Raw genomic sequence first — 72,089 nt, 5'->3', positions numbered from 1 at the left:
TCTAATATGATTGTTCTGGCTCTTTTTTATTGAGGCTTCATAAGTATACATGTTGCTCCATGTTGCATCTAAATGTTTTGAATGAGGGTTGTCCTTTCATCATTTACCTACATATGCTGACAATCATTAATCTTTGACTGCAAACCTTTTAATATTTAAGCATAGGGCTGCTTGCTTTGTTCATTTTTTATTGTTTCTTTATTTGTTACTGTAATTGGTCATTGCACTTCATGTCAATGCCCTTTGTAAATATGAATGTACCCTTTCTTTGGTCATTTTGTTCCTCATGATCTGTTCTAATAGGCTTCTTGACTGATTTGGTGATGGATTTATGGCATTTTTGTGAATTCTTCTGGTCTGATATGCTTTATAGGTCTACAAGCTCTTCTGTGTATAAGACAGTGATATCTATGACTGTGTTTCTCCTTTTTCATGTCTAGCATGCTTTATGATGTCTTTTCTTCAAGATGGCTCCTTTCCTTTACAAAAACCTACAACATACTTTGTAATTTTAGGCCTTCAAGCTTTTAAGGTGGTCTTCACCAATACAATGTCGTTTCCTATTGTCCTTTACTTATTGTCCTGTGAGACTCATTTGGCTCTATGACAGGACTGTCCAGATATTTTTGTTGGAGCTTTGGTCTTAATAATTCTCTTTGTTGTGTATAGACTTAGACCTGCAACTATTACTCTAAGGCCTTAGTGTTTTTGTTGTTCCTAACATAAGTTTGTCTTTCTTGCCCTTGTGAGTCATGGATTTATGAATGCTTATTCACTGTATTGACAGTGATTAGGCTCTAAAGGAAAACATATTTACATGGGCTATGATAGACTTCTTCACTATCCCTTTACGATGATATGCATCTATTCAATCTTTGCTATGCCTTGGGGCTAAGAACCTTGCGACTGTAACATGATCAATGGACTGATATATATTGCCTTAGATGCACTTATAAGACCTTTTTTCATGAAAGATATTTTCATCCTTTACACTGTTCTTTCTATTTTTTTGAACAAAATAATTGCTTGACAGTCTCATTCTCATTGATGCTTAATACTATATAGGGCCTTTTGACAGTAATCTTATGATTCATGACTGTATTCTTGTTCTCAGATTTATTGTTCTTCACTTTGAGATCTATAGTCAATGAGGGTTCTTAGAATATATATTGACCTTCTATCTTTTTGACCACCATGACTATTACCAAAAATCATGCTCATTACAGTGATTGCAACTAATCCTACAAATAGTCATTTCTTTCTTATGTCTTTTTCTAAGACTCCAAGCTATTAAAAAAAACTTTATGATCTTTTTCTAAGAAAAATGAGTTGAAGAATACAATTATTTCAACCTTTAATTTGAATATTAAAATAACTTTTGGCTCTTAAAAAAGACAATACAATGATGATGAGAGCAAAGGGAACCTGTTTTGCATGTGTGCCTCCTTCTGCATGAAATAACTTGTAGCGATATCCATATTTTCCTCCTCTTTCTTTGGAGTGCATTTCACATTCACATCTCTTAGAACAAACTCTTGACTGCTTGAAAACTGGAAACCATGAATGCATTAGAAGGAAATCTCACCACCATCTAAAGATGGAGACCTAAAATACAGGTGGGATTTCCCTTCAAGCTACTGATGGAAAACTCAAACAGTTGCGGCAGCCATAGGCGGGTTTGCAAACTTTGTTTTATTCATAAAAGCTACGTTTTCTTGAAACAAACCTAAGTTGTCTCCCTCTTAACTCAGGTTGCTTCTTTTTTTACCATATGCCGAGCTTTGAGTGAGAGCAGAATTACATTGAAAACTCCCACATATGGTTCCCTCCAAAAGGCGAAAATATTGAAACTTAAGGTTATAACCTTTCAAACAATCTTTTCCTTGTGTAAATAAAGTATTTTGATTACTTCTCAAATAAAGCTTGAGTCTAATAAAGATTTTTCCATTAAACACTTTTACACTTGAAGGCATCAAACTTGTTAATAATCATGAAATCATCTGGTTCATAAATATGTTTTTTTTTCCTTTTTTTTTTGTTTGTGTTTTTTTGAATTGAAGGAAAAAATAGGCAACGGGTATGATATATAGTTTATGGAATTTTCTTATTGGTGGGAAAAACTATAGTCTATAATTTCATTTTTCTATTTATTCTAGCTTGTTGGTCTGTGCACGGGTTAATCATCTGGCAGATCATTGTAAAGGATTTCAAATTTGGTTCGAAGATTGGATTGCGATTTGGATTTGTGAAGGCTTGGCAATTTCAGATTTCATCTTCAATTTTTGGTTTTGTGATTTGTAGGTTGGTGTCTTCTTTCTTCTACATTTTATTTCCGAAAAGGATTGTCTTCTCTGTGTCTAGAAATTGAGTTTTCATTTCTCTTGGGGATTGTTTTATTGTAGAAATGATTTGTCCTGATGGATTTTAATTTGTTTATGCAAGTTTGGGAATGGGGAATATCCAGATTTGATTCTATGTCTTCATGGTGCTTTCTGTGATTTCTCTGTGACTGTACTGTGAGTGTGCAGACTCTTTCTTACACTTGATTTGGGTGCATTTAGTCCCTACATATCTTTCTTGAGTCTCCTTTTGTTGTTGGTTACATTTCTCTCTCCCTTGTGGTTTTGGTTCCCTATACCTCAAATTATGCTCAGTGGGAGAGAGGATTTCTTCTGCAAATTTTACCAGTGAGTATGCAGTGAATGTTTTGGTTGTCCTTGTTGTTAGTTGGATGTCTTATACCCTTTGTATGCATCATGTGGGTCATTTCTGATCCCTGAGACCTCATATGCCCCTTCCTAAGCCTTAGGACTCAGATTTGCTCAATTTTCTGCACTTCTTCCAAAAATGTTGTAGTATGTTCTGGGGACGCTACCCTGCATGCAAAGAATGCCATCCTTCATCCCATAAACACCACTATATGTGCCAAAGGTGTTGAAAGACCTACCAAGAGAGCTAAGGTCATGATTTGCAGATGCAAGCCTAGAAACCAAAAATGCCATCCTAGAGACCAAAAACATTAGCATACATACTAGAAATGTTGGCATACATACCAGAAACACTGGCTTACATACTAGGAATGCCATCATAGGAATCAAGGGCACTGAGCTATGTCGGGGGTCTCCAAAAGTCAATTTTTAGCATGTTTGTGTGCATTTTTTGTTTGTGTGATTACTCTAGAGGCTTGTGTTGTATGTATTGACATTTTTAGAGTTGATTATGATGTATTTTCTCTTACTATGTCTCATGTTCTTCGATAAGAGGGTTCATGCCTTATCATTGAGGTGTTTCCTATCGATTTGATGCTCCGACGAGAGGGAGAATGCCTCACTGTTGATAAATTAATTATATGACTCCAATGGGATGTGTTATACCTCATTGTTGAGGATTTGATGTTATATGGATCTCTTTTATGGGTTGCATTCATGATTGGCTTATCTTTGATGTTGCATTTATGAAGGCCTCCTTCTTTGAGTTTGATTCATGAGTCCTTTTTTCTCAGTTAGTGCTCAATTTGTTGAGATTGTTATTGTATTCTCTTTGGGCCTTCATGATGATGTTATGTGTTCATTTTATATGTATTTTCACCCTATGGTAATGGTCCATGGTAGAGAGAGTGGGCTCTTGCATGTGTGGACCAGGGTCTTGAGCATTAGGCCTCTGAGAGGGGGTCTAGACTTATTGGAACCACATGAAGAATTTGTTGTAATTGCAAGTTATAAATTAACAATTGAATAGTGGGTTTTGGGTATTAGAAATTCACTAAACAATATAATAATTGATTGTGTGCCCCTCCTTATATCCCTAGAAGCATGCGCACTTGGGATGAGCTTGGGAAGACTGTTGTAGTAGTAAACCAATCTCCCTTTAATGGCTCCAAGGTTTGTTGGTATTTTGGATATGTTGATATGGTTTTTTCATTGATGTCAACACTTATCAACACTAGTCAACCTACTGAATTGGCAATGTTAACCGGCAAGCAAGTGAATTATGTGCAGTCGCCAGTATCTTGTTCACTGGCACTTGGAATGACATGGAAAATACTTGGCTATGTCGAAGACATCGATTGGACACTTTGTCTTGAAGATTTGTTCATTGGTATGTTCGTGTTTGCATATTTGTTGTTACCACCAAATAGGTCCAGGATAAGCACCGGTAGTCTTATCTATTCCAGATCAGCACGACACACTATGGAGATGATTTATTAATGTTGTAAATGCATTAAGCCGACATGTTGAATCAGATATTGCATCAGTTATTGTTTTACTTGTAAATTGTTTTTATCGTAATATCTTTTGTAAAGCCGACCTATACATTTTGGTCCTAGGCTTTGGTATATATCTAAGATCTTATTTGATCGAAGTAGTAGTAAGGAAGGTGAATGCGAAAAGGATTGTAATAAGGTATATGCAAGAATAAGCAGAGCTATACACGCAGACATCATTTGAAGGTAGAAGGAAGGTTTTGTGAAGACATATCAGAACTGAACCGGTAATGAATCCAACATATGAAGATGCTATTTTGAGCAGAACATCATTATTGGATTTCACCATCCAATTGTAGTCAGTGTGACTCCTATTTGTGTTTGAGCAGTGAGCTCTAGGAGCTTGGCCTTTCTACATGTGCAGACCCCCTATTGTATACACATACTATTTGCAGTAGTATCATCTAATTGTGGGTAAGGTTTCCCACCGTGGTTTTTCCCCTTACAAGGTTTCCACATACAAATACTGGTGTTATGTGTTGTGGATGTTGTTGTCTTTCTATTTCATGCATTAATCTTTACTGGTACTGCAATTAACTAATAAACTGTCTACCGGCATTAAGTTTGGTTTACCGGTATTAAGCATTAAATTTGGTTAAGTTGTTTTTGGTTTGAATTTATTAGACAATTGATTCACCCCCCTCCCCCTCTCAGTTGTCTCTAGGACCTAATAATTGGTATCAGAGTTGAGTCCTCTTTTTGTAGAAGTTTAACAGCTTGAGGAGATCCAATGTCTTCTAACTATTTCAGGAAGGACAGTCCTAAACTTGATGGAACCAACTATGGCATATGGAAGATCGGGATGGAGACACATCTGAATTACATTGGAAGGGACATCTAGGAAGTTACAAAGAATGTCTATACTGCTCCTACTCCTGGTCAGCCTAATCCACCAACCTTAGGAAAAGATGAAGAAAATGATTGCAAAGCAAGAGAAGCACTTTTCAGTGTATTATTAGATTAGCAAATCATGAGATTATCAGATAGATCTACTACTAAAGCTATTTGGGACCATTTGGAAACATTGAATGAAGGAGATTCCACAGTCAAAATTGCAAAACTTGAAAGCTTCTAAGTCAGGTATGAAAATCTAAAAAATGGAAGAAGATGAAAGGATTTTTGCTTTTATAGAAAGAGTAAATGAAATTGTTTTGGGTATTAAATGTTGTGGAGGAACCTTAAGTGAAGATGAAATTATTTCAAAAGTTTTAAGAGGATTGCCACCGGCATACAAAATGAAAGTTACTACTATAAATGAGTTAAGAACAATGCCTAATACATCAGTAAGTAGAGATACATTGATTGGAAAACTTTCAGCTTTTGAAATTGAGGAATTTGGTCCTATTGCTACCATAAAGATAGATTTAGCTTTTAAGGCATCAACATCATCTGCATCATCATCATTTGACAAGTCTGATTGGAAAGCCTTTTATGCAATAGAACTTGAAGAAAGTAGGAGAGAAAATGAAGAACTTGAAGCACTATTTGCAAGGAAAATGCCTAAAGGTTCAGTTGGAAGTAAGTATGAAGGTAAAGCACCCTTTAAATGTTTTAACTGTAATAAGATTGGTCATATGGCTTCAAGATGCCCTGATAGACATGCAAGATTGAAAGAAGAAGCTAGAAGAACATACAAGCGTAACCCTAAATATCAGAGATACTGATTTAAGAAGAATAAAGTCAAGTCTTGTTATCTTGTTGATGAAGGAGTCACTAATGATTCTGATGAGGATCTAGTAGACAATGGATGGTTCTTTGTTGCTATAACAAAAGATCAACCAGCACCTACTATTCAACCGGTAGAGCAGGCCCTGGCAGCTAAAATTGAAGTTAAGGATGAATGGATCATTGATTCAAGATGTTCACATCATATGAATGGTGATAAAAGTAAATTCTTGACATTTCAGGAATATAATGGAGGTCTAGTAAGATTTGGAGATGATAAAGCCTGTTTGATCAAAGGAAGAGGTACTATATCTCTTGATGATAAGCATAATACTGACAATGTTTACTATGTTGAAGGTTTAAAGCATAATATTTTGAGTGTTGGTCAATTAGTTGAAAAAGGATTTCAGTTACAATTCAAGAATGGGAAATGCAAAATTATGAACAGAACTGGTTTGGAAATTACAACCGGTAATCAAACTAGAGGTAATATCTTTCATCTGAATAACAATGAAAAGACATGCTTGATTGCACATATTAATGAAAGTTGGCTATGGCATAAGAGACTCTATCATGTAAATTTTGATTGCATTGTGAAAATCAGTACTACTAAGGCAGTTAGAGACTTACCTAAGATTGTTAAACCTCACAATCTAGTATGTAAGGAATGTCAATTTGGAAAACAAGTTAGAGCATCTCTTAAAAGTATTCCAGAAAAATCCAATAATGCTCTTGACTTAATTCATACTGATTTATGTGGTCCAACTAGAACTAAAATCTTAAAAGGTGATATATATTTCATGCTAATCATTGATGACTATTCTAGAATGTGTTGGGTTACTTTTCTCAGAGAAAAATTAGAAGCACTTGGGAACTTCAAGCTATTCAAGGCAATGGTAGAGAATGAAACTGGTCAGAAAATCAAATGTCTGAAATTAGATCAAGGAGGTGAATTTACATCTAAGGAATTTAATGCATTCTGTGAAGTAAATGGAATCAGAAGACAATTATCAGCACCTAGGACACCCCAGCAGAATAGAGTTGTAGAAAGGAAAAATAGAACCATCTTGGATGTAGCTAGAAGTATGTTATCAGAAGCAAATCTACCACATGTATATTGGAGAGAGGTGGTAAGCACAACAGTCTACACATTCAACAAAGTTCACATCAAAGGTGAAACTGGTAAGACCCCTCATGAACTATGGTTTGGTATTACTCCTACTCTTAAATATTTCAGAATATTTGGAAGTAAATGCTATATTAGAAGAGATGATTATATTGGCAAATTTGATCCTAGAAGTGATGAAGGAATATTTCTTGCTTATTCATCTAAGAGCAAAGCATATAGATGTTTTAACAAGAGATTGCAGAAAATTGTTGAGAGTACAAATGTGAAAATTGATGAACAATTTAGAGGAACTTCAAGGTATATAGACTATGAACCGGCAATAGAGATACTGAAAAATGAACCTACATTGAACACACTGGTACATAATAAAGATATAGTTACACCAGTATCATTTGAAAATTCCACTATAATTGAAGAACAGCAACAAACAAAGACACCCCAATATGTAAGATTGAACCACTCTGAAGATCAGATAATTGGAAACAAGTATCAAGGAGTTATGACAAGAGGAAGACTGGAAAATGAAGAAGTATGTCTTATTTCTCAAATTGAACCGGCATCAATTAATGAGGCATGTGAAGATAAACACTGGAGTAAATCTATGGAAGAAGAATTAGAACAAATTGAAAAGAATAACACATGGACATTAGTTCCCCGGCATAAAGACAAAAATTTAATTGGAACAAAATGGGTATTTAGAAACAAACTTAATGAAGATGGTAAGGTAATCAGAAATAAAGCAAGACTAGTGTGTAAGGGATATTCACAAAAAGAAGGAATTGATTACAATGAAACCCTTGCACCGGTAGCTAGAATTGAGGCAGTCAGATTATTCTTGGCTTTTGCAGCACACAAGAACTACAAAGTATATCAAATGGATATTAAATGTGCATTTTTGAATGGAGATCTTGAAGAAGTTTACATTGAGCAACCTGATGGATTTTCTTTGACAGGTAACAAAGATATGGTTTGTAGGTTAAGGAAAGCTTTGTATGGGTTGAAGCAAGCTCCAAGAGCTTGGTATGCTAGATTGGATAAATATCTTTTGAAGATTGGTTTTTCTAAAGGTAATGCTGACAGCAACTTATACTATAAAGTGACTAATGATGACATTTTGGTTATAGAAGTTTTTGTTGATGATATAATCTTTGGAGGAGAAGATGGATTGTGTAAAGACTTTTTTATTGAAATGCAGCAAGAATTTGAAATGTCTATGATTGGAGAGATAAAATTCTTTTTTAGGATTGCAGATTTCACAGATTGATAAAGGTATATTCTTGAGTCAATCTAAGTACTTGAAGGAGTTACTAAAGAAATTTGGGATGGAAAACTCTAAACCGGTAAGCACACCTATCACTACAAATGACAAATTATTACTAAAGGATTAATCAACACCTGTTAATCCAACTAGGTACAAGTCTATGATAGGAGGATACTGTATTTGACACAAAAAGACCTGATATTATGAATGCAGTATGTATTGTTTCAAGATTTCAGAGTAATCTTAAAGAAAATCATGAATCGGCAATAAAAAGGATTTTCTGGTATTTACAAGGCACTACAAATCTTGGCTTATGGTATCCTAGAGATGAAAACTTTGAATTATGTGCATACACAGATGCAAATTGGGCAGGAGATGTAGATGACAGAAAAAGAACCACCGGTGGGCATTTTTTCTTGAAAGCAAATTAATTTCTTGGTTGAGTAAGAAACAAAGTTGCACATCTTTATCAACAGCAGAATCAGAATATGTTGTAGCAGCAACTAACTGTACATAGGTATTATGGCTTAAGCAAATGTTCAAGGACATAAAGGTAAAATGCAAAGAACCTATAACTATCTATTGTGATAATACAACCGCAATTGATATATCTAAGAATCCGGTACTACATTCTAAAACTAAACATGTCTCTATCAAACTGAATTTTCTGAAAGAGAATGTTGAAGCAAAAGAAGTAAAACTGGTTTATGTGAATACTAAAGAGAAGATTGCAGATATTTTCACTAAGCCTTTGCCTAAGGAGACTTTTGAATATCTCAGAGATCATCTTGGGGTCATACCCCCACCGGTAGACAGTTGATGTTTGTCATCAACTGGCAGAACTAACATAGAAATCTTTTATTCCGACTTTGATGAGGTGAGCTACTTCTCAGGGGGAGTAGTTGGTATACTGAATAAGTTGTTATTTTGTATTTGAACCTGGTTTTTGTATTACTTTGGCATTCGATGTCAAAGGGGGAGAGATTGATATGGAAAAACACATGTTACTCCTAGGGGGAGAGACTTTATCCCTTGGGGAGAGATTGTTATTTTGGGTTTCTGGTTATGATCTCTTTTTGGGAGATTGTTGGTTTTTGGTATTTGGCATTTCTATTTTGGCACTTTGATGGTTTTTCCATCTTGTGTTGCCATCAATGCCAAAGGGGGAGATTGTTGGTATTTTGGATATGTTGATATGGTTTTGTCATTGATGTCAACACTTATCAACTCTGGTCAGCCTATTGAATTGGCAATGTTAATCGGCAAGCAAGTGACTTATGCACAGTCACCGGTATCTTTTTCAATGGCAGGATATATTGTTCACCGGCACTTGGAATGACATGGAAAATACTTGGCTATGTCGAAGACATCGATTGGACACTTTGTCTTGAAGATTCGTGTTTGCATATTTGTTGTTAAAGACAAATAGGTCCAAGATAAGCATCGACAGGCTTATCTATTCCAGATCAACACGACACACTATGGAGATGATTTATTAATGTTGTAAATGCATTAAGCCAACATGTTGAATCGGACATTCCATCGGTTATTGTTTTACTTGTAAATTATTTTTATTGTAATATCTTTTGTAAAGCCGACCTATACATTTTGGTCCTAGACTTCGGTATATATGTAAGATCTTATTTGATCAAAGTAGTAGTAAGGAAGGTGAATGCGAAAAGGATTGTAATAAGGTATATGTGAGAATAAGCAGAGCTATACACACAGACATCATTTGAAGGTAGAAGGAAGGTTTTGTGAAGACATGTCAGAACTGAACCGATACCGAATCCAGCATATGAAGATGCTATTTTGAGCAGTACATCATTATTGGATTTAACCATCCAATTGTAGTCAGTGTGACTCCTATTTGTGTTTGAGTAGTGAGCTCTAGGCGCTTGGCCTTTCTGCATGTGCAGACCCCCTATTGTATACACATACTATCTACAGTAGTATCATCTAAATGTGGGTAAGGTTTCCCACCGTGGTTTTTCCCCTTACAGGGTTTCCACGTACAAATACTGGTGTTATGTGTTTTGGATGTTATTGTCTTTCTATTTCATGCATTAATCTTTACCAGTACTGCAATTAACTGATAAATTGTCTACCGGCATTAAGTTTGGTTTACCGGTATTAAGCATTAAATTTGGTTAAGTTGTTTTTGGTTTGAATTTATTAGACAAATGATTCACCCCCCCCCCCTCCTTCTCAGTTGTCTCCGGGACCTCACAAGGTTGAGATGGTTCCACATGTCTATCAGGGTGAGGCTTGGCCCCTTCTATTATGAGGATAGCATGTGATGACACTCTTACCCTACATGTGTCCATTGTCCATATGCTTTGCTTTATTGATAATGTCTCTTGAGGGTATCTTGATGATTTCAGCCTTATGTTGCAACTTTGTGTTGTGATCTCTTGTTGGAGTCTTGTTAAGTCTTTATGTATCTATTGGTTGATAGGTGTCAGCTTAGGTCATGAGTGTGAGTTGGAACCATTGTCATCTCCTAGCATGGGGGGTGGTTCCTTGATTGTTTCCACATGGTCGGGTGGTTGTTTTCCTTCTTCCATTGGGATACTCTCCTTGGTGTTGCATGTGTGGAATGGATTCTTCATGAGATTGCACTTTGGAGCTGATTTTTCTATATTCATGAAAAGAAGACAGTGTATCATAATGAAATGTATATGTAAAAGAAATGATGTATCCTTGTATATGATATTATCATGTATTTGAAGAAGAGAGTTGTAATAGGAATAGTTTATAGTATTTGAGTTGCAATGCATTTATGAGATGGATAGTATTATGTTATGTTGTAGAATGAATGATAGTAAAAAAAATGGATTGGATAGCATTGATCTTTACTTGAGTAACTAGGTGATCATTGACATCAAAGGTTAAATGATTTGTATAATGTTCTAATAAAGTATACTACGTTTTTAAACTATGCATAATTGATAATGATGATTAGATGCATAAGAGTAAATGGTTAGAGGATGATAAAAATGACCTTCTAGTTAGATAAATGTTGTAATGAGATGATGTCAAGTAGTGACGTTAAGATACCCTAGGGAAGAATAGTGTTGCAAGATTATAATTGAATAAATGTTTGATATAGTTACTCTACTTGAGTAATGTTGATTTATGCTTTCATGCATGTACTTTTATGTGTTCTTTCAATTGGATAATGTTGTATTTATATATGTTAATGTTGGAATAATGTAATGAATGTATTTAAAAAAAACAAATCTCCATTTGATTAGTATATTTTAGATTATTTCTCTAGGGTATTCTGGTGGGCATTACATCATATCACTTTGTGGGACCTATTAGTGAGGTGGCATCCTACATGGAAGGTGATTCTATGAAAAGAATTCCTATTTCCTAGGAAGTTGATGTCCACTTTGGAGTTTCTATTTTTTTTAAAAGCTAGTGACATAAGATGTTATGTCAGGACTATGTTTATTTCCTTACATGATTATGATAGCTACTAGTTCAGTGGAAGAGTCACAAGGAGTTGATATTGAAATGATGTTATTTATTGTTGAGTTATTTTTAGCAAGTATCTATGTCTATGGGATATGCCTAATTATGACTTTGGCAGTTTCTATGTAGTGGGTGTAGTCTGTATGGAAGGATGACCATTATGGAAGATATAGGTGAGAGTAGTTTGGAAAGTGTTATGTGCAACGTGTCATGGATATGATAACTTGTTATCCTGGACACCACTTGACTACCTAGGTGTGAGAGTTAGTTTTGGAAACCATGGGTACCCACCTTTCATATGTGACTTTTATAAATATGTTGGTGCCTTAGTGTATTTTATGACACACTGATTATTTTTTGAGATGTTGTTATACTACAAGAATTGCTCTAGAATTCTCCATTGTTGTAAATACTCTAGTAGCAATTTGGCTTTATGCATTTTATTATAAATCTTGTTGATATTAATATAATTGAGCTTTGTGTTTTAGAGTGCGGATTTTTTCCTTAAAAGTATTTTCCACGTAAACCTAGTGTTATGGTTTTATTTGTTTAAATCTAAAATTTATATGAGCATCTAATTTGTAACTGTTTAAGGGCTCATAAGAAATTTTTGCATTCACTCTCTTATATGATGAGTGTTAGAAGTGTTATTCTACACTCAACTTCCTTTCAAAACTTAGATATAAACAACACTTATAAAATACTAGATAATATTTTTTTAGCACCTCCTCTTTAAACCTATAAAAATATCAAAACTTTCAATTAATTGTAATGTTGAAGTCTAGGTTGAATAAAAAATGAACACTAAAGTCAATACATTAATAACCTTCAAATTTTATTGCATTATGAAGGTTTATTTGGAATGAAAAAATAGATAATGCATAAGAAAGATGAAGAGTGTTCAACTTTTCTAGAGTTTTTATTGAAGTGATTCATTGCCTTGTTCCAATGACAACTTGATTCTTGAATATGATAATCACAATTAGAGATTATTTTTATGTTAATTGTGTCAAACTTTGTGACCTATTGTTAAACTAAATTGTACCATGTATTTTTACTTTTTTGATGTGGTTTGATATTGGACAACTGTGATCCATGAAAGTTTATGTAACATGACACAATGTTATCTTATCTTAATGGCATGTTAATAAGTTGATGTTCAAATTTTATAAACATGGCAAACAATATAGTGCAATAATGTCTAGTGACACACAAGTAATAATTTAGAGTTTTATAATCCAATATGTTATCTAGTACTCCAATACTTTCTAATTTTTGAATGATTCATACATGCTTTCCTAATGACCTTGGATCATCTATATACATATGTTAGTAGTTTAACTTGAGATATTTAGGTATAAACCATTAAGATAATGGTTAATTTTTAGAATTGTTGATCAATCTATCAAGTAATCTAAAATTTGAATTAGATATACTATTTTGTAACATATAACCTAGTCCTAAAATAAGGCTACAAACACACTATCTAATCTAAGAAAATGAGTAACTTAAATAGACAAACCTATTCTGGTGAATAATTGATAAGATAATTTAACTAATAAATTTAAGAGTGAGGTCAATTATGGTACACCAAACACTAATGTAAAACACACTGTCAAGTATGCATTGTTATCGCTTACATTTTTAAATGAATGTAACAACATAAAAGTTTAACTAAAACTTTGTCATCCCAAAATCTAATTCCTTAGATAATTATGTTGTATGAAGCAACATAATAATATTTTGAGAGTACCATTGGTAGAAAAAGGAGGGCATAGAATATAATAGAAGACTTTTGAATGACCAATCATGTTAAAGTTATCCTATAAGACATCAAAATCTACTATTTACTATTTCTTTTACAGTTAAAATATTCAACTTTTCAATTTGACAATTAACTCACCCATTCACTCATTCATCTCCTTATTGAAAGATCTTGAAATGAAATTATTGCTAAATTAGTTATGTACTTTATTCACATATTATTGTAATCTTTGCATTTGAAAACTTAAGTTCCTTTTTGTTTCCACTATTTTAGTTGTGCAAAAGGCACTAACTCTATCTTCTCAAACCTCTTCTGGCCTTTTTCATCTACTTATTTCACATTGAAGATAATGAGAATTAGTCTTTAACTAGGCTATGAGAATATTTTCTCTGTAAGGGACATTCACCTATTAATAGGCCTTTTGTTGATGGTTAGAAGTGGGGTTAAATTCCTCAATGACATATTTCTTCTTTCTCCATAATGCCTTTTTCCAAAAAGACTTGTAAAACTTATCTACGAAAATGCCTTTAATTATTTTCCATTATTAGGGAAAGTATTAAAGTGAATGTGTCATGTGTTCATCTATGTACAACTTTTCTTCATCCATGAGTTCTTTCTTTTTCTCAAGTCATATTTAAAGGCAACATTAAAATAAGTTGCATATAGATGGCTTCAATAGGAACTAAACTTATTTCAACTAGATGAACTCATAGGGGATTGAAGTTTTTAACTTCAGTTTTCTAATATTCATGCACTTTTTTAATTCTATTCCATTTTGCATATATTTGGTGTTTAAAGTGTTACTAGTTCATATTTTACACCCTTAAAGCACCACCTAGATTTATAAATAGATCAAATAGATTCTAAATAGTTTTATAATATTGTAACTCTACCTTTCTACATTTATTTTGAATGGAAAAAATGCTCTAGACCCTCCCAAAGTTTTTTTTATTTTATGGATTTCCCAATTAAGTTTGTTATTGAATTCAATCCCAAGGCGCTTATACTTTTTTGCTTCCTCTCGAATGCTTCCTTCAAAATAAAAGTCAATATAATTATTTTTCTTTCTATTGGAGGAGATTTTGATCTTGGCCTTACTAGTGTTAAATTGTATACTCAAATCTTTGTAAAAGAACTCAAGGATAAATGATTCTCTTGTAAATCTTGAGAAAATCTAGCAATCAAAATAAGATTATTGACATACAAAAGAAGCCTATCAACATGTACCCCTATAAGAACATGATCTCAACTTTTCAAATTCTATTCTTCAAGCTACCAATAAATAGGCCAAAAAGTATAGGAGATTATGAACATTCTTGCTTAACTACAATGTCAGTTCTAATTTTTTTGAAGTAGCAACTTGATCTATGATTTTTACATGAACCTCTTCATAAAGCCTAGGGAAAATTGCTTTAAATTGTAGTGGGATACTAAGATCTTGCATTCTACACAATAACTTATTCTTAGGAATTATTTTGAAAGCCTTATTGCAATCAACAAAACAACAATCTAAGCTTCATCTTTCTCATTCCAAACTTTTTCAATGACACGTATCAACATTATTCCATGATCAATTGTTGAGTGTTTTGGTCTGAAACTTGCTTTCTCTTTCTCTATTTTTTTTCCTTATGTTCACTTGTTGATTCTAAGCTTATCCATATTGTAATACCCTAAAAATGGTCATCTAAACCATGGGCCCCTAATCTCGACTATATCACCAGGGTTCTAACCAAAGCCAATTAAATCATTTTTGAGCACCTAATTAATTAATTTCTAAATCATCAATGTCACGGGGCAAATTAATCTTTTCAATTAAATAAATCATCAAAATCTCTTTAACCAATTATCCTATTTATTTAATTAAATATCCTAGCATATTTAATTAATAAATCAATTTGCCATTTAATTTTTTTTTTTAAAGAATTATTTTGAAAAAGGAATTAAATTGAGATAATATGAAAAAGAAATTTCAAAAAAAGGAGGAAAATTGAATAAAAGGGAATAAATCAAAGAAAGCTTGCTTTAAGAAAGGAAAATGGAATAAATCGGTTTTTCTGATTTTATCTCAATTTTAGCTCAATATTATCTCCTTCAAATCTGAAGAAAGCAGCCAATCACATCAAATCACATGCATTGTGCTACTTCTAGGAGAATCTTGACTTCTTATCAACAATCAATCTCAACCATCGCTTTTTCTCTGGATTTTCTATAAATTCAGGCTCTCATCTCTCAATCAAAAAAAGGCTAGAGATTTTATTGTTATCATGTTGGTTTTTCTCTAGAGTCATTGAGAATATTGCATCTTAGCTTATTGTATATTAGCTTAATCATATTATCTTAATCGTGTTAGCTTGATATAATCATATAACTTGATAATTATTGCTTGCATCTAGATTTCATATAGCTTAATCTTGCATTCATGTAGATTAAATCATCCATCTTGGTGAAGTTTAGTCATTGGTATTGCTTAGATAAATCTGAGAGAAAATCTATACTCGCGTCTTTTAGGAGGCAATAGGTCAGCTTGTTATGGTTTCACATTCATTGATTTTGATCAACTAACCATGCATGCAATGACTTATTGAGTGTTTGTGTTTCAGATACAGATTCCAAATTTCACACACATTTTTGGCACCCACCATGGGGTAGGAAACTCAATTTTTTGGTCTCACAGATCATCAAATTCTCATCTTTTGGATTATGTCTGTACATTCTCTGCAAAATCTTGTACAACATTATATTCATTATAGTACAATATTATATCTTCTATCATATGGGTAGGTGATAATTCTCGTATGGTCGGATGAGAAAACTCGTACGAATTATTGTTTTCTCGTATGAAAAACAGAGAGGTTTTTAGGGGTTTTCTGACATGGATTTGCTTATGCTAATGCTAACCCCGATCTGTTTTCTGTCTATCTAAGTGATTTTCATAGCCTGACAAGATTTTGCAAAACATTTGTCCAAGAATACGCCTATATCGCTCAAAAACAATATGATTATTGATTTGTTGTTTTTGCAGGTTGCCTAAGAAGATTCAAGCAAACTTTGTGTATTCTTAATTATTCTCTAGGCACCTAAATTGTGATGTGGTAAAAATTTTGTGTGTTTGAGAAAAGTCTAAAAGGATGAGAGTGTTCTCTTGCCTGCATAAACAATCAAAAATTCAGACACTTGAAGCTTTCCTCGTTTGAGATTTGTGTACCTTTTAGAGGGCCTATCGCAGTGGGAAAAAGTACTCACCTTGCAAGAACGGCCTAAGTGAGTACAACTAGACCCAAGCATTTTGACTCACTATAATAAATAGGCCTTTGAGAGATTAAAGTATCGGAGGACGGAGTTATTTGATTTTTCTCTTTGAGATTTCTCATATTGGATATTTTGTAGGGCCTCGCGGTCTCAATCACACTTGCGTGACTACATCTTTCTTGGTACCTTATCGGGCTATAGGCCTCAATCGTGCTTGTGCGACTTCAAGGGGTAACTTTGAATGGAAACCCTTACTAATAACTCTAGGATTGAAGGTACCCAGTTCACCTCCGAAATGGGGATAATCTTTGTGCAAGAGAGATAGTAACTCTCCCAAGATACTTGCCATATCGTTCCCCCATTAGCGTTTAGAGTTAGCTAATACGGCATTGAGAATCCATTGTGTGAGACTTAGTGGTCATAATTTGATTAGCTATTGGGTGTGTACCTAATTTTGCAAGCAAAGGTTTGCTCTCTCAACCAACTTCCTTAGGATTAGCATGATGTGCTTGAATTCACTTTATATCTTGTGTGTCTTTTGTGTCTTTATCCTTTAACTATCTAAAACTATCACTGAACAACCTGAAACTGAAACTAGAAAACCTGAATAATCAACTGAAGCATCAAACTCAGTGGTCCAAACCTTGTTTCCTATCAAAACTTGTTTCATGTTTCATCCTATTTCGTACGAGTCAAAATATCAATTGCCCAGTTTTTCGTACTTCTATCTAAGAATTGTCATATGAGCCTCTGTGTATTGTCGTACAAGTAACCTAGTTTGTCATATGGTTACCTTTAGTTTTTCGTATGGTTTTAGGTATTTTTTTGTACAAAAATTTGTCTTCTTGAGTCCAGTAAACTTTGTTTACATGATTTTGATATCATTTACAGACCTCTGTCATACTTTCCTGGTCAGTCCTGATACATCACTGGATACCAAATACCTAATCTTTTTCATCCTGATAAAAGCATCTTGATAGTATGATATGGTTGTTGTGTTACATGATTTTGTCAATTATATCCTAGTTGGTTCAATCAATCATCCATCAATCTGATCAATCTAGTCTGCTTAGATCACATCTTATATAAGATATATCCTTCCTGAAACCAGACTTGGTATCAATCTCTTCATCCAATCATCACCTCAAATAAACACCTAGCTTCGATTTGATCTTGACATCTGTATCACTTCTAGCTCTGGGTCACATCAATTGTAAATGCATGTTCAAACCAGGAGCTCTTATAAGAATTCTTGATGAAAGTAAGAGGCAGTCTTTCTCATTGCAAACTAATCCATTATTTCAAGAACAATCAATCTTTGACAAGCCTTTGCCCTCAAGCCAACCAATTTTTGATCAACCTTTATCTTCCAATCTGTCTGGGGAAAGACAAGAAAGAGAGGCTTGTAAACGCAGTGCTCACGATAACATTAGCACTCATGCTACTGATAGTGATACCTCATCTAGTGATTCTGAACCTTCTGAACCTGAAGGACATACTATAGTTAAATGTCAAAAGGACAAGGATTTCAGAAAATGATGAAACTTATCATGGCTCAAGAAAAAGAAGAAGATTTTCTATAATTGGCTAAACAAGGAGCTAGACTTCCCACTAACTACAACATTGAAAGCATTATCATTAAAGAAGAAGAGACACCATTATTGTTGGTGACCAAATAATTGTAAGAATTGAAAACTAAGATCAAAGAAATGAAAGACAAAGATAAATCATTTTTACAGTATTCCTTGGACACAATCTGCTTGTTTCCATTCGACAAGAATCTTTACATGCCTCCATTTCCTTCAAGAACACAAATTCCTAAATTTGATAAATATGATGGCAACTCGGATCCTCAAGACCATGTCCAATAATTTTTTACTCTATGGATGGAATTTATGCATGAACAGACATATCTTATGCGTCTCTTCCTAAGAAGTCTAGGAGCACAAGCTATGGAGTGATTTTCAAAACTGCATATAAGAATTCAATCTTTTGAGGAGTTGATCGAACTATTTCTCGAGAAATACTCCTACAACATCTGTCATCCAATCACCATGATTGACCTCTGCAATACAAAACAAAGAATAGGAGAACCTTTCCTCACTTTCCTTCAATGTTGGAGAAATATTTTCTCTAGATGTTCACGACCTATTCCTAACTCTAAAAAGATGGACATCTTTGTTAACAATCTAATTCCCGAGTTACAATATAATATTCAAATGCAATTACATCCTTCATTTAATAATATGGTGGACAGTGCTTTCAAAATAGAAGATGTGCTTGTGAAGAAACGAGAAATCTCACTTTATAAGGAAACACAGCATGGCTCTAGTTCTAAAGAAAAAAACAAATAGTCGAAATATGGAAAAGATAATAATAGAAATGTTGTGAATGATGGAGTCGTTAATACTGTTAAACCAAAACCAAAACCAACATTATTTAATCTGACTAGTGGCACATAGGTCCTCAAGGCTGTTGAAAGTGCTACGGAAAACCCTTCTAAGAAATCGAAAGAGTGGTTTAAATATAAGCCTTGGATTTCAAAGCCTAAACGTGATTTCACTCTTTTGGGAGAATCCTATGAAACATCTCTTAAGAATCTATTGGCAAATGATCTGATCGCATTGCCTGACAACTCCAAACCATATGATCCTAAAGTCAAACCCAAGTGGTGGAGGAAAAATGACTACTGTGAATATCACCGAAACAAGGGTCACACAACTAATAACTGCATGTAACTCAAACATGATATTCAAGACCTTATCGATAATGGAAAAATTATTATTGGGAATCATGCAACCAACTCTGATCACAAAAATTTTAGAGATCCCTTGCCTACTTATGATCAAGGAGATTCCTCTAAATCCAAGGGAGGTGCCAAGATAAATTACACCTATACCAACGATGATAACATCATCAACATGCTTGAACCTTCTCAATCAGATCATTGCAATGTAATCATAGTCAAAGAAGAGAAAAATAAAGTGCGAGCTACAAACGTTGTGACCCATGCTCAAGGAAAAGTTACTCTCAAAGGAGTTGGTTCCTCATTTTCTGGTCAAACATCATCATCAAATCCATCGACATCATCAAAACTGTTGACATCTTCAAAAAAACAGCCAGCTACAATCACGGCTAAGCCTTCTCCATCTAAATAGATGGTTTCACCATCTTCTTCCGATTACAGCATTGTTGAACAACTAAAACGAACTACTACTCAAATCTCTATTCTTGAACTGCTTAAGATCTCTCCTGCTCATAGAGAGATTCTAGACAAAGCTTTGCTCGCTACCAACGTCCCTAAAGACTTAGATCTAGATCGGTTTTAATCTATGGTGGGTCACCTAACCTCACCTCACTACCTATCCTTCTCTGAAGAAGACGATAATTCCTTGAACCATCCACATAATCAGCCATTACACATTGAAGCCATGATCCATAAACACTGAGTAAAATGTGTTTTGATAGATGGAGGCATTGGGCTAAACATTTGTACTTACAATCTACTCATACAATTGGGATTTTATGAGAATGATATAGATCCAAGAAAGAAGATAACAATAAAGTCTTATGATGAAGAAGAGAGAACCTCTAAGGGTCTCATGCTATTAATAATCAGGGTAGGACCTATGGAAAGAGATGTTATCTGTCAGGTGCTTGACCTTCCTCTATCTTACAACATTTTGTTGGGCAGACCATGGATTCATGATATGCAACAAGTGTCATCTACATACCATTAGTTCTTGAATTTTCCTTATAATGGAGTTGAGGTCAGTGTTCCTACTGATACCAGCTATGCTTGCAATGCATTAAAACAATGTGTTGATACTCTTGTTCCTCACAATAGAGAAAACTTTATAGCTAAGAGTTCAGAAGCTATGATGGACTTAAAAAAGAAACTGAAAATCACGGATGCCAACATGGGAGGATACAAGATACAACCTGTACTTTCACTTATGTCTCTTCCCCCATCACCAAGACAGTCTGGAAAACCATCTGAAGCTATGAAACGACAAAATTCACCTACAAACATCATCTATGATGGTACTTTTGTGAAATCCTCTACTTTCTTTGCAAATGAAACATAAGAGGCAGTTGTTCTCGAATGGTTTTACATAGGGGAAACTGAATATAGAGAAGTGCAATGTTGTAAAATTTCCCCTGAACAATATGGTAAAGGTTATTAGATAATCCAATGCATGGGGTATTCAGGTATAGGTCCTCTGGGAAAACATCAAGAAGAAATTACCGACCCCATCAAGCTGAAAACCAAGTATACAAAGGACAAAACTAGACTTGGGTACCATCTAGATAAACCATCAATTCAAAAGCAACAATATTATCAGCCACATCAAATACTAGAGGAAGTAAACAGACAGAAAACTCAGGAACAATATGAGAAAGAACAAGAACAGTTGGTGATCAAAAGAGAAGAAGAAGTTTATAACCAAGTTCCAAAGGTACCAGCAGGAAAAAGACCAGAAGTAGAAATTCCAGAAGAAATGAGAAAACAGGTGGAAAGAAACAAATAAATGTTTGCACCATTAAACATTCTTGTCACATATACTGGAATGATACCAGAAAAAGATTCAAAAACAGACTCAAATGAGTGTGAATGGGGTCCTGAACCTCTATCAGATGCATCTACTAAAGAAAGTCTTGAATAATCCAATGATACTATAGATGAAGCACAAGAAATAACACACATGAAGCTACAACGAGAACTAGAGGAAGTTAGACTAAAAATACAAGAACCTTATGAGCAATAGCTAAGAAAAGAGAAAGCATAGGAAAATCACTCACCAACTTCCCTCATAATAGTGAATGCCCCTGCCATTGAGCCACGCGGCTTTCTTCCATCTAATGAGCCAAAACAAATCAAGTATGGGAACACAATTGAAGAACTGCAGGCTATTCAAGCAAGACCGGTCATCAATCCAGAAGAAGTTGTATGGGAAAGAAGACAGAAACTAGTAGAGTCATCAAGGCTATGTGAACAGATATTTCAACTACAGGTCATCACTGAATGAGAACAAGAAGGAACTTGCAGCATAAAAGATGTTCATTTTGATACCATACATGGTTTTATTGAATCGCTTGAAGAGGAGTCAGATGCTTCATCTTGTAACTTTGATCAGCCTGAAATGAGCTCCATCTATGATATTACCTATTCAACACCAAACTATGACTACTTTGTCATGAATGTTGAAACTATGTCTGAAGAAGATATTGTTGTTGAACCACAATACATAGTCCAGTCTAAAGTAGGAGAAGGCTCTAGTGGTAAGTTTTTTGGGTTAGATTCTCTAAATGCTAATGTAGGCTTCGATAATCATGTTGTTATACACAATGTACCACTAAGAGGGGGGTGAATCAATGGTTCTCAAACATTTCCCTTTAACTATCCTATGTGAGTATATCAGTTATCAACTCTAATAGAAAGCAGACTTATGGATTAGAGGGGAGACCAACACAAATGCAATAAAGCATGAAATGGACATCTCATAACACCAACATATAAAAGGAAAATCCAAGATGGGAAAAACCTCAATGAGAAATGTTGTTGGAGTCTACTACTCCAATCCAGCCTCACAATGAATCTCTGATTACAATGTTTAGAGCACCAACCCCAAATTTAGAGCACAAACCCAAGGAGAACCAACCCCTAATTTAGGGCACCAACCCAAGGAGCTACAACCCCTACACCGAGCTACAACTCAATGAATACAAAACATAATCATTTAGAAGTTAATAACCTTGTTACAAATTGATTCTGTAACATTTCTGCAAATCTCTCTACTGGATCTTCCATCCAGTTCACTATCAATTCTCTGGTAACCCTCACACTTCTGCAACCTTACTCTTTGTTGGTTTTGCACTATGTTGGTTCTGCTCTCTGTCGGTTCTCTCTTCTCTTAGCTACTCTGCTACACTGTTGCTCTCCACTACCGGTCTTGATAACTTAGTCAAATGTCTACCATATGAAACCTATCGGTTCTCAGCTTCCCTTCTCTACAATCTACTATGGCTCTTCTCTACAAGTTTAGTCACCACCGGTATACTTCTCTCATAGACTCATTTGTAGACTATCGGTTGCCTCACTGTTGCTGGTTGAACCTTTCAACCTGATTCTCTCTCACACACAGTCTCTCTTCTGATTCTCGATGAGCACTTGACTAATTTTCTCTCTTCTACAGTAGCAACACTCTCACATTCGACGTCTTTAACAATATCTTTGGCTTGCATACTTATAGCTAGATTTTCCCACCAAGATGTGAGTTTTAACATTGGCAAGGTTAGGGTTTCTGCCACACACTAAATCTGCATCCGATCTGATCTTTGATCATCGTGACATATCAAAACCAATCTGATATCATGTCCTTGATCAATTTTTAGTACTCAGTTAATGAGCATCACCCATCTGTCTACCCTGTGAAACACATCTTCTCTCTTTAACCGTTTGTAGCATCTTTTTGGTCTTTTGTCTGATCAATCACATGAGTGATGTGGTTTCCTTCATCCTTTTCGATCTGCAAGATCAGTCCTTTCTAGACCTCTGTTGTTTCCTTCATCTCGAGCCGCAATCTTCTGCTTTTATTCCTCGAGCCTCGCAGTCAACATTTAATGTCAACCAACCACCAGCTACCTCCCCGATACGGCACTTCACTGACCTCTGTGAGCTTGCCACTTCAACTCCACGTGGCATCCTCATTGATATCCTCCTCAGCAAAGGTCTCTGTGTCGGTTAGACTCGGTCACCAACAATCAACACACAATCGTTCCTTCTTTTCTGTCAGTTCTCTAACCCTGTTAGTATCTCACACTTTACCAGTTAACCATCATGTTTGCACTTTCCTGATCCGCCAGTGGAACACCTTAACCAGTTTCCAGACATGCCTATCCATAGCATGCTCATTCTCATAAGGTAGGAGCACATCACTTAGCTTCTTTGCTCTCTTATCAGTTCTCATACTTATTGGTAGGCACCTTGATGACACCATGTCATCAACCTTTAGTTGTTTCCATCTGATGCATATGCATGCCGGTTGCACTCTCTATCTGCAGCTGCTCCACTTTGCCTTCTTCATCATCAAACTGAACATCATCTCAGCTGGTTTGTCAAGGTGACAAACCCATCACTTCTTTACTCTTCATTTTTTGTCAAGGTGGCACAATATGCCAACCGTTTTTGATCCGGTGTACATCTTTTATTACATGCACCTTTGGCATCCTTTTGTTTCACCAGTAGATCCAGTGTGAGCCTTCAATCACCTACCTTCTACTTTTATCTTATCTCATAGAAATAAGATGCATACTTTGCATAATAGGAGATAAGCTCCACATACTAGTAGGAGTGGATCCTTGTCATCTGCATGCTGTAATGCACTCATGTGGCTTCCCTATTTGTGCAGCATACATTCAAATAGGCACATGTGATCTAGTTGGGGTACATTCATTGTCAGTCTTTGCATCCACCCAGTGTACCGGTGAATTGTACATCCTTCTCCTCCTATGTTGATGTGATTTAGATAATACTCTTCCTCTTCATCACAATCAACAACCCAACATCTTGCCCACTCACATATGTCATCATTTACCATTTGTTATATCATAGTGGTCTCTTGTCCATATCTTCTACACAAGTCAAACACTAACTTGTGTACCAGTGACTCCAATGACATCACAATGTTGGTTGACATCAATGACAACAATGCCAACACTCTCCCATACTGGTTGTATCCTTTTATACCAATTGACATCAATGACAACACAATGCCAACACATGTTATGACTCTTCCCGATCTCAAGACGCTAACGCAAGGTAGTCTTCTAGAACTCAACTTGATGGTCCAAGGTTGTGATGACAATACTGTGAATTCCTTTGAACCCATCGAATCTTTATCCCTGGTATACCATGAGCTTATTGATCATACTCTACAAGACTAACCCATGGATATCCCTACTTTTTCCAATTACTATGCCTTAGCATGTTACCTTAATGCAGTTGAACCCATGAACTCTTCCATCAACGAACAAAGTGTGAACATGATAGAAGCGGATATCAAGTATCTTAGTCTCAAATATCAAAAGAGGAAAAATAAGTGTTTTGATGACGAAAACCATACTATGACAATATTAGAACCAAAAAAAGTAAAAATAAAAGACGTATCTGATGGTGAAAACCTCCCTGAGGCACCTGAAGGTGAGATGCTTGATATTCTACCTAATCATTTTCAAGAGTGATCATCAGTATTGATTGAACCTACACGACCAATGAACATTAGAATAAAGGAAATTCATAATATGATACATATTGCTCAATCCCTATTAGCAGAAGAATTGAAAGAGTTTATTGATTTCTTCATAGAGAAAAAGATCAACTTCGCATGGACATATTTTGATATGTCGGGTCTGGATCCTGACCTTATAAAGCATCATCTTTCTATTTCTCCTGGAGTCAAACATGTCAAACAAAAACTCCAAAAAATGCATCCTCGTGTTGCATTGCTTCTTAAAGCTAAGCTAGAGAAATTACTTAAAGCGGGATTCATCCAAGCAATTGATTATGTTGAGTGGATATCCAACATTATCCCTATTTCAAAACCTAATAAATCAATCCGCGTCTACACAAACTTCAAAGACTTAAACAAGCCATGTCCAAAAGATGATTTTTCATTGCCTAACATTGACATGATAGTGAACATGACTACTGGTTATGAAATATACCCTCTAATGGATGGCTTTTATGGTTACAACCAAATCAAATTTGCACATGAAGATCAACAGTAAACAAAGTTCCCATGTGCCTAGGGAACTTTCTGCTGGAATGTCATGCCCTTTGGCTTAAATAATGCAGGTGCTACCTATCAAAGAATTTCAACTACCATCTTTCATGACATGATGCACAAAAACATGGAAGACTACGTCGATGATACCCTGGTCAAATCTATGAAAAGATCAACACATCTCTCAAAATTGGGTCTAATCTTAGATAAAATGGAAAAGTTTAAATTCAGACTAAATCCTAAGAAATGTGCATTCGGATTTACATCTGGCAAACTGCTAGGATACATTGTTTCAGCAAAAAGGATTGAAGTTGATTTGGAAAAAGTTAAAGCTATAATAGAAATGCCACCTCCAAAGAGTGTAAATAAAATGAGAACTCTACAAGCGAGGCTCCAATCAATAAGACGCTTCATTTCTCAGCTAGCAGATAAGGCTCAACCGTTCACGAAAGCATTATGGAAAGGAGTTACATACAACTGGGATGAAGAATGTGAACAACACCTGAAATAGATCAAGGAATATATTTCCAATCCACCCATTTTGATGCTACTGATTCAAGGCAAAACTTTGATTCTCTATATAAGCAACTGACACATCACTAGGGGTATTTTTGGCTCAACAGGATGAGAACAACAAGAAATGAGCTATATACTATATCAACAAGATGTTGGTGTCCTATGAGATGAACTACACTATCATTGAGAAAGCTTGACTGGCAGTGGTCTTTGCTTCACAGAAATTGAGACATTACATGCTAACACATTCTATCAAACTGGTTGCTAAGAATGATCCTCTGAAATATCTTCTAAGCAAAACAACACTCATAGGGAGATTGGCTAAATGGGTTATGATACTCATAGAATTTGAGATTGAGTATGTAGAATGCAAAGCTATAAAAGGACAAGTCATTGCGGATCAACTTGTTGGTGCTCCACTTGAAGATAATAAACCTATGAACATAGAATTTCCAAATGAATCCATAATGCATCTTACTCGGTGATCCTGGAAAATGTTCTTTGACGGATCTTTTACTCAACAAGGTTCTGGTGTTGGGATACTTTTTATTACTCCTCTAAGATACTCAATTCTAAAGGCATACAAGATCCTCTTTCCTTGTACCAACAATATTGTAGAATATGAAGCCTTGGTGAATGGAATCAAACTGGCTATTGAATGGAAATTTTTTCAGCTATACATCTATGGTGACTCTCAGCTGATAATCAACCACATCAATGATATGTATCAAACTCGGGATGATAAACTGATGCCCTATAAAAGAATGACTAATGACTTTAAGAAATACTTTATCTTCGTTTCATTTCAATAGATTCCTAGATCAATGAACAAAGCAACAGATGCTATGGCTACATTGGCATCTATACCACAACTACAAGAAACACAGTTTCACTGAGTTCTTGGTGGAAGAGCTTCACTATCTTTCTTATGATTCCCCTAATTCCTAGATGGTTTGTTCTATCATTGGGCATGACTCATCTCGCTATAACCATATATATTCCTACTTACGTGACCAAATCATCCCTGATAACCTTACTCACAATGAGAAAATAAACTTGATCTGTAATGCTTCACGATATGTCATCATCACTAACGATCTATATAGATGAGGTTTAGATGCTACTTTTCTTAGGTGTCTAGAACTTGACAAGTCTCAATGTGCGTTATATGAAGTCCATGAAGGTATTTGTGGATCTCACTCAAATGGTCTAACTCTAGCTCAAAAACTGCTAAGGATAGGCTACTATTCGCCAGATATAGAAAACGATGCTGTAAAATTTGCTAAAACATATCAAAAATACCAGTTGCATGGCAATCTCATACATGGTCCAACAAGGGAGATCATACCTTTTATCACACATTGGCCTTTTCAATAATGGGTGTTTGACCTCATTGGCCAAATCTATCCTTCATCATCCAATAGACATAAGTTTATCATAACGGCTACCGAATACTTCACTAAGTGGGTTGAAGCAGTTCCGCTTATCAAAGCAACCGACAAACAAGTGGCTATGCTCATTCTTAACTACATCATCTGCAGGTATGGAATCCCCTCCTCAATTGTAACTGACAATGGGGGGCAGTTCAAAAAAAAGGATATAGATGATATATGTGACAAATTCAAAATCAAACAATATTGGTCTTCCATATACTACCCTCAAGGTAATGGACAAGCTGAAACGTCTAACAAAACTTTGCCGACCATCCTGCATAGAATAGTCAACAAATTTGGAAAGGATTGGCATCTGCAACTCAATCTGGCACTATGGGCGTATAGAAAAAGAATTAGAACACCTACTGGGGCTACACCTTTTTCTTTGGTGTATGGGGCCAAAGCAGTCTTGCCTATTGAGGTTGAAATTCCTTCTTTGAGAGTTTCTTTGCAAGGTCTTATCACTGATGAAGATCGCAAAATATCTAGATTGCAAGAACTCAAGTTGCTAGATGAACATCGGCAAGTGGCGTTCGATCATCTAAGAGCTTACCAGAAGAGAATGTCTAGAGGCTAACAAGAAAGTTTGACATGGAGAATTTTAGGTTGGTGACCTTGTTTTGAGAGAGAATCCTTAAAATCAACAATATCGGGAACAAAAAGGGAAGTTTGAACCCAACTGGTTGGGTCCCTACATTGTTACCGCATTTTTTGGCTTTGGCGCTTACTAACTCTCAACATCAAAAGGAGAATAGCTTCGTGAACTGATCAACACCATCCACTTGAAGAACTTCTACTCTCAGCATTCTCTTCTCTAGCAGCCTATACAGCTAAAATGTCCTGAAAAAAAATCATAAAACTCATAAAAACTCCTGAAAAAAAAAATCTCTACCAAGAAGGTGAAAACCTGGTAAATAGGCACCTCTTGTAATGAAGTGCTCCATCTATCAACACAAATTTGACATTTCTTATTTTATTTCCCGCTTTCCTACATCTTTGCTTTAGCTTGTACATATCCTTCAGTTGATTTTGTGATACCTTGGTTCTTCTTGGAACCCTCATGGCTTGAAACCGATCAACGTCGTAGTCTTAGGGCAATCGACTGATCAATCTAAATCTCCTAAGCAGTTTAACCAAGTCATCTTTATGTCAGTAGTATCGGGTCATCCAATCTGAGTCAATTACCTATCTCCTAACCATTGCAGAGTTTTGCCACTGACATCTCATCAAATACAAAAAGCAAGAAAAATGAAAACAAACACTAAAACTGTTTGAGCTATGATTGAAATTTTCTTTAAATGTTGTCTTTTAAATTGGTTTTCGCTTATTATTTCCTCTGAGTAACTCAAGGAAGTCTATCTTGACTAAGAGGAGCAAGGACTGGGGCATAATACTTTTCTTTGTTTTCTGTTTGAAGGAATGATTCAGATGATCTAGAAACATCTCATAAATTGGGTGTCTGTGATAAGTGTCCTCACATCAAGGTGAAATTTCCACACATACCTCAACTCCATTTATTTGTATGCTATAGGGAGGTCGGAACTATTTCCTTGTCTATTTTGAGTAAATTTATTTATTATGCAATCTAAATTCATGCTTAATTTGTCCTAGGATATGAACGATAAAAGGGTCATTGCGGACAAGATAATCACTATTGCATAGTAAAAAAAAAAGGAACCCTGCTTTGTCTGGTGTGTTTGCACGTAAGCAACATTTAGGTCATCCTTGCTTTTTATGCCTTGGTGCTTATGTTTGCTTGCTAAATCAAAAGGACATGACATTCAGGTCATCCTGGCTCTATGTTCCTTGGTGCTTATGTCTATCTCCAAAATTTTAAAATGCTCAGTGATGATAAATAGCATAACAAATCCAATGACTAAAGTCTTAGGTTGCATTCATACTAAGCTTTGTGCATTTCAAGAAATTTCAGCATGATAACTTTACTTTTTCTTTCCTTTGAATTAATCTTGAATCTGAAATGATCATCATTTCTCTGCCAAGTGGTCAACTGCACATCATCATCTTTAACATGATTGAGTACCTGTGTATTGACATCACAATTCCTACATGAGATGTTAGCCGCATACATGAGCATATCATATAGATCCACGAATCCATTGCATATTAATTTGCTTCCATATTATCACATTGAAAAAAAAACATTCATGATCATCATCATTACATACATCTATATTGTAAAGGAAATGCATGCATATAAGACATCATATAGAATAACGCATATCAAAACCATCTCATGAATCATCATACATCACTCAACACAGTACAATTAATTTGAATCATGTGTCTCATATATATATCATCAAAAATTTCAATGTCAATGGGTACAAATGATCTCAAAATGTCATATATAATGTGATCAGAGCAAGAAGGGTATAAAGTCCAAAATGGGATACAAAATCTCGTGAGACATCAAAACTAACTCTTTTCTTCCCCCTCATCACCTAGAGGAGGAGGTAGGGGATGTGGTGCTAGTACATCATCCTGCCTTGGCGCCCTATCTCCCTCGGATCTCGCTATATATTGTGAATAGGGAACCACCTACCTATCTATTGGCACCGCTACACTATAAGTTGCGACATAGTAAGTTTCCCTACTCGTCTAATGCATCACCTTCTGATGGAGAGTATCATGTTTTTCTCTCATGCTATGCAGCTATTGATCATGCTCTGCAATCCATCGATCTCTCTCTGCTATCTGTTCCTGTGATACTGCCAGTTGTGTCTGCAAACCCCTAAGTCTCCCTCTCAACACATGAATGACATCCTATGGCATCTTCCCTCTAGGTATATCACCCTCGTCAACTAGCTCATCCATCTACTGCCTAACTTGTCGAGTTGCCTCCTCATCATCAGGGCCCGCTCCCTCACCCATCTCCACATCACCCCTAGCTTCTAATCTGGTATCACCACCTAGATCACCTCCCACTACTCCAAGTGATCCTCCCTCTCCCTGCCTCCGATGTCGTCCTATAACGGGTGCTCTGCTTGAGATAGCACCTAGGTCTCCTCCTACTCTCTTGGGTGTTGCATCTCTCTGCAAACGCACTGGGGCATCACTACTCTCATCTATCTGAGGTGCCTGCTCTGTCGGATTTGTGAATCTCAGGAATGGATGTTGTTGGTCCTCACAACTGGAATGGAAACTAGGTAATAAAACACAATTCAAAGAATTGAATATCCTTGAATAGCTAACTTTCTTGTGGCAAAGGCTCATTTATTTATCAACCAGGGACGTAAACTTGAAATGGGTCAGCATTGTATGTGCACCAAATTCATATTGCAACAATTCTATATTACTGCAAGAAAGGAAATTCTTCTTAAAGTAAACACACGGAATCTTAAATGAACTAATATTTAATCTTACAACTGGAAATTATTTTAAACAACTATTGTTAAATGATAAATTTATGGCGAGGAGCAGGAACTACTTTGTTGTTGTGGCTGCAGGAAAAGACAATTGCAAAAACAACTACTACAGAAGTATGAAACTAACTGGAACATACAAAGGATTACTCACCAAGTGAGCCCCCTTGAGTGAGTATCTCCAGAACTTCATATTACAATTATTTAATCATTCAAAACCATATCGATCTCTTTATTTCATCTTGACTGAAAAATACATAAAATACTAGAAGACTGTGTATTACAAAAATATTCTGGTCATTCTCTGCTATCCCCAAGAGGAGAGATATCCCTTTATTTATAGGAAAACTTATAACAAACTTCTAACTGATCAACCACATTCTTACGAAATAGGTGAACAGGATTTATTAACAAGAGAAGAAGAAGAAGTCAACACAGGAAAACAAAACAACATATGTCCTATAGCTGAGAAAATATAGCATGACTCACTTCCTAGATCTAAGCTCCACTAATAACAATTATAAATGTTTTCATAAATCAATCTGTTGAAGAACCACTCAAGCGGTTTCGATCACTACTGCATTTCTCTGACTAGATCTGCATTGCGTTCATATACTTGATGCTCCTTTAAATCACCATTTAGTCTTTACTTCACCTTTGTTGACCCTGCACCTTTGTTGACCCTGCATTATGATATTAATGTGCACAACAAACATGTGTATATACTAATGCTAACATGATATAATGTAAACAATATTTATAATTGATTTTAGATATTTTCATAGATAGATCATTTTAAAACCATTATATGACATCCTTAGGTATAAGTTAAACCAGTTTCAAAAACACTTAAAAGGTATCAACTTAGGAGAGTATTATAATCCAAATGTCATCTAATCATAAGACATAGACAGGAGTATTATATCAAAAATCTATCAAAATAGAGCCATTATTTAGGCTCATCATCTCCCCCTAACCTAACTTCTTGTTGATGCTCCAGCAACAAGAAAATTTCAGATTCTGGCATTGATTTGGAAATTGCTTGGAGTAACCTGTCCAGAACCTTCTGTAGATAAGCTCTAGTAGAATCCTTTAATTTTCTCCAATCTCTTCCACATGGTACGTTATGTTGCTTCACTGTATGGTGGTTCATTATCCCTACATCCCATCAGTGGCCATAGGAGGATTGGAGGCTGAAAACTGAGAGGTAGCCAATGTCATCCCTTTGTTCTTCCCAAGTGCATATACTTGGGTGCTCTATTTAATGTTGCACAGCAGTTTTGCACAGAGTGTGGCTCAGATTGCCTTAACTCATCTGTCAGGTTATTCCAGCGTTGGACTATATGTCCTATTGCTACTTGTCCTTCCCTTTGAGCCATTTTTTGTATTCTTTATACACTTCTTCTCTTAAGGGTAGGATTTCCTTTGCATAATCTGGCTCATATACAATCTTTTGCCAATAAAAATAGAGTCGCCTAGGTTCCCTTGATTCATCCCTTAAGGGTAGTGAAAGCTCAAGTTCTTCCTTGTGATACACTTGAAACTACTCTCCCCTTGATATTTCATTATGCATCCATGACATAAGAGCTCTCAATTGGATATCTCCAATGTAGAGGAGAGGGTTCCAATCAACATCATTAGGAACAACATAGTTATGTACATAAAGTACACAAAGTAGATTTTTGATTGTTGTAAGAGATGTCTGATAAGCACTGTAGAATTATTCTAGTGTTTGCAATGAGGGGCTTAAATCCCTGACAATTCTCATCATCTGGAAACTGATGTGCTACTCCCTTAAATATTGAGAGTAAATATGAGGAGGAGCTCGGCATTGCATTAGTTGTGGTACCATGGTGGCTACTATTTCCACCTTAGCTTTAAGTTGGGCTATTTCCTTGTCCTTTTGTTCAATAATTTTCTTTTGTCAGTCGATTATCATCTGCATTTTTACCTTTTCTAATTCCCAATCCTCATAAAGAGCAAGTCCCACCATATGACTAGTAAGGGAAGTAGGTGGCCTATGAACAAGTGTCCTAGGTTTCTGCTTTTCAACTTTGCTCCCTACTTCAATAACATGTTCTACAGCAGATACTAAGTTATCTAGTCTTTCAAAACCTACTTCTTTTTGAGGCTTCTCAATATTCTGGAGTTCCCCTCCTTCCTAAAGTTGCAGTTCATGTTCTTCCTCCATATTTTGCACTTCTTCCTCTTCTTCATGTTCCCTTTGAGGTTCATTAGGTGGAGAAGGAGGGATATCATTGTGGAGTGGACTGTGTTGTTCTTGTTCTGGGGAGTCAATCAGGATGGTAATATTTGGCTCTATTGATTGGTCTTGGATTTTAAGCTTTTTACGGAGCCTACCACTACTTCTTTGAGATTTTCCTTTTTCGGTTGCAGGACTACTTCCTGTAGCAAACTCTTCAACCACTTTAATGGTTACTGGAGGAACTAGTTTTACAACTTTTCTTTTCCTGGCCGCGGGAGGGGGTAAATTATCACTTTTATTTTTCTCTTCCTTATGCTCTATGTCAACCTGATTTTCTTTGCCCTTTTCCTTTCGTGTGCCAGCCCTATTTTTCCTTAGACTTTGAGATGGAACCCTTACTGTCGCTTCTCCTCGTAAGGGTTCCTCTGCTGCAGGAATATTTTGTTATGATGATATCATGGAGGATGAGGGTTCAAGAGGGGAACCAGGTTTTTCAAGATTTTCCAAATTTTCTTGTTCCTGAGATGGAAGTGGCTCCTCTATAACCATGTTCTCTACCATAAACATTCTAATTTCAACAAATTCATTCCAAAGCATTGGAGAGACATCTCTCAAAGATCTTTCAACTAATAGCTTAATTAGGCAATGATGAGAAACAGAGTGAGGCCTACCTTTCTGGGTCTCTGTTGCACTTATGGAAAGAAGGTTGTATAATGGGCTTGGAACATTGACCCTTCTTTCATGGTGTAGATGACTTAGGAGCTTGAAGTGATGGGAATGAAAACATGAGAACCTTCCTTCACGGGTTAAATACTTTAAAACATACAATGCTACTGCTTTCCATTCAGGAGGAAGAGATTCCCACCTAGTTCCTTGTCTATATACTACTAATGGGAGGTCTCCCAGATGTGTAAATTATGCTCTTGCACTGCGTGTGTCCTTGGATTCTAAGTACTTATCCCCGTATGTTGGTAACCCAGTTACGTCTTCTATCTATTCCTCTATAACCATCACTCTCAAACCTTTTACCTGAGCTTCTCCATTTGAAAGTGTTGGTGTAAATAAATATTCATTTTGGATATTATTACACTTACTTAAGTTAACTTAGGATAATGCATCTCTTCATAGTTTGGATTTGAGACACTTAGGGAAGTGTGCACATAGGGATATAGCTTGTAGGAGAAATTCCACCTTTTGTGGTCTTATTTTGTTGTTACACTCCACATTTGGTGGGTCATCCACCTCTTGTGGAATATTATATTATTTCTCCTACCTACCCCTAGTATTTCTTACCTACCCTTGTTTCTCATTGAGCCACATGTCATATTTGTGTGCTCATACATCCATATGGCCTTGCTTATATAAGTAGGCCTATATTCATTGTATTGGTTAATCCAGTTGATCATTTTGCATATTGATGAGAATATAGTTTATTCTTGTCATTCTATTGTCTCTTTTATGCTTTTCATTGTGCCCTTGATCTTGGCAAAATCCTACATGGTATCAGAGCTATTGGGGCTTCATTGATTGGTTTTTGGAGACATCGTGGAAGGCTTCTATTTTTGGATTTGGGCATCTTCATTTTTTGGGGGCGTCATACAGCGATTTGTACATCACCGCTAAATCCGGGAGGCCGTTTCCATAAATTTTGACTATAAAGTCGACCTATTTTGGTGAGAAATTTTTTTTCCCCATTTTGGCTATTATCGTACGGATTTTGAAATTCGAAAAAAAATTAAAAAAAAATTCGAAAAATCAAAAAAAAATTTTTAAAAAGTTTTTTTGCTACGTTTGGGGGTCCACAGACCCCCCCGTACCCGCGTGTGCTGCGTTGCAGGGCCATACTCTGTCATTTGCGGGAGCTGTCAGCGCCGCCCGTACCTCCCGGTCTCTGCGCCCGCTCCGGCCGTGTACCCTCCGGAGCCCATCGCCGCCACCGGCCATCCCGTCCTCCCGGATTCCACCGTGCCCAGCTCACTGCTGTCGCCGCCGTCGGCTTCCCTTGGCTCCCGGTGACCTCGGCTCCCGACCCACCGGGATATTCTTCTCTGGCAGCGCCTCCTTCCGCCAGCAATTTTTAAACCGACGACCCACGTCCGCCACGTGGCAGGAGGCCACTGGCCCGTGGCAACCCAGTCAACTGCCACGTCAGATCCATATGGCAGCCCAGTCAACTGCCACATCAAATCCATACGGCAGCCCAGTCAACTGCCACGTCAGATCCGTACGCCCTGTCAGCCATACTGCACAGTCACCTGCCAGTCAGTAGTCCGTACAGTACAGATGCCCAGTCAGCAAGGAGGCGAAGTTTTTGCGACGATCATATGACCGTCAAATTTAACATAGTGAATTGTTGATGTCAGTGCCACATCAGCAGCCTTTTGAAAAAAATTTGACCCCTCTCCATTGAGCTTTTCAGTTTTGCAGTCCAACTTTGAAAGGCCATATCTTGCTCATTTTTGCTCCTTTTTTGGTGCAATTTTTTTTGAAATGGGCTAAAATTTCATGATCTTTGTAGTGGTGTGGTTATTTTCTGATTTTGGTGCACAGGTTTTTTAGAATTTTTGGATTCTCTCAATTGTACCTGTCCAATCCTCAATTCTGCAACTTCAAAGGCCTCGTTTGAGCTCATACGACCTCCTTTTCAGGTGCCATTTTTTTTGAAAGTGCATGTTTTTTCATCTACTTTCATAATCTATGATCAGATTTCAGAGATTTTGAGTGGAAATTGTACTTTCAGATATTGGTCTTATTTGGCCTATTAGGTACTTGTAAATTGCTTGGATCTTAGTTGGATCTCTTGCATTATCACTTTGAGTCTCTTTTGGCCTTATTAAGGCAGTTGTAAAATTGTAAATCAGAAGTCCACTTTGCCATTTTTTGCAAGTGGCCCATTGTATACGCACTAATTATAAAGTGCCAAATCATCACTTTTTTTTTTGGGGGGGGGGGGTGTTCTTTGATTGAGTGAATTTGGGAGGGTGCCTTGTGTGATTGTGCCTCTCTTTGTGCTCTTTCCATTTTTGTTCCAATGAGTCCTAATAAATTTCCACCTTTAACTCCACATAATTATGCATCATGGAAAATTAAAGTATGGAGTAAATTAATGGAAAAGGGTCTCACACATTACATAGATGGAACAATAACAGCACCACCTGATCCTAAGGCTGATCCAAATACTCAATTAGAATGGCTCACAAAGAATTGCATGTCTCTTGGAACTTTATGCAAGTATGTATCAGATGACCTCATTTTTCACATTGAGAAGTGTAAAACAATCAAAGAGGCTTGGGATATGTTTCAGAAATTGTATGGTCAAGTTGATGAAATCAGAGGTTATCAGATTGACAATGAGCTCACCAACTTGGATCCCAAGAGTTTTGATACAATCCAAGATTATGTCACCAAAGCAAATGAGCTAAGAGCAAAGCTTAAGGATTGTGGAATTGACAAAAAGGATGCTCAGTTGATATTCAACTTGTTGGACAAGCTTGCACCAGAATATGCAGCATTTGTGTCTAGCTTCCAAACTCATCGTTTGACAGTGGGGAATTCTTATGTTATGCCTTCATTTGATGCTTTCACAGAAATGTTAATATTGGAACAATCTAAGTTGTTGAACATGGGGTTTCTCAAGTCTTCAAAGTCCAAGGCTTTGCTGGCTAATCAAGGGAATCAAGGAAGTCAAGGCAAAGATTCCAACAAGAAGAAGAAGCAATCTAAGTCTAAGCCACACCAGGAAAAAGGACAATCATCCTCTCCATCACAAGGCGATTTTTCATCCTCTTCCAAGAAGGGGACACCACCTAAGAAGGATAAACCAACTTGTGCATATTGCAAGAAGTATGGTCATGATGAGCATCGATGCCACGCAAAGCAAGTTGATGAGTTAACTAATCTTCTCAAGAAAAACAACATCAACTTGCCATCCGCCTACACAAAGAAGGATTCATCTCCTTCCTCTACCTCACTGTCTAAGGGAAAAGGGCAAGCATTTGTGGCTACAACAGGTTCTTCACAGCAATGGCTACTTGACTCGGGTGCCTCATATCACATGGGTTCTACAAAGGAGCAGTTTCCTTCATTGGAGCCATCTAAGGTACCTCACATTTACATAGGTGATGATACACAAGTAGAGGTTGAAGGGAAAGGTTCAGTTGACATGGATGATGGAACATTTGAGAATGTTCTCTATGTTCCTAACTTGTCTACCAACCTTCTCTCCATCTACCAAATCACTCACTATGGGAATGGGAAAAAGGTTGAGTTTACACCAGATTCAGTTGTGGTAAAGGAACTTGATGATGATGCCTTGGTAGCAGTGGGACAAGTCAATGACAACTCAAGGCTCTATTCATTCTCCCATTTTGTGTCAAGTTCACCTTCTAGGGCCTTGCTTACTCATTCAAATTCAGAAAGTAAGCTATGGCATGAGCGGTTTGGTCACCTCAACTACCGCTATCTTCAGCAGCTAAGCACTAAAGACATGGTCACAGGTCTACCTCGAATCAGTTTTTCAGAGGGTGTATGTTCAAGTTGTTCCATGGGCAAGCATCCCAAAGAGAAGTTTGATAAAGGGAAAGCTTGGAGAGCTTTGGAAGTTCTTCAACTTGTTCACAGCGATGTAGCAAGTCCATTTCCAGCACCTTCATTTAGTAAGGCCCGCTATGTTCTTACCTTCATTGATGACTACTCCCGCTTCACTTGGGTCTACTTTCTCATTCATAAGAGTGAAGTATTTGACAGATTTCAGGACTTGAAGACTCTTGTGGAGAAGCAATTAGGGAAAGTGGTCAAGATTCTTCGCACAGATAATGGAAGGGAATATGTGAACAAAAGACTTGAGGATTATTGTACATTTGAGGGGATTGATCTTCAGCATTCTGTAGCATACACTCCACAGCAGAACGGGGTTGCAGAACGCAAGAATAGAACTCTCAAAGAAATGGCTAGTTGTATGATACATGCACGTTCTCTTGATCCTGCCTTTTGGGCAGAGGCTATCAGTTGTGCCACACACATCTAGAATTGGGTTCCTCACAAAGCTTTGCAAGGTATTACTCCTTTTGAAGCTTGGGCTGGTAGGAAACCGATTGTGAGACATTTCCGAGTCTTTGGGTGTCCAGCATGGGCTCGCATACCTCCATAGAAACGCAAGGCATTGGAACCTCAGAGTCGGCCTTGCATATTTGTTGGATATCCTGAGGGTGTTAAGGCATACAAATTGATGGATCCAGAGACACATGAGGTGTTCTTTGAGAGGAGTGTTCACTTTGAGGAAAGCTCTCCTAGCTTAGCCTCTCTACCTCCTCCACCTTCCTCCATTGTGGATAGTGATGTCAGTGATTCAGATGATGAGACTCCTACAACTCCGACTCATAGGGTTACACCTCCGCAGGGTCGACTTGTAGTTGAGGAGCCTCATTCTCCACCTCCACCTAGACCTCGTTGGGCTCGACAGACACTTGAGTCCGCGGGTTCTCTTGTTGGGGATCCTTCAGATACACGGAGAACTCAATCACAACATCAGGATCTTCCACATGCATTCATTGCTACCGCTTCCGATCCACAGACATTTAGGGAAGCATCAGAGGTTCCTGAGTGGGACCAAGCTATGGAGGAAGAGTATAGTTCCTTGATGAGGAACAACACATGGGATTTAGTCCATCTCCCTAAGGGGAGAAAGATGGTTTGATGTAAGTGGATCTATCGGACCAAGTTTGTAGTGGATGGTAGTGTTGATAAGTATAAGGCTCGGCTTGTTGCAAAAGGTTTCTCGCAGGTTGTCGGTGTTGCCTATACTAAGACCTTTGCACCCGTAGCCAAGATGAACTCCATTCGTTTGACACTTGCTATTGCTGTAGCTCATGGTTGGGCTATACATCAGATGGATGTGAAGAGTGCTTTTCTTCATGGTGATCTTGATGAGGAGATTTATATGGAGCAGCCACAGGGTTTCATCCAAGATACTTCCTTGGTTTGTAGACTACGAAAATCTCTCTATGGCCTTAAGCAGGCCCCCAGGGCTTGGTACGCTAAGATGGATTCCTTTCTTCTCTCCACAGGGTTCACCAAGTGTCATTCCGATCTGAATGTCTAAATTTTGCGACAGGATGACTCTCACTTGATACTTGTGCTCTATGTTGATGACTTGATCATTACAGGGAGTACTTCATCCATCATTAGTAGGGTCAAATCTACTTTGCATGATAGATTTGCTATGACTGACTTGGGTCTTTTGCACTACTTTCTCGGGATCAATATTTCATAGTCACCTTCCGGGATTACACTATCGCAGCCCAAGTATGCTCTTGATCTACTTGCACGCTTTCATATGGCTGATTGTAAGCCTGCCTCGACTCCCTTTCTTTCAGGAGTCAAGCTTGAGGCTCAGTGTTCTTCTCCACCAGTTGATGCCACTTTGTATCGTCAGCTTGTGGGTAGTCTCATCTACTTGACTCATACACGCCCTAATATTTCATTTGTAGTTGGCATGGTTGCCCGCTTCATGCAGGAACCACATGAGCTTCATTGGAAAGCCGCCAAACGCATCCTTCATTACATCCAGGGTACACATCACTATGGGATTCACTATGTAGCAAGCACAGGACTTCGCTTGGTTGGTTACACAGACTCCGATTGGGCTAGCGATCTAGTTGATCGTAAGTCTACTTCTGGTTATAGTTTTCACCTTGGTTCGGGCCCCATTTGTTGGCAGAGCAAGAAGCAACATGCTATTGCTCTCTCTTCAACTGAGGCTGAGTATCGAGGCACTGTTAATGCAGCAACTGAGACCATTTGGCTCCAGCAGATTCTCACAGAGTTTGGATTCACCACTCCACAACCGACAGTTCTACATTGCGATAATCAAAGTGCTATTGCAATCTCGAAGAACCCGATTTAGCACCAGCAGACCAAACACATCGAGATTCATATGCACTATATCCGAGAGCTCATCCAGGAGCAGGTCATTGATTTGCAGTATTGTCCTATAGCAGAGCAGGTTGCTGACATATTCACCAAACCTTTCACCGAGAGTAAGTTCCAGCAGTTGCGAGCTCTCTTGGGGGTGTGGGATGTGTCATTAGGGGGGGTCAGCTGACTTCTCCTTCCTCTCTTATGGGGGGGACTTTTTCCTCTTTGAGGTTTTGTCCTTCTTCTTTGAGAGTCTTTTGTACATTCATCTCTCTTTTGGGGGGGGAGTTTTTTCCCACTGGTTTTTCTCCCTTTCTCCGTTTGTGAGAGATTGCATTGCATAGTTTTGCTTGCATTTGCATATTGTACATGGGTACCTGTCATGGCCTAGTAGCCGAGACCCATCTTGCATTGTTGACTTGAGTCTTCATCCCTTAAGTTGCACTTAAGGGGGGGTGTTGGTGTAAATAAATATTCATTTTGGATATTATTACACTTACTTAAGTTAACTTAGGATAATGCATCTCTTCATAGTTTGGATTTGAGACACTTAGGGAAGTGTGCACATAGGGATAGAGCTTGTAGAAGAAATTCCACCTTTTGTGGTCTTATTTTGCTGTTACACTCCACATTCGGTGGGTCATCCACCTCTTGTGGAATATTATATTATTTCTCCTACCTACCCCTAGTATTTCTTACCTACCCTTGTTTCTTATTGAGCCACATGTCATATTTGTGTGCTCATACATTCATATGGCCTTGCCTATATAAGCAGGCCTATATTCATTGTATTGGTTAATCCAGTTGATCATTTTGCATATTGATGAGAATACAGTTTGTTCTTGTCATTCTATTGTCTCTTTTATGCTTTTCATTGTGCCCTTGATCTTGGCAAAATCCTACAGAAAGTGTACAGGTAAATTCCCTCGCAATTTCTTCATTAAACTCTGTCAGCTTCAAAAAATAATCTAGCCATCCACTGTTATGGAATATTGGTTCACAATTGTGGTCCTGAAGAAGAACTTCATCGACTATCGGCTCATGACAAATAGGTGGACCGCCCATTGTAGTGATAACACTTTCAACTCTATAATGGCATAAATCCGCCCAATTTCTGCACTAAGTTCTGCACTACAATATACTCAATATGCCTTTACTTGGTCAGAACCTAGCTGTAATCTAAAAATAGCTCTAAGAAAATAGACAAACAGAATACAAGATATCACCTCAAACTATAAATTTGAAAAATAAAATGTAATCCGAGAGGACATCAAAATTATCTGCTAGAGTCATTATCAGTGTACTTTCCCCCCTCAACCTAAGGTTTGATAGGTGTCCACACATGCGGAGGAGGACCGAAAAAGGACAGTATGCAAAATATCATAATTATAGTTAATATGGTTTAATTATATGCATGCAACAAAAATAAATACACACGAGCGTACCTGACATCATGCGAGAATGACTACAGCTTGAAGACATTGAGCCGCCATGCATGGAAAATGAGGCGGAAATGGATGGAGTGAAAGGAAAGAAATGAGTGAATATGGAATGGAATATTTATTATGTAGAAAAGTACTCCCTCCAGATGTGGAAGTATTTATTATGTTCATGCGGCAAAGATTTTAAGATGGAGTGGTGATGGCAAAGCTGTCGACAGTTGCTGCAGGAATCTCGGCATGCTTGGTAGTGGAAAACTGTTGTAGAAAGTCATCTTTGCTCAGAGGTTTATGGTATAAGCGCAATCGATGACCATTGACTAACAATTTTAACTTAACAAGATCTATTGTAGATAATCTAACAACACTATTAGAGAATGTTTCAACTATCTCATAAAGTCCTAACCATCGTGTCTGTAGTTTTCCCAAATTATATTTATACTTGGAATCATAGAGAAGAGCCCAATCACCTGGCTTGAATGATTTATCTTTGATATAGCGATCATGCCACTTCATGCGCTAGTTTTGAACAGATTTAGTATGTTGCAAGGCGGAATTTCTTATCTCATCTAAGGCATTAAGTTGCAGGAGCCTTGCTTCTTGTGCTGCAGAAAGAGTCATATCTAAGGAAATAATTGTTCTCAAAATTTTATGTTCAAACTCTATAAGCTTCATTGCTTTTCTCCCATATACCATTTCAAATGGTGTAAACCCTGTTGTAGTTTTCCAAGTGGTTCTATAAGCTCATACAACTTCAAATAATCTGCTAGACCAATCTTTTCTGTTGAGTGCTACTATTTTGGTCAATATTGATTCAAGCTCCCTGTTAGTGATCTTTGCTTGTCCATTAGCCTATGGATGATAAGGAGTAGATTTCCTATGCCTGACATTATATTCATTAACCAGGGCTGCAATCAGAGTGGAAGTGAATTGTGCCCCTTGATCTGTTACTATTTCTCTAGGAACTCCATACCGAGTGAATATTTCTTCATATAAAAGTTTTGCTACCTTATTATCTCTGGCATGCTTGAAGGCATTGACCTCTACCCATTTAGTAACATAGTCAATACAAACAAAAATGTAGGAGCGCCCATTTGATGATGGATTGATTGGACCAACAAATTCTAAGCCCCATTTGTCAAATGGTGCTACAACCATCTGAGGGTGTAGAGGCATTTCATCAAACCACGTTGGTATTCCCATTCTTTGACATCTGTCACATTTCCTGGTGTATTTAATTGCATCCTTGTGCAAGGTTGGCCAATAGTACCCTGTGGTTAATATCTTGAGAGTTGTTCTTTTGGCTGCAAAGTGACCTCCACATGGCTCATCATGACAGGTGTGAAGTATATCATATGTCTCATCTTCCCTTACACAGCACCTCATAACTTGATCCGGCCTTGTATAAAATAAGCAATCTGCTATCCATGAGAAGTTGAAACTCTTTTCTACCAGCAATCTTTTTTCTTTGGGTAAGAAACGTGGGGGTATCTTGTTAGTTTCTAGGTAGTTAGCTATGTCAGCATACCATGGACTATTCAAAGTGATGGAAAACAAATGCTCATCTGGAAAAGAATCATCAATGACCTCAGCATTGTCTGGTGTTTGAATCCTTGATAGAAAATATGCCACTACATTTGCTTTCCCTAGTTTATCTATGATAGTAATATCAAATTCTTGCGTTAACAACAATCATCTTTCCAATCTACCTGTAATGGAACTTGTGCTCATGAGGTACCTAATGGTTGTATGATCAGTGTGCACAAAGATTTGATATCCAGTTATATAGTGTCTAAACTTATTTAGGGCATAGATGGCAGCTAACATTTCCTTTTCAGTAACAGTATAATTCAGTTTCAGTCCTTTCAAATTTTTACTGATGTAATAAATTGCATTTTCAAAACTCCTTGCTTCTACCCCAAAATTGCTCCTATTTCAAAATCGGATGCATCTGTATGAATGTGAAAAAGAATTGACTAATCAGGTCCTTTAAGCACAGGGTCTTGGGTTAAGGCTTCTTTTAGTTTAGAAAATGCTTTTTCACATGCAATTGTCTATTTAAACTTGGCTTCCTTTGTCAATAGAGAATACAATGGCCCTACTATTTGACTAAAGTCCTTGATAAATCTCCTATAGTACCCTGCATGGCCTAGAAAACTTCTTACATCCTTTTGTTTGACAGGGGCAGGAAGAGAAAGTATTACTTCAATTTTAGTTGGATCTACTTGAATACCTGATTGAGAAATTTGATGCCCCAACACTATTCCTTCTTGCATCATCATAAAACATTTTTCACTATTTAAGGATAATTTGTGATCTTCACACCATTGCAACACTTTGGTCAGATTTTGTAATGCCTCCTTAAATGTAGTCCCATAAGTAGTAAAGTCGTCCATGTAAATTTCCATACAATCATGGGATATGTCTGAAAATATACTAAGGACAGCCCTTTGAAAGGTTGCAGGAGCATTACATAAACCAAAAGGAAGGACTGAATAGGCATATGTGCCCCAAGGGCGGGTAAAGGTGGTCTTTTCTTGATCTTCTGGAGCTATTCTGATTTGATTATAACCACTAAACCCATCCAAAAATGAAAAGTATTGCTTACCTGTTAGAGAATCTAACACTTGATCTATAAATGGAAGTGGGAAGTGATCCTTTTTGGTAGCAATGTTGAGCTCCCTATAGTCCACACAAACTCTCCATTTCCCTCCTTTCTTTGGAACTATAACCAGAGGAGAAACCCATTAACTGTCTGAAATAGGGTAAATGAATCCTACATGAAGCAACTTTTGTAGTTCCTCTTTAACTATTTCCCTTAAAGCAGGATTAATCCTCGTTGAGGCTATCTAATTGGTTTACAATATTCTCTAATATAAATCCTATGGGTACACAATTTAGGATTTAGTCCTTTCATGTCATGATAATCCCATGTGAAAGCTTGTTGTTGGGATTTGAGTAATTTTGTTAATGACAATCTTTGATCTGCTGCTAATTGACTATTGATATTTAGATTTCTTCCTGCAGCAACTTCTATTTGAATTACTGACCCAACATTAGATATTTCAGACCGACAAGAGGTTTGAATCTCCTGTGGTAGCAATGTGTGAAATATGTTTGTGGTTGTAGGAGAATATAAAGAGCCTACAGATGGAAGAAGAATATGCAGAGGACTTACTAGTATACCCAATGACTGTTGAGTTGCTCCATAATGATTTCGTATGATGTTAGAGAGTATTGTATCATCCTCTTGAAGTGCTATGAATGTTTCCCTTGCTAACATTATTAGTTGTTGAATAGAATTAATTTCCTCTGCTTCGTCTCCTATGTCTAGCCATTCTACTCACTCTTGATCAACTTGTGATTGTGCTAGAGAATAGAGTGCAAGTGTTTTGGTAGTAATACCATCTAAAATTGTCATATATCTTGATCTGCAACCTATATATGCATTAGTTGTTGCCAGTCAAGGTCTTCCCAAAATAATTAGATATTCACCTAATGTTTCCTTAGGAGAGAGGATTATAAAATCAGTCGGATATTCCTAAGAATCTAATGTGACAACAATATCTTCAACCATCCCTTTAGGCTGAACAGTAGAGCTATCGACAAGCTGCAGGACCATTGGAGTTGATCTAAGACTAGTAATATTGAGTTGTTGCATGACATCCTTAGTCATCACATTTATGGCTGCTCCTAACTCTATCAAGGCATTTTTAATTTGAGTTTCATTAATAACTACCTTGACAATAAGGCTACCTAGGTCAGAATATTTAGGGACATCAATTTTTCCTAACATAATATCAGCCAATTGTCCTACTACATGCACTATTTTTGGGACTTTTTTCTTTCTCCCAGGTTTCTTCAAACATGCCTCTTTAATAGCTTTTCCATATATGGTAATGTCTTTAATAGCTTGAAACAGTGGGACCTTGACACATATATGTTTCAGTTGATCAATAAGATCAAAAGCTATATCATCCTGCTGTCTAGACACTTCTACCTGCAATCTTTGAGGAAACGAGAGAGTTCTTATAGGTGTTTATGGAATTTTAGACTGTTGAACCTGCTCAGGGTTTCCGACTTTATCGGGTATGGTTTCCTGAGTAGTCTCCTCTGATGGTAACTCTATTATGACTGGAGCAGATGGAGTAGGCAATGTTGTCCCTGAGCGCAAATAAATATCACTTATATTGAGAGATTATGTTGGATAGTTATTAGGATCAGTTGAAAAAACTTGTTGTTGTTATTGTGGTTTGTTATTTGGATTTGGCACAGGCTAAGTTGGCAGTTGGTTTGGCTTGGATGGTGTGGCATTAAAGTCAATTGTTGGGACTATTGTTATGGCTGCAGGAAACCTAATGACTGGTTTGCCCATTGTTGTCCTCCTCTCCATTGTGGTGACTGTTGCCAGTTACCTTGAGGGGGAGACCAATTCCCTTGTGGTTGTTGCCATTGAGATGAGGGACTCTGATAATTAGGCCAAGGGTTTTGAGAGTTATTCAAAGACTAAGGATTATAATTTCCAAAATTTTGGGAATATGGAGGTTGTCACTGATTGTTTTTTGCATTAAAGTTCATAGAAAATTTAGAAAATAACAATGGATCTTGTGGCATACCTTGTCTTGGAGGCCAAGGCCTTCATTGTGCAACATAATAGAGTTGTTCATCATCTCCATAGACAGGCTTGAAATCTGGGGAACTCTACTGGCTATCAATTTTAGCTAGCAGTTTGCATCTACAGTCCTTCTGCTTTTGTCGACAGTGAGGACAAAATTCAGCAAGAATAGCCTCTGTCTCCTCATGCTTCTTCTTTGCATGTAGTGTATCTAATTGGGTAGCCATATTATTAATTATATATTTTAAAAAATCCTTCAACAGATGAGTTATTTCCATTCTTGAAACTGTTGAAGATGACTTTGCAATTGAAGAACTAGGCCTATAGTGTCTTCCCCTTTTTGTTGCAGCTCTTGAGTACTTTTGACATATTTTTCTGATATCATCCCATTAAACTTGAGTAATATCTCCTCCTCCCATCAGATCTAAGGAGTCAACACAATCATCATTCATGCCCCTTAAAAAAATAAACTTCATAGAGTCTTCACTTAGAGTACTATGCTTGGATTTCCTGACACTAAATAAAAACTTTTCCAAATAGTCTTCCAAGCTTTCATCTTCTTTTTGTGTCATCCTAAAGATATCATCACCATGTCGATCCATTCCCCTGCAATAGTCTTTATACTTATCCAAGAAGTTTGTCTTCATCTCCTCCCAAGTAGTGATTACATCTCTTCCTAAACTCATAAACCATCTCAAGCCAGCTTCTTTCAAAGTAGCAGGGAATAACTTGAGTTTATGAGCGTCAGTGGTATAATCATAACTTCTGCAAAGGATATCAAATTCAAACAAAAAGGTGTCTAGATCTTCTGTTACCAATCCATGAAATTTTGGAAGTGAAGAAGTTGGTATGTTTTTCAAATTTGCATTATCATGCTGGTCAAGAATGTGAAACTCAAATGTTGGATTACAAGCGGAGGTGGAGGATTTGCTGCCATTGGTCCCTGATAAATTACTAGAGGTAAAATGTTTTATTCAGGGGGTTCATTCAAGAATTCTAGGTCTCCTTCTGACAAATTAAAGACACCTCTATTTAGCACATAAGTTTCTACAAAATGGTTTACTTCAGGTGCTTGATCTGATCTTATATCTTGAGTGGAATGCAAGGGAATAAATCTTCCCAGTGCATCTCTTCTCCTCCTATGCATGCAGATTAATGAAGATAATTCAAAGAGTTGATTAAGAAAACTTAAAAACTAATGGTTTACAACAGGTTCTTAGCTTGGCACCATCCCCGGCAACAGTGCCAAAAATATTGGTCCTCACAACTAGAATGGCAACTAGGTAATAAAACACAATTCAGAGATTGAATATCCTTGAATAGCTAACTCTCCTGTGGAAAAGGGTCATTTATTTATCAACCAGGGACGTAAACTTGAAATGGGCAAGCATTGTATGTGCACCAAGTTCATATTGCAACCATTCTATATTATTGCAGGAAAGGAAATTCTTCTTAAAGTAAACACACGGAATCTTAAATGAACTAATAATTAATCTTACAAATTAAAATTACTTTAAACAACTACTGTTAAATGATAAAGTTATGGCGAGCAGCGGGAACTACTCTGCTGTTGTGCCTGCAGGAATAGACAATTGCAGAAACAACTACTACAGAAGTATGAAACTAACTGGAACATACAAAGGATTACTCACCAAGTGGGCCCCCTTGAGTGAGTATCTCCAGAACTTCATATTACAATTATTTAATCATTCAAAACCATATCGATCTCTTTATTTCATCTTGACTGAAAAATACATAAAATACCAGAAGATTGTGTATTACAAAAATAATATGGTCATTCTCTACTATCCCCGAGAGGAGAGAGATCCCTTTATTTATAGGAAAACTTATAACAAACTTCTAACTGATCGACCACATTCCTACGGAATAGGTGAACAAGATTCATTAACAAGAGAAGAAGAAGTCAGTGCATGAAAATAGAACAACAATTGTCCTGCAGCTGAGAAAATATAGCATGACTCACTTCCTAGATCTAAGCTCCACTAAGAACAGTTATAAATGTTTTCATAAATCAATCTGCTGAAGGACCGGTCAAATGGTTTCGACCACTACTACATTTCTCTGATTGGATCTGCATTGCGGTCATATACTTGATGCTCCTTTAAACCGCCATTTAGTCTTTAATTCACCTTTGTTGACCCTACATCATGATATTAATATGCACAACAAACATGTGTATTTACTAATGCTAACATGATATAATGTAAACCATATTTATAATTGATTTTAGATATTGGCATAGATAGATCATTTAAAACCATTATATGACATCCTTAGGTATAAGTTAAACTAGTTTCAAAAACACTTAAAAGGTATCAACTTACGAGAGTATTATAATCCAAATGTCATCTAATCATAAGACCTAGACAGGAGTATTATATCAAAAATCTATCAAAATAGAGCCATTATTTAGTCTCATTAGATGTCTATGAAAATAATCTCTAAACTGGGGAGTAACCCCCGCATCTGCGACATCCTCCAAATAATCCCAACTTTGTGTGTGTATCCCTGCCAGCTCCTGCATCATAAGGGCATATGATAATCTAGGCCACCATCCCTGTCTCTCCTAATCTACAAATCAGGCATACGCTATGAACTTCTGAGACATGCCATGTTGTCTCCCATACTGCCTCAAGACCCAATTGACAACAAATCGCTCTATGATTCCTGAGGATCTCCCAATTAGTGGTTGGGTCATGAACATGTCCCTCCGCTAGCTCCTCCAATAATCCCATGGATCTAAACCCTTGTACGACCTCCAGATGATGGCTATCAAATCATCTAACTGACGTCTCCAGTAGTCAGTCTTTCCCAAGTGGGGTTGTGTCATGTAACCTTTGTATCTATAAACAAATGGCTACCCATCCTATCGAGTATCATCTACAATAGGCCTGCACACTGGGATATGCTCCCATGCCCATATCTGTAATACCAAAACCCTGGCCGCCATGCTCTTTGCCCCTCTATAGGCGATCTCGTGCATCTCATGGTACATGTGGGCCAATAAACATGAACCCCATCGTAATCTCATGGGGTGAGTAACCAGTCTCTCCAACATCCTGCCCCATTGACAGAGGAATCCCTGTTGACCCCTGTCTAGCATCACAAAAAAACCTATAATCACGACCAGCACATAAGCAAGAGGGATTTGCGCTTCATATCTACTCATCATATCATCCTAGGTGATGGAACGATCCAAGATAGTATCATCTCGAAATACTCACCTCAACGCCTCAATCCCCGACCATAGAGTGGTGTCATAATCCACCCTGTCTCCAGTGAATGGAATCCTCAAAATCTTGTATACATCCTCGAGAATGATGGTCATCTCCCCAATCGGCAAGTGAAAAGTGTTATACTCACTATGAAACCTCTCAACCAAGGCTATGAGTAATTTGTGATTCACATGGATATCAGACATCTCCAGTAACCATTTGAATCCACACAAATGAATATCATCAGTACGCAATCAACTTTGACCTAATAATGTGTCTAAAGTGCTAAATAATCTAAATCAACAACAATTAAAATCACATTTTGACGATTGGACCCTCCAAAATGCTCATTGTTTTCCATACGAGTAACCACATAAAGACAACAACTCGTATGATAATTCTTTGTTATTCATAGGAGTAAACAGGCTCGTACGAGAAAATGTGTGATATCAAACGATTAAAGGGGATTTCATAAATGTAATCCGATTCATGGGTAATAGCCAAACGACAAATCTAACTCGCCCATACGAGTAAAGAATTTTCAGCAGTTTCTCGTACGAAAAACCCTACTCTACCATATGACTAAATGACCTATGACGACCTAAAATGATGGAAAGTATGAAAACTCAATCAAAATGCACAAAATTTGAATCAAACGAGGCTTCAGATCGATGACTTACAGTTGGAGCATAGTTTTCGGGTCGGTTGTGGTGTCTCAGGCGCTTGAATCAGTGATTTTGCACTGTAATTGTCATTTTTCTTTTAGCGAAGGTTTTTTGAACTTTTAAATTTGAGAGGTAAAAATGAATTAAAAATAACTCCTTCAACCCCTTGTATAGGTGAAACCCTAATTTTCAAACTTACTCCGATTGACACGAAATTTGTACCCCTAGTTAAATTGACCATCCTGAGTCAATTTTCAAGATCGAAATACAACATCATTTTTTTAATCAAATTCTCACAATGTTGGCCACTTGGCACATTCATCTTCAGGTCAATATTTGCATCACTATGCACTCAAATCTTTTCCAATCAACTCAGAAGTCCTTTAATTTATCTCAAATCAATTCTTGAATTATTTTTCGTGCTCAAATTATCATCACTAAATATTTTTATCACTCGAATTGCCTAAAATCACTGTGGTATCTTGCCATCTTTCAATTTCACTACCGAGGGGGCATACTTATTACATCATCATAATTAGTGATTACATCATCAAAAGTCAAGATTTTTATTTCTTGTTTGTTTTGTTTTCCTTGGTCAATTTGTATATATGTTGGTTTTGCCTAAAATTGATTTTGTGAGATATTTTCCCCTTTATTCCAAGTTTGCAAGGCAATTTGTAAATTGCATTGTCTTTCCCCATTTTCCCTCTTTACTTGCATTCAGGATTTAAAAACCCGATTGCATTTAAGATGAAAATAGTTTATCTTCCCCTTTGGTTGGAAAATCTTAACCATCTTTTGGTGAAACTCCAAGTTTCTAAATTGGAAAATATTCATGCTTTCAAAATCGGGTTTTTAGAGCCAGATTACATGTTGAAAGTTCTTCCCATTTTCATAAAGATGATCTTCCCAAAATATTTTCATTTTCACTCATATTAATTTCCATCATCCGTACATACCACTCCCACCATTTCATCCACTCATTTCACACCTTCATTCATTTTATCCATTAAAAGTCTTCACTTGCAGTCAGCCATCTACAACCCGAAATTAGCCCAAAATGCATTCAAAAAACAATTGAAAATGAGTTTTAAAGGTCCAAATACAAGTGCAAACTTGTGTTTACCCATTACACATATGAAGTTGCATGTTTGTTCCTCACAATTGCAAGTTAATGCTCTTGTTTTTCCCACACATGTAATGCAGCTTCCAAAAACCTAAAATTCACTTGTGAGCCCATTTTTGCATCAATTTATCCCTTCCCTTGTCATTCTGGTTTGCACACACAACCTACCAAATCGATAGATTAAGGCATGGGCCTTATTTTGCAAGAAAATTTCAAGATTGGAGGATGATACAAAGAAGAGATACAACAACAATTCATGGTTGAGAGCATAGAATGCTTTCAAGACAAAGATGGTCATGACATGGAAAGAGGAAGGCAACCATTTCCCTCTTGAAAAGCTACTACTGCCCCAAGCAAGAAGATAACGATGCAAGTTCATGTTTCGGTTCAAGATGTATTTACCAATCCAGAATACTTCAAGTTCTAGCATCCTGAAGCAACATGAAGATCATCACAGACAAAGGATGATGCAGTTAGAGTCGTGTCTTTAGACACATGGAATAGTTTTAGTTATGCGTTTGTAATTTCGTTTTGATAAGTTACATGTAAAAAATAACTTTATAATTGCAAATTAGCTCATTACTTGCAATTTTGTAATTACATGTAAAGCAACTACAAGTTGTGTTCAATTAGGAATGTAGTTAGAATAAGTCATAGTTAGTTATTGAATAAGTCTTGGTGGTTGAGCGAATTTCTCAAGTTAGTTGGAATCCTCCCACCTTTTTCTCATGACTTCTCTCCTATAAATACTTGAGGGGGTCTATTGTAATTTTGGATCTTTTGGCAATGCAACAAAATTCTGCGAGTTTGTATGTGCACTCTAAGATTTTCAGCTTAGATGTAAATCAGATTGCTTTCAATAAAAGAGGCAAGTTGTGTTGAGACTTTGTGCCAATTCAAGTTGTTATGTGACGACATTTTCTAGAGTTGACTGTGATTTTTGTTCAAGTGTTCAATAGAGATTTAAATTCAATCTTGCAGACTTTGAGCTGCTAATTGTATTTAGAGTTATATGTTTGGCTTTCAGATTTGATCTTGCGAACTTTGAGCTTCTTATCGTATTTGAAGCTAGTGTGGAAAGCTCAAGAGGGAAGATAGCTTGTAGACTTTGTGTTGCTTCTATTTTTAAGACTTGTGCATATAAGGTGAAGTGCAACATGTAATTAGACTTTGAGTTGCTACATAATATGTTTGATTACTAGAAAATCATCTACAAAGGTTGATAGGACAATAGAATAGTTGAAGACTTTGAGCTTTCTTTCTATTTTCCCATCTTGGGGAAGTGACAGAGGTCTTTGTGCCTTCATGGAAACTTTGCTTCCCTTTATGTTCCAAAAATCCTACAAAAAAGTCTTATTTATGTATTTGTTGTTATTTATTTTCAATTGCTATTACTTTTTTGTGAAGAGAAAAGAGTATAGTTTTTCTTGAAAGAAGAAGAAAGATTGTTGTCTCATCCATATTAGATTAGTTTAGTTTGTAGATAGGGGGAGCCTTCCCTAAATTAGGAGAGTATCATACTCACACACTATGGCTAAAACCACAATTTTACACATCCCCCAAGTGTACAAAATTTTCAACCAACAACAATTGCTCTAATTAAGTCCACATTTACAAAGACATTTGGGACTACCAATCAAACCAACCCTAGCCTCCAAGGATTACACTTAGGCACTTCTCTATTTGATTTCATGTAAAAATATTTGAAAATGTTATGGCCTCCAAATGACATATAAGCTTCTTAACAATTCCTTTGTGAGTCTTGAAATCTATTTGCATGCCCTGCAGTTCTTGGTCTTTGAGAAGACCCTAACAATTGAGCAATTAGGTCATTGCAGAGGTTCATCTCCTTATTTTGTCTTTTAGGTTTAGGGCCCTCTACTCTAGAGGCTTTGGATGAGGTTGACATGTTTTCAGGTTTCTTAATTTTATGAGGGAACCCTTAAGATTGTTTTTTGGTTTTCTACTTACTGTGGCTATGGTTTCTATTTTTTTTAGCCTCTAAACTTTCGCAAATGATAGAGTAATGCAAGAAAACGGGAAAGAAGGCAACTCACTCTCCAAATTTCCTTGTCTACAATTCTTCTTTAGCTTCTCTGCAACACAATCTCCAGAGCTCGAGCTTGTGTTTTATTTTGCCTTCAATCAAGTTTTTGCTCAAAATTGAGAATTTTTTCTCAAATTGGTCATTTCATTCCTTGCAACGAGCAATTGAGCAACTTTAAAACTTCGTTGTTGATTTGATTTGATCGACAGTTGTCAGCAAAATTTGAAAAAAATTCACAAATTTTTTAACCAATGGTCGGTTTTGTAACACGTGTGCAACACTTGGCATCATTGGGTAGTTGAAACATTTTAAAACCATCAACGATGAGTTTTGGTTGCACCAAAAACCAATTCATTGCATGTTGAACTTTCCCATATGTGTCATCATCTCCTTCCCAGTATCATTTTGTTGATTGCACTATCTGATGACGTGGATGCCACATATCTATCATGGTTTAGCAACCTCCTCCATCACTAAGTTGTTGCGATGTGTAAGAAGATTTTTCGAATGGTCATTTCTTTTGATGTGTACATCCATGTATGAATTGGTGAGTCGGCAAGATGGTATTTAAATGTCACTGTGGTGCAGAATCTCACCAACAAGATTTCTCTTTTTGCATGTCCATCCACATGTGCATAGGCGAGTTGGCAAGATAGAATCAAAGCCTCTCCTAAGCGCACAATCTCACCGATTTCTCCATGTTGATGACCTCCCGGTGGGACCATGACTTAGGAGTGAGTTAAAGCATGTGCAACTGGGTGGATAGCAAGAAGGGGTCGGTCACAAAAATGATGAGAAATTCTTAAATTATGACTTAGATCGAAAACCGACTACAGGAAGTCACCGCGAGATTATAACAAAATGAGACAAGGATTGCATGGGTAACTTTAGGGTTCATAGGGAGGTCTTTGGGCTTAAACCAAAAAGATGACGACTCTTGTCTCTCCTCAAAATTCATTTTTTCTTATTTAATAGTGATTTCATATTTGGTTGAACTCCTTACATTCTTACCTTCCCCTCACACATGTCGATGGACAAATGATGTATGATGCTACTAAGAAGATTTTGCGATGGATAATGTTTAAGGATTTCTAGGACCTTTACTCATATCACATTTATTCTACATTTATGATCTCTCTCTCGATTAATTAGTTTTATAGATATATTTAGGTTTTTGTAGCTTGTCTTTTAATTCACATTTCAATTCCTTCATTTGCTCGTGATTTTCCCACCATTTGTGTTGCTGCTTTTTTTTAGCTTTGCATCTATGGATTCTCCTATCCTATTAATTTCTACCAGACAACAAATGGATTTTCTTGGGGAAATTTCAAATAGGTGCCTCTTAGGAGTTTTGAATTATTCCAACCCCCTCATCATTTATGTAGTAAAAAAAATTCTAGGGGAGGATTTCATTACGACTTCTCATAGATACAGAGTGAATACAAACATCCTTGTTGTATTCCTAGCTTCGATTATCAGGGAGGGAGAAGAGAAGGTGACGAACATGCACTTATGTCAGAAGCTCTTCGACGACACTTTTTTGGGAGAAATTGAAATGGTCATTGATAATATTGACAACCGTTTCACCATTCCACACCCACATGACTATTATGCAACTTGTCATGGGAATCGACAAGTTTGAGAGATGCCTATTCTTTCTGGGCTACTGTTGGATGCACGTTTGTAGAAAGAATAGAAGAAATTCTCAAGCATATGATATTTGTGCAAAAAAATTTAGGTCTAAAGTTCAACAAAGACAAGGATTGGTTAGAGGCATACATCAATGAGGAAGGGTTTGGCTATGAATCAGAGCATCATGGACTAGTTATTGAAGATGAAGTTTAACCTTCTAGTTCTGATGATGAACCATAGTCGAGACTCTAGGTGTGGCAGGGGTAGACATTCCAGGACCAATCCATTCCAGGTCTAAGGATTGCTTTGCCCCTTCATTTCTTCTTCTTGCATGTCGCTGCTCCAAAAATTTCAATATTCGAATTTTTGTTTTATAATCTGAACAGTGTATAATCCTATGGGCTATATTTTACACATATTTTGTAAGAGACTTTTCTGGTTTTTCTTTTATTTTATTATATGAAGAATGTATATGGGTTTTACAATGATTCTACTAAATCATTGTTTTTGACATGATAGTTTGGATTCCTAAGGTCTTTCCAGAATTCTTACAAATTTTGTAATACTTTCATTAGTAATATATATCTTTTCCATCAAAAACAAGTGAAAAATTACAGAGATAGGGAATGTCTTCTTTTTTTACTTTGACAATTTAGCCTTGCAATTATTGTTGATGACATCAATTTTATTAAAATTATTTAAACATTTGAAAAATTGGAAACTATAAGAATGCTAAAGTAATGGAGAAATTTTCTACAATGATTGGTTGATTGAAAAAAAAAATATGTCGATGGTCATTCATTCTGATGTGTCCATCCACATGTGCATCGGTGACTAGGCAAGATGATTTTTTAAAGTTTCTGGGACACAAAATTTCACCGACATGTGGACATGTGGATGGTCATTGAAGTTTCAAGAAGGGCATCACCAAAAAGTTGCTTATGTTACGAATGTTCAATTGAATGTGAATGAACATAAGAATAAGCGTATAAGTAAAAATATGTAAAAAACGTGAAAATTAACTATTAAAATAAACACAAAATGATTATGGATATGGATGTAAATTTTACTTTAATACATGGTGATTTATAATGAGTGGTCCATTTAAAAATGTATTAACATAAAACACAAATATCAAATTGATGCTCAAATTAAAGCATTAAAAATCATTAAATATAGCTATGAGTTATTCTAAAAAATGTAAATCAATACTACGAGATCTTTAACATGACAATTCATGAACAACTAAAATGGAGCTACACTTAGTAGCTATAGGGTACTATTGATTAGAAATTGATATTTGTTATCTTTTTTATTCATTGATACTACATATGAAGCTAATATTATACTATGTTCAAGATGTTATGTACTTAGGGATATAAAATTATAATATATTTAAGTAGATAAAGATTCTCAAATATCGCACACATCTCATATGTTATTTATATTTCAGAGTCATATGAAAATTTTATATAGTTAATTATATTAGGTGATGAACAAGTTTTATTGTGACTACCCCTCCATTATATTATTTAGGAAAATCTCATATAAAAGGGTCGATTCTCATTTTTAGGGAATGTGTTTAGTATTCTATTATGTTTTTTTACCTCTTGGAAATATCGTGTGGATTGGCTTCTTCCATAAGAAGTAATGCATGATGTTACCTCAATGATTTATTATATTGTTACATAGATTAAATTTTATAAATCTTAGCCCAAAATATATTATTATTATTATACTTTTGGATCAAAGCTATAATTTAGGCAAAATCATGGATAAAAAACATAGTTTTGATGATTTTTATTAATCTTTAAGATGACTATAAACATTTTTATTTATTCAATAAATTTGGAGGATTGTATAAGGAGGGTACGATAAAAAAATAGTATTTTTTCATCAATATTTAGTGAGTTATTACATTTTTATGTTTTTTTATAAATATACTAGAAGCTATATGTCAAAAATATATTTATTGCCTAAATTAATTAGAATTTCTTGTTTGTATTTTTATTTTTTTATGAAAAAAGAAATTATGAAATGACTTCATCATGCTTGGTTTTGTGGTATAAAATTAGAAACCCTAGTTTTAATGAAAGTTCCTATATTTGATGAAAAAGTAATGGTATTTCCATTTCAAAAGATATTGTATTTATTTTGAATTTCTTAGAACAAAAATTATGATAGATTTACAAGTATAGATTACAAGTGGTATTTTAGATTTACAAGTATAGATTACAAGTGGTATTTTTTGTTGCATATTTTGTAATGTTCATGGATGAATTTTTTATTTTTTTTAATTGGACCTAGAAGGAGAAAGAAAAGGAAAAGGACAACGATAAGGACACAGAGACAAAGATATAGAGATGATGACAATGATGATGATGATGATGATGATGATGATGATGATGATGATGATGATGATGATGATGATGATGATGATGATGATGATGATGAAATCCTTTGATTTCGTAGTTTCATTTAAAATTTAAAGCTCATTAATTTTTATAAACTCTAGCAACAAGTAAACTTCATCAACATCTGATCAACCAAAAATCTACAGGTACAAGAAATAAGATGATAGGTATTGAAATAGAAAGTTGGGACATTCAAAATTTGAAGATTTGAAGCTCTATATAAATAAATTTGATTTTTGTTTGAACATTTGACTTAGTTTATCTTTGTTAATCTTTAGGAATATTAAAATAAAAATAAAGATATTGCTTAGATAAATCTAAGAGCAAATCTACACTCGCATCTTTTAGGAGGAAATAGGTCGACTTGTTATGGTTTTACATTCATTGATTTTGATCAACTAACCATGCATGCAATGACTTATTGAGTGTTTTTGTTTCAGATACAGATTTCAAATTTCACACACACACACACACATACTACCAAACAAATTTACGAAGAAATGGTTGATCATGGTGGTTTGATAGTTGGAAGTATTGTTAACATCCCAACTCTTAAAGAGGGGTATTAGTAAGCTAGTGATCCATTCTCTTTGAAACCCATGTTTAATGATGACGAATATTTTCATAATGTGAAGAGCAAGGATTTCATTCTCCATTTTAGATATTTAGCCTGATGCTCAACCATTCTACTAGCTCTTCCTACACCCAATTCCTTAATACTTGCCTTAACCTCTTACAAAATGAATAATTTTGGTGTCACGTTAACCTTGAGAGGCACCTCAACCCTTAACTACTACGAATACAATTGTTTTGCATATTCGAACCATTAAGTGGCTATTATATTGTTTTCTTGATTGAAATTGTATTCAAAATAGTATTGTGTTAGTCTTCCTTAGTCTTCCTTAGTTATATAAGCTCTTTATTCCTTGTGTTCATTATCACCCTTTTTTAATTACATCGTAGGCATTCTCTATAAGAAAGGGATCGACTGAATTCTCAAATTGATAGGGTGTTCATTATCACCATTCTTTAATTACATCGTTTGTTGTTGTTTTTACCGTTTTCCTATGCTTGTGTTTATGTGGCAGCAACACTTTTCGTTCATGATTTTTTCATCTCCTCATAATTTTCGGTTATTGTGTCTTGATCTGAATTGGAATTTTTTGTCCCTTTTAAGGGGGTTTCATTGCTATATATTTTATTTACCCTGAGATATAATCGGATAAACATAATGCCTCAGCAATAATATTTGATGGTTGCAAATTATAATTGCAAAATATAATTTAATTCTAAAGATTTGATTAAAAAATAAATAATTTTGTAAAAATAATTTAATATATTTATGATGAAATATTTTAGTTTTTATAATAGAGTGTTTATTTGAAAAGAATTATAAAAAGATAGATAATAGATTATAAATTTGTTTAAATTGATAAATGTTTTTGATAATGAAATTTGTTTAAATTAATAAATGTTATTTAATGATTTAATATTTAATTTAAAAATATTGATAATAAGAAATTAATTCGTAATATTGTGTTTTGATTTTTATAAACATTATTGTAATATTAATTTGTGTTTAATTAAGATATATGTATAAAAAATAATTTAATTAAAATATATGTATAATTGTATTTATATTTAATATAAAATAAATTACAATAATATAATATAACTTGAATGATAAATTAATATAGTTATTGTCAAATTTTTATAATATATAATGCATGGATGAGTGGTTAACATTATGTCCACAAGTAATTTGTTTTTATAGTTTATTTAATAACATAAAACTTTAAAAACACTATTTTATCAATTTATTTTAATATTAAGTGTATTTCTTTTTTTGATCGGTAATTTTTTTTTGTTTTTATTAAGTAGGGAATTGAAGTACATAGTAAACCACCATACAACCAAACCACCATCTGGATAAAAACCACCCAGCCAAAATCGTTCTGAGCTTAAGTAGAGACGCCAAAAACCCTACCCCACCCCACTGTCAAAAAATGTTTCAATACATCATCCCTCAAAGGCATAAACAATTTATCAAAAAAAAAACATTAAACAGAGACTTCGGCGAAACAAAAAATGTACCAAGAGGTACCATTGATTAATCATTGTTTTATCATCTGTACTTGTTTGAGAGCTCGAAGCACCCTCCACCCCACCAGAACCACCAACCACACCACCCTGTTCAACCTGTCTTGCCAGCTCCGCTAAGAGTCGTCTAGTGATCGGCCTCCTGCTTCTCGCCTCATCAACCAACCTCGCCTCCACACCCCCCTGTTGGATGATTTCTTCAACCTCCATAATTTGGACATAAACCACCAAGCCTTCCCAACCATGTTGTGCATCATCCTGAACTGAGCTTTGACGTCCTCTCGGCTACGAAGAAAACAAATTCGAGAGTGCCTCGCTCGCGACTTGGCATTATTTTTTGGAATTCCTTCAGAAAGGTTGAATCCCCAACTTGGAACAACCCACTCCAACAACGACTCCAAATTTAACAGTTAGGCATGCAGAATGATCATCCTCAATACCTTCCTGACTTCCACGCACTCATATCCCAGGTCTAGTCCCCAAGCCATAATTAGGGAATAAATATCAGCTCTACATCGATAACTATGACCTATGACCGACACTTCCTCACCCAGCACCAACTAAACCACTTTCAAGAAAAGCGAGTCATTTGCCAGGAACATTTTCTCCAGCATCCTCACTAGGACAAGACCCTGAAAGGCCGACATCAACTTTGAAGACATCAGAGTAAAATTGGCTTCCATTCTGGGTGTCCACAGGAAAAAGTCTCTGTAAAAAAATCGTTGAAGTAAAAAAACATGTAGCCTTCACCACCAACTCACAGACAAACCTTATTGAATGCGCAATGGTACCAAAAAAAGAAGTTAAGTAGGCACGCTCCACAACTGCCACCATTTCAAAGAGCATTCTGCATTAAATGCTCATTAACTTGAACCAGACTACAGCTTTCGATAAAAAGTCAGCTGAAGGACGCACATTTCGAATTTGTGGGAGTACATTCTTGGCAGGGTGTCTTAACTCCATCGCACTATGCAATCATGGCAATCTCGCCACCTCACCTCCCCTTTCGAAAGCTCACACGCCACGTTTGAGAGCCCGTCAGCGATGACATTCCTGCCTCTTTTCACATGGGAAATACAAAAATCTTGGAAGGATTTTAACTTTTCACAAGTTATATGTATAAATTTGTTTAGCTTCCAACATGGGGTATCACCTTTGATCAAGGCATTGATCACCACCTGGGAATCCCCTTCCAAGTGGACCTTCGATGCCTTCATGTTCACTGTCAAGTCAACCGCTAATAAGGCCACTTGAGCCTCCGCCTCATTATTGGTTCCATCTTGTAATCTTCTTGCTCCTATGAAAAGGATCTTCCCCTCATCATCACAGGCCACACACCCTGCACTTGAAGTGCCCGGATTCCCTTTTGAGGCCCCATCAAAATTAATTTTCACCCAACCCCTCTCTGGCTTTGACCATATCACAACATCCGCTTCTAAAGTATCGCTCACAGAATTATCCCTGGTGAACCCATGAATGGGTCAATATTAAGTGTATTTTAAATTAATGGTAGTATTGTGATATATTACTTAATATATTGCTATTTAAAATAATAAATATTCATTTATTGCAACATTAAGTTACACAACTTTATTATTTAATTTAGTTATTATCTATTACTTAACCAGACAACCCATTATTATTTTTCTTTAGAACATATAAACATTGATCTACATAAATGTATTTAAAAAATTCATCCAAATTTATTTTTTGGAAAATTATTTTTTAGTAGAAAATATTTTTTTAATAGTGAGTATGCATTTATTTTGTTTTATTTTATATGTGGCTTTTCTCTTGGGGGGTAGAAAGGTTTTAATGGATATTAAAATGATTTGATATTAAAAAGATATAAAATTAACATGTTAAAATTATTTTTCATCAATATCTTTTTTTTTTGGTAGAAAAGATGATTATTTAGTTTATAAAATTATCTCTTATGAATAAGTCTTTGTTGTGTTAGAAAAGATACTTTAGTATAATTTATAAAAAAAAAGTTTAGGTAAGTTTAAGTTTTAAATATAATAAAATTATATAACTTGATTAAATTTAAAAGTTGTTTCTCCCTCTATATATCACCCTCTATCTATATCTCTCCCTCTCCCTCTCCCTCTCCCTCTCCCTCACTTCCCCCTATCCTCCCTACATATCTCTCTCCCTCACCTCCCCATCATCACCTTGTGCCTCCACCTATTCCCTCCATTTCTCTCTTTCTCTCTCTCCATCTCTCCCCATCTCTCCCTCCCTCTATCTCTCTTTATCTCATAATTTATTTATCTCCCTCTTCCTTGCTTGCTCTATCTTTATCTTTATCGAAGACATGTCTCCCTCTCTCTATACATACATATTTCTCCCTCTGTCTCTCCCTTTCCCTTTTCCAATACCTTTATATCTATTTTTCTTTGCCTCTATCTCTAATTATCCATATATATTTTCCATCTCTCCTTTATCTCTCTCATCCCTATATCTCTCCCTCTCTCTAACTCTCCCTAGACATCACTTCTAATCTCTCTCTCTCTCTCTCTCTCTCTCTCTCTCTCTCTCTCTCTCACACACACATAAATCTTGATTATCTTTTGGATTCAAATGTTTTATTTCAATCATGTTGGATCCATCGAATTGGATGCATATTTGATTTAAAATTATCACTTCTCTATCATGGGGGCTTCACCCACTAGGCAATATGATATCATATGCGCTCATATTGGGGGTTTAATATCCCCAAAATCCAAAGCAATATATTGTTGATATATTAAGGACGTAGGGGTTTTATAGATTGTTATGCTGAATACAAATATTTGAAGGTATTTTTTATTCGTCAAATGTTAGAAGTAGGGGTTGTACATAGGACTTCCACATGTGTCATCATCAGTGGATCGCGAGAGTCAAAAATAAGATTTTGTCGATGGTCGTCCCTTTTGATGTGTGTCTCCACGTATAGATCGTCAAGTCAACAAGATGAGATTTGAACTTTGGTAGAACTTAGAATTTCATCGGCGAGTTTCATTTTGCTAAGTATATTTCACTCCAAAAAGTGAGAACAATTTGAACATAGGCACCAATTGGCGCTGTGAAGGACAAGTTGGATGCAGTAAATGCATTTTTGAATTTAAATTGTATTCTTTTTGAGTCAAATAGTGTTCATTTAGAAGGCAGGAAGTAAACCTCATAGAAACCTGCAACTTCAAGCCCTTATCAATATTTATAGTCAAAGAGGACCAAGGAACCGCCGAGGAGCAATACTTAATCAGGTATTTAGAAAAAATCTTGTTCCCTCCATTTAACTATTATTCTCATTCATATGTTTTAACTTAGCAATGTCGATCATGGAAAGCACTATTACATCTGTGAAATTTTTTAGTAAACTAGGGTGAATAACACATGAAGAACCATCATTTGATATGTAAGTAAGAGCTAGTGAATACTGATTACAATTTACAATATCTAACAATACCAATAAAAAAACACTAGAAAAATTGCCCAAGAGAGAGAATGGAGATCTCAAATAGAGTAAAAGAAACTGTCACAACAACATAATATATTAGAAAACTATAAAAATGTTTTTTACATAAGTAATGCAATAAGGAGGCAGTTCCAATATGTTCAAAAACTGAAAACAAGAACATAGATATTAAGAGGGGGGACACCACGGGGACACAAGGGGATCATTGATAAGAGAGGGGACATAGGGGTGATCAATGATATAGATAACCAATCCCCTTTCCAATCACTTTCAACCTTTCTACGATCTTTGTAGGGAACAGATCGTCATTGTCATTCATGAAGGCCTCAAACTCATCCAAGTTGTATTTCTGGTCTACCCCAACTTTGAATAACTTCCATGCTTTAGCCACTTTGGTCTTTCTGCCTTCTGCATTAAGATCAAAAAAACCAAGCATGATCTTTGACTCTGGCACAATCTCAAGGGTCCCCAGTGCAATCTTCACACTTTGAGCATTCTCCTCCTTCACTATGCAATGCACAATACCATAAGCATCAAGGGCGTATCCAAAAAATTGGACGATTGGGGAGAACAAGTTCTCATAAACAATTTCATCATGTACATACCTTTTAGCCCAAAAATCCATCCCTAAGATGTTTATCACAAACATCTTCTCATCATCATTCCCTTTGTTGAATAGGCGGGCAATCTACTCCTCTAGGGATTCTCTGAGATTGTTCGTGCTCTCACACAATACTTAACATCAAAGGAATTCATCATTTTATGAACAGAGTCTTGATGAAGGAATCACTTCTTTATAGCCTTCATAGCTTTCATATCCTAACGATAGAAACAAATCTCAAAGCAAAGATTTTTGGGATTTGTTTATGAAATTATTGCCCAAATTTTCAATTTGCTACAGATTGTCGTCGTTTTGTTGAAGAGGATAAGACCCTTTCATCCATCTGCTACTTGTTATGTTCAAACATACATGTTGTACCTTTGACTACAAAAATATATATGATTAGATAATTTGATCAATTGCTTTTCAGTTCTGGTAGAAAATCAACTCATCAAGTTCCAATGTAATCTTTGTTTTATCCTTTCTATGGCCTCACGAATGGCAGACTCTATCGCCAAAATAGAGATTTGCTATCTTACAGAATGTATTTGCAATTCCATGTGAAGTCATGTCATTTTGTCCAAGTAACAAATATTGATTTACACTTATCTAAAGCTAAAAGATCTCATAAATCATGCCTTCGTAAGCCCAATTGGAATAACAAGAAAAAGACACAGTTCCTCAAGGCAACTGCCAAGGAAAACAAACACCTTCATCGACTCTTAATTTTTCCATTTCTAAATTAACCCCTTCATGTGTAAACTTGACTTTCTTTTTTCATTTAGTTGTGGATGCACCATGTAGAAAATACACATCATTTCATAGTAATATTATAACCAGACTTTTGATTTTTTTATTATAATTTTAGCCAATACTTAATCAACTGATAAGTACATGTGGAAAATAACGCAGATGGATCCAATTATAGATATGGAATATGTAATTATTACCAGTGAAGAAATATTGTTTTTGGCACAATCATTTGTTGAAAAGGTTGTACACTTGTTGACATCCGTCATGAAATTGTGGATGATTAACTCATTGAATATCCTTTCGATTTTATCAATGGTCTTGGGCATCTTTAAATATAAAGAAAGAAAAAAAAGGAAAGCTACAACAACACTTATAGGAATTAAGAGGAAACATGACACAGTGTATGTTGCCTCTTTTATTGAAAGCAATCTGATTTACATCTAAGCTCAAAGTCTTAGAGTGCACATACAAACTGGCAGAATTTTGTTGCATTGCAAAAAGATAAAAATTACAATAGACCCCCTCAAGTATTTATAGGAGAGGAGTCATGAGAAAAAGGTGAGAGGATCCTAACTAACTTGAGAAATTATATCAACCACCAAGACTTATTCAACAACTAACTATGACTTATTCCAATTATAGTCCTAATTGAACTCAACTTGTAGTTGCTTTACATGTAATTACAGAAGTGCAAGTGATGAGTTAACTTGCAATTAAAAAGTTTTGTTTTTTTTACATGTAACTTCTCAAAACAAAATTACAAATACATAACTAAAACTATTCCTTGCGTCTAAAGACACGACGCATCATCCTTTGTCTGTGATGATCTTCATGTCGCTTCAGGATGCTAGAACTTGAAGTATTATGGATCAGTGAAGGCATCTTAAACCGGAACAAGAATTTGCATCCTTAATGATATTTGTGTCCTTTGCCAACTAACTTCAACCTTATCTTCTTGCTTGGGGTAGTACTAGATTTTCAGGAGGGAAAGGGTTGCCTTCCTCTTTTCATGTTATGACCATCTTTGTCTTGAAAGAATTATATGTTCTCAACCATGAATTGTTGTTGTATCTCTTCTTATATCATCCTCCAAACTTTAAATCCACTTGCAAAATAAGGCCCATTCCTTAATCCATTGATTTGGTAGATCATGTGTGCAAACAAGACTGACATGGGAAGGGATAAATTGATGCAAAAATGGGCTCATAGGTGAATTTCGGGTTCTGGAAGCTACATTACATTTGTGGGGAAAACAAGAGCATTAACTTGTAATTATGGAGAACAAACATGCAACTTTATATGTGTAATGGGTAACTACAAGTTTGCACTTGTAATTAGACCTTTAAAACTCATTTTCAAGTGTTTTCTTAGTGCATTTTGGACCAATTTCGGGTTTTGGATGGCTAACTGCAAGTGAAGACTTTAAATGGGAAAAATGAGTGAAGGTGTGAAATGAGTGGATAAAATGATGAGAATGGTATGTACGGAGGATGGAAATGAATATGAGTAAAAATGAAAAGATTTTGGGAAGATCATTTTTATGAAAATGGGAAGAAATTTCAACATGTAATCTAGTTCTAAAAACCCAAATTTTGAAAGGATGAATATTTTCCAATTTAGAAACTTGGAGTTTCACCAAAAGATGGTTAATATTTTCCAACCAAAGGGGAAGATCAACTTTTTTTCATCTTACATGCAATCGGGTTTTTAAATCCCGAATGCAAGTAAAGAGGGAAAATGGGGAAAGACAATGCAATTTGCAAATTGCTTTGCAAACTTGGAACAAAGGAAAAAAAATCTCTCACAAAACTGATTTTAGGAAAGAGAAAAACAAAACTAACAACTATCATGAAGAGAAAGAATCTCTTATAGACAAAGGAAGAAGATTCAAACCCTAGCCACGTTTTTAAGAAAATGCCATATGCAGCAAAAATGGCTATCAAAATGGCATGAGAATTGGTCAAATCTTCATCCAAACCCCACGCCTAGGTATAACAAGCAAAAATGAGTAAGGAGGAAGAGGATTCGTGGCACATGTCAAAGGCAAATCATGGTATTTTCAAACACGTTTTTGTTGTTAACACGCCATAAAAACAACGATAATGTCTTCCAAATGGCATGGAGGGAGTTTCAAAATGCATGAAAATAGTAATGAATCCAAAACGCCTTCCTCCTCCTAAGATTTCTCCACAAAAATCGGTGGAAATTGTCAACAAAATCCTTCACCAATGTTGGTCAGGTTTTTGGGAAAGAACAAGTTTAAAATGCATGCAATAAGAAAAATTGGGTTTCTTAAACCTTTTTACATATTTAAAATGTTCACTTTTCCCCTCATAAGGCAAAATCGGGTTTGTGAGAGAAAACAACAAATTTAAAATACTTGTAATGAGGAAATAAAACTCCCATTACAAGTTTTAAACAACTCAACAAAAGACTAGTAAAGGGAAAATAAAATTCCTTTTACAAGTCACAAAAACAACTTAAAAATAAAACTTGTAATAGGGAAATAAAATCCCTATTACAACTTAAAGTGACTTTATAAAACTTGTAATGGAGGAGAAAAACCCCTACCATAACTTAAAATCACTTAAGTGAAACTTTTTAAAAGAATTACAAGTTTGATTTAAACTTTATAATTTAAAGTTCGCTTGTAATATGTCTAAAAGGTTCCTACAATGACTTAAAAGACAAAAAGCAACAAGGGGGAAATAAAAAGTAAGTTACAAGTTCTATTTTTCATAAAGTGCACTTGTAATTAACTAAAAATTTCCCTACAAAACTAAACTAAAGAAAAACATAAAACTTGCAACTTAAGGAAAATTTCCCTCCTACAGTCAGGGAGAAAAAACCCAAAATTGAAGGAAAGACATAGCAAACGAACCCAGAATGCGATGAAATTCGAAACGTGGTTTGAGGATGGACTGAGGATTAAGCCAGTCCAGGGGTAAGGTGAAAATCTACCTCGAGAAGCATGTCTTAGAGTAAAATTTTCATTTTTTAACAAATTTTTTATGTAATGGTCCATCATTTTTTAAAACAAAAAATGAGGACAACAGTTTGGCACTAGCAAGTGGTAATATTGTCAGTTCTCTAAATGAACACATGAAATCAAAAAAGCACACCACTGCTATAGATGAGGATTCACATGATACTATTTTTTTAAGGAGTGGCATAGTTGGGAGACCCAAGAAGCCTACTAATGATAAGTCCCAACAAAGTTTGACTTGGTTCTTGGTCCCATCATCATCATCTGTATTACACACAGGTTCTACAAGTGCAAATCCTTCTACTTCAGGTGTGTTAACTGCCCAAGTTAAAATTTATTTTGAATATGATCTGTTGTAATTTGTTCATTTTTTTATTTTATCATCTTATTAAAGGTCATTCATCCCCATTGATGTTGCAATGTTGGGGGTATTGGTAGTTCCTATATTAGTAGAAATGGATAGAGATTAGACACAAACGTCCAAATGGATGATCAAAGGGGTGGAAAATTATGGGCCATAGAGAAGCATACCATGATGATGCTATGTTATGAGGGTAATGAATATTGTATTGATGGCACATATAGGCATATTCATTGCAAGAGGGCTTTTGAGACAAGGATCCCATTTGAATCATTGACATGTAACTTTTGTAAGATGATTCCAGAATGTGATGATTTTAGGATGTGTTTATATTGTGAATCAAAATGTGCCAACAAAAGACATGGGAGGGATATAGGGAGAGAGAGAAGACTAAACTATTTGACTCAAAATGAAGTCAGAATAGTTGTTAGGGTTTCAAATGCTAGCCAAAGATCAACAATGCGAGCTCTTTGGTGGGAAAATACAAAGGTTGCTATACTTTATGTTAGAATGAGATCACTAAAGGAGAAGTTGTTTGAATTGAATGAAAGGAAGGATGTCTTTAGGTTTTGCAAGGATGTGTGTGAGGCACATAAAAAAGGAAAATTACAAGGTAAAGATGCAATTTGGGATTGTGTCAAGGATATCTTTCACAACCTGATGAATCCAAAGGCAAGGAGATGGTATATTGCATCCACTAAATCACTTTACGAGATGATCAAGTTATGTGGAGGTCCTAGATTACATAGATTTATTAGCTTGAATCTGGACGGTCCTTCAATTTATACAACTTTGAGACAAGTTAGAAATTCATTGGCATACATCCTCGGGGAGTGCAACTACATTTATGAGGAAGTAGGAAAAGTGTATGCTTCTTATAAAACCAAACATGGTAATGATGGTCCAATTCCTGTCTACCCTACTGAAGATGAAACTGTTGTGAGAAAGTATGTTAGGTGGGTAGCAAAAAGTGATACATTGGTGGGTTTTTGTGGTAATAAATAAGAACATCAATGCCAATCACATTTCTTGGTGACAATTGGTGAGGGAGTTGTGGGCTTTGATATCATAACATATTCTTCTAAGAACAATGTTATTCTCCACTATGCATGTGTTATTATTGCAAACCCTTTACATGAAAAGATTTCGTGTTTGGTTGTGGTTGTTGATCCAACATGAAATAGGTTCAATGCAAATTTTGTTCATCAACAACGTGAAATAATATAATTTTTGTGGAAGAGACATGTGGAAAATAATTTGGGACCTATTGTTGGTTATTCCTCAGATGGGGATAGTAGAAGAAGACAACTTATGTTGATGGACTATTGTTCAACAGAAGGTATTTGATATCAAAATCCTTGGGAAGGGTAGAGACTAAGTGGGTTATCTTATGGTTGTAATGTAACAGGATTGCATGACCAAGACTACATCCACAACGGCAAAAGGCTAGTGAATCATTTATTGAGTGGTTGACAAGATTTAATTTTAGGAGAAGAGTTGATAAGTTTTAATCATGTTAGGATGATTTATAATACTTTTAAAGTGGATGATCACAAGATTAAAAGTGAAGATATAAAGATGATAGATCGACAAAATTGGAGTTCGGCACAACGAATTGCTTCTAGGCATGTTTAGAGTTGTTTGAAAGATATGAGAAGCACATCCACTGGAAGGGTAGAGAGGACACTAGGTACAAAGACATATCTAATGATTGTTGCCGACTACATTGACATTTTTATGTCTCAGAGTTTGACTCTTTGGGAATGAGTGTGAAACGCTTCACAAGTTCATCATTTCTTCATGTTTTGGTTATGTTGGCTATAAAAGGAATCTAATAATAATGTCAACATAAATTTCATCAGCAAAGAGGCATATCAAGATGGGAAGATTTCTTGCCACTTTTTAGTTTTGTTGTTGAGATTGTTTCGAGATCAATACTCTCACTTGCCATGTGTTTTGCACCTGATTGGGTCAGATGTATGTGAGAACTTCTTTAGAAAAGTTGGTGGGATGGTTGGAGCAGATAAGGCCTATGATTTTCACCAAATCGCTTCATGTTGTTGGAACCCTAAATAGAGTTGCAGAAGAAGAATCAAATCCCCAAGGGCTTCATTTTACTAAATCTCATAAGAAGCAAGAAAGTATCCAAAATAGATTGCACCAAGAAAGTATCAGAGTATGATTCAATATCTACAGATGACAAAATTATAGAAGCCCTCAAGATAGGATTGAAGGATGCACAAGATATTTTATCATCTCTCAGCATGCAATCGAAGAATCCCATAGAATCTTTTTGATGGGTCAAACCATGGATAGAGGACCAAAATTATCCAACATTCCAAGTTGTGGATGAAGTAGCTGATGACTCTACACCAACTCCTTCCAACTCTATATTCCAATCTATGTATTCAGTGACACACAATCATGGTGAATTGCAAATAATGGAGAGTGAGTGGAGGCATGAGTTAGATGAAATTTTAGATTCCATTGATGAAAATGTAAAAAAAACTGTAAAACCAATGGCAGAGGTTGATGGTAAGTATATGTTCAAATCTTGCTTGGTTAGTCAGTTAAATGGAAATCCGACGTTATCCAAAGATAGGTTGACTAAAGTAAGGAATGGGGTCTACTTTAGGTGAGATGAGAGGGTCTCGGTATTAAGTAAAGGGTGTTTCAATTAGATTTGGAATTGAATCAGATTGTGGGGTGTTGTTTGAGAGCAATTCAATACCTCCCATTGAACATGCTACAAGAAAAGGTGTTTCTTGTGGAACCTGGTACATTGGAAGGGTTCAAAGAATACCTAGGAAGGATGGTAATAGGGTGTTTGATTACCATAATGACATTGACCTTTTCGATAGGCCAAAAGGCTTCGAGCTTCAATTATGTTGGTACAATAGAATAAAGGGGCAACAAATGTACAAGTATGATTCGAAAGACCATGCTTTTGTGGAACTTGATTATATCATAACAGCAGCCAACTTATCTTACAATGCTAGGAATGATACATACAAATTAGAAGAAATAGATCACAAAAAAAATTCAGATTTTGTTTATAATATGAATAAGGTGTATTTTCAAAACATTCTATTTTTTTCTTCACTATGTAATCCCATATGTTAGATTGTTTAAATTTTTATTTTTTTTCAAATCTAATAGTGGTTTTATACTTTTTGGCTTCAAGTGCAATGAATATTCTTGATGGTGAATGTTCAGGATAACTCAACCAATTTGTTGCTACCTACTTCTTGGTGTAAGTTTCTTTCACCAACCATTCATATTTTGTAGTGAAATAAAATTGGAGAAAAGATAAAATATGTTCTAAATGAAATTTCAATACAAATTTGGGACTCACATGGTGATCCAAATGTGCAGGTACATGGGTTGATGAAAATTCATATGTCATTCATGATGTCAATGGGGTTATCAAATCAAATTTAAAGGTACTAGAAGGTCATCAATCAAATAGCTTGGCATGGTACATGCTCTACACAACTCTAAAGACATTAAATTTGTATTATTTAAAATCAGTGCAATACCCTCTATGAACTTGAATGAGACCAATTAGGTTGTCCCATTACAAGCTGATTGTTGGTGTTAACTATTGAAGGTAGACTTAAGTTTGTATAGCCCTCTATTGCACCATTAATTTGTATCCTATTTCAACTTTGCACAATAATAAATAAATTGATAAACTGCAGAAGCTTTCTCATGGATTTATTGTATTTACTTAAGAATCACTATAATTTGTGTCCACCTTGTTGTAATATAATTACATAATTAATTTTTTTCCTTCAAATAAACCTACAATTTGTTGGTGTTTCCAACTGATTTCTCCAATAAATCTCTATGAGAGGCCAATCTCAATATTTAAGACCCTGGATCAGTGGACCAACTGATAGAGTGTGGACTAGGGATAAGGATCTAATCACACTATCTGCACTTTAGGCTCTGTAGGACCAAGGTGGGTATCCCTTATGGTAGCATTTTTAGTCTCTTCAAGTAGATATGATGCTACAACAAATATGTTCTCAAACTACTATATGAATCAATGATCCATATGTAATTTTGATTATTTGAAATGTTTTGATGAATTTTTCTCAGACTACACTTATGAAATACAATGATTATTTGAAATTTTTTGATGAATTTTTCTGCCTTTTATAGTTAGACGCACAATAGTATGACCAGTGCCTTGTCCATTGGGCTATGCACTAGATGAACCATTATTACAATAGAAAGATATTTATTCTCTGCAGTGCCTTGGGACTGGTGTGGTTAATACCTGGTATTAGTCACAACAAAATATGAATTTCTCAACTGCAACTCAATACTTGCTTTCTACATAGAATCCTTTTGAATAGAAATTAGCAAATTTTAATCTCCTACTTTAGAAGAAGCCAATATCCACTCAAACTCATTCAACAGAGTGAAGAGATGTGAATTTAAAATCCTTGATTCTATGAACTCGTATAAGATTCCAAATCACAAGTATAGAGAAATAACTTTGAAATCATTAAATTGGATCTCGAGGTGTTTAATATATGCAGAGTTCATACATACAATCCTTTGCAAAATTTACTGCAAATAGGACACATGTAG

This window comes from Cryptomeria japonica, chromosome 2 (genome assembly GCF_030272615.1).
Source record: "Cryptomeria japonica chromosome 2, Sugi_1.0, whole genome shotgun sequence".
Taxonomy (NCBI): Eukaryota; Viridiplantae; Streptophyta; class Pinopsida; order Cupressales; family Cupressaceae; genus Cryptomeria; species Cryptomeria japonica.
Note: the sequence above shows the minus strand (reverse complement) of the source record.